Below are 60,948 nucleotides of genomic sequence, written 5' to 3' on the forward strand. Positions count from 1 at the left end.
GGTTTCGCACTTATATAACTCGTGGTGGTCTAACTCATTCAGATAAGAAACTGCCATTCAAATTATAAAGAAGACAGTTTCCTGTTACGGTTTGTTTTGCAATGACCATTAACAAAAGTCAAGGCCAATCACTCGCAAGAGTTGGCATATACCTACAAGCACCGGTGTTTACACATGTTCAACTATATTTTGCTTTATCACGAGTAAAGAGTAGAGACAGTAATAAAATGCTTATATTAGACAAGGAAGAAAAGTGACTACAAATGTCGTTTATAAGGAACTATTTAGTAATATATGAAATTGTTATTTTTAATCTATTGAATGATTGTAAAATGCAGATTATTTTCGTTTGAAAGTTATGTTTAATAAAGTTTTATTTTGTTACCGATGTTATTAACAATTGTATATTCTCTTTATCGTCTCCACATGTATGTATGAAATTATGTTTTCCACTTTCATATTACCGGATCGTGTTACAAAATTTATCTTTTTCAACCCGTGGCGCCCACGGGTCAATAACCTAGTATATATATATACGGATGTTGACCAATTAATGGCTCAATTGATTAAGGATTTGATTAACCATCCTTAACATTTACTATAAATACAAATCTTGACCATTCTAAATTTAGTTAATTATTCAATTGCTTATATATTATATTATGTAACTAACTTATATCAATTAGTTAATTATTCAATTGCTTATTAATTATATTATATTGACTATTTTTATAAATTTCAATCATATGATTAAGGATTTTATTATCATAATTTATTATAATTTTAGATATACGGAATTAAAAACATTGATGATTAATTATATTAATGTAAATAATTAAATTAGTTTCTACACTAATAACTTAATGTTGTAGGTTGAAATATGAAGTAGATTAAAAAATATCAATTTTAATTATTTTGTCATTATAATATAATTTAACAAGATTACATTCAAGTATTTTAAATTTTGAAAATCCCAAACTGCAACCTACATATTTTTGTCCATAATTTTAGCTAATTCAAAATCCATAATTTTATGTTTTTAATTAATTACATTAATACTTTCCTTCTTTATGCAAGTCTCCAAAATTTGAATCATTTACTACTTGTGTATAAATAGTATGACTTTCACACCAAAATTCTTACACTATCACATCATATTTAGCAAAAACCAATTTGTTTTTTGTAAGGTTTAAATTTGTGGTCGTACTTATATAACATATGGTTTATTTGATTGCTGCTTATTTAGTGTATCAATCGATTTATGGTTTGTATATTTTTAGTATTCAGTTTTTAGCTGATGTTGCTTGTTGTAGCTTGCTATTGTTGTTTTTGTTTTGTATTAGTTTGGGTGCGTTCGTTTGTGTAGGTTTATGGCTGGTTCATAGAGTTAGTAGGTTTTAGCTTAGGTTATTACATATAGTTTTCATGTGTTTTTTTTCTATGTTATGGCTTTTGATTTAACACTAACTTTACATCTGTAGTAGGTCTTAATATATTTTTTTCGTAGTAAGGTCATCCTCTTTTCTTTTATGCAAATATATTGCAGCACAACAGGTTGTTAGAGGCGATTGTGTCTCTTCCACTAGCGGCTGCAAATGTACCTGACTCAAAACTATGTTAGATATTAACTTATCGTCTTATAAGACATCATACTTGCACAAAAGATCATTAGCCACCATACAATCAGACTTGTTTTTATTATATTCATTTAAGTGAAAAAATAACCAAAAATGTAACGATAAATTATAAATAGTAACAATAAAGTCATAAGTCACTAATTATGAGTGTTCATATTTTAGTTTTTGAATCACTCGAATTTGTAGGCTTTCATTTCAACTCAATAAATTAATTTCACTTTTGGAAAAATAAATTATACATGTATCTTTATGAAAACGAATATAATACCTGATTCTCTATATTAGGAAATGTCTAAAATAAAGGTTCTTGATTTTCGTAACTTAAAATATTGATACGAAAATTTTCAAATAGAAAATATCAAACCTCCAGGTTGCCTTGACTTTTTAACAATAGGAAACAGTTAAATTATGTAATTTCTAAAAATAAATGGAATTTTGGCTATAATAGAATAATCAACTTATTTTTTAATAAAAGCTTAATTTATGGCTATATAAAGTGGTCAACTTATTTTTAAATGAAAGATTGGCTATAATAAAGTGGTCAACTTATTTTTAATATATTAATTGTAAAATAACTTCCAGTATTAACTTACAAATAATACATCTCTTATATATCATTTCTTTTGATCAAAATATTTTTACACTGCAATTTCATTTCATCCATCCTCTTTCCTATCATTTTTCATCCGACATCGTTCTACAACAAATTGTAGATTGTCAAAATGCCCCTTTTAAGGTATATGAAATATTGAAACTTGGTTAATTAGTTTTTCAACATTTATATTGTCTATTTTCATGATATAAATGATGCTGATATTTGACAATTTTACAGTTACTTTAAATTGCTTCAAGTGAAATATTGACATAATCAACCTGTGTAATAGGGCATCGAAAGAAAATGTATAAAGTATCACATAATTTATTCTTAAGGTTTTTAGTTGTATGATTAATTTATAAGTTATGTGTAGGAGTCTTTCATAAATTAAATTAGTTTCCTTTCATCAATCTTTTCAAATTTATAAGTTATGTGTAGGAGTCTTTCTTAAATTAAATTTGTTTCCTTTCATCAATCTTTTCAAATTGGCTGAATTATTTTGGGCTTTCTTGGTGTAGGGTGTAAAGAGTATTATGTTTATACATTACTTAGTTATCATATTAAAGTTAATAAGTAATTTCATTTTTTTATTAATTCTATATAGTTTCATAAACAATTTTGCTGATCATTATAGAGAAGGGCTCAGCACAGACAAGGGGGACTGGTTGTGATTTTATCCAACTACGCACTGATCCATTGCAAACTAATATGGATGATAAGATCAGTGGCTTCCGAAAGCAAGTTAGACTGCTAAAGAATTGTAAGCATATTTTTTTAGAGATGAAAAGTTATCATTTTTTTTATATTGTACAAGTCTCGTAATCTTCTAAACTTTTAAACTGAAATAAGACCATAGTGTGGTACAGTGGCCAGTGGTTTCATTTTAGTTTTAAGATATGTTGATATAAAATTGTTGTTTGCCAATTCTAGAAAAGCTAAGAAATTTTAGTATCATTATTCATTGTTTTAAGATAAGATTAAGAAAAACTAAGTATTTTGCATTTTATTAATATTGAAATATGGTTACTTGTTGATCTTTAAACTAATCATGGAAATATTAATATTGAAAATTAAATTTAACTAATTTGTCTCTTCTTTTTCAGCTGTGGAAATTATCACATAAAGACATAGAAATGGTGCTCTTTTCGGTTGTGAATGTGTGTTGCGGTGTAGAGTATATGCAGAGAGTATCGCGATAAAAGAAGCTGATTTGGATATTACAGGTGTTAAGAGAATAATATTTTCACCTTACAGGTTCTTTTTCATTGTTTGGATTATAATTATATTAATTTTTATATTTATTTGTATTTCTCAAAAGGTGAGCTGTGGAAGAATTATGTTTTGAGGAGATTTGGTTGGATCTAAGCACATTCATGGAAAGTTGAACGAGTGGTCAAATAAATATGCAACGTACTTCAAGTCGCGTGACTATTTGGCCTAGAGAGCTGCACATGGGGCACCTTTAGTTTGGATTTTATATAATTTTTTCCATATATTTAATACTTATGATTATTGAGGATATGATATAATTAGTTTGGTTTGGGTCTGTAGGGTGCCATGTTGGATCAATCAAAATTGACGGTGTGTGAAGAAGTTGTATCGAATAAACAATACAATAAACTAGGTGTCGTGAATGTTAGTGTGAATAATAGTATCACCGTTTAAGGGAATCAAAAGCAGAGTTTCAAAGCTTCATAAAGAGTTTATAACTGACCGCAACATTCGTTTCTTATTTTCTGGTTTTGTAATTTGGTAATGCTTGCATGCAGAGACTCATTAATCCTATACCTAAAAGTAGAGGTGCACAAATCGGTTTTTTTGAAAAAACCGGTTCGGTTATTAACCGGACCGGTTTTTTTTATCCAGAAAAAAACCGGTTCGGTTAATAACCGGACCGGTTATTAACCGGTTTTTATCAATGAAAACTCAAACCGGCCAAACCGGTTTGGACCGGTTTAGAAACCGGTTAGAACCGGTTATTAAACCGGTTTTTTTATAACCGGTTTTTAATAACCGGTCTAACCGGTTAACCGGTTTTTTTTTTTTTTTTTTTTTTTTTTTTTTTTTTTTTTTTTTTTTGCTTTAGGGTTTAGGGTTTAGGGTTTCGTTGTTAGCATTCTTTGCTTGGAAGATTAAAAACACATAACTTTCATTTATAGCTTTTACATTAAAAATACAAACATTAAATCGTTATCGCATATTCGTAACTCAAAAATACAAACATTAAAGAATGCTTAGACACGATTACATTAACAAGTTGATGTTTGTTACTCATTTTCTTCGCTACCCGATCCCGAGCTATTCCTTAGGTAATCGTCGTACGCGGCTTCTTCATCGGTCATTGGTTGAGTGTGTCCTTGATTGACCTCGTCTTCATACAAGGCCGCCTCATACTCCATTTCCCCCTCGAGTGAGCGTTGATGTTGTGCCCTATCTAAAGAGTCCAAGTAATCCTTGTAGCAAATCGACATCTCTACAGCTGGTGGAGTGAGTCGAGTCCTCCTAATTAATATAACCCTGCCAGAAACAGAAAAAGCAGACTCCGAAGCTACCGTGGAAGCTTGGACCGTTAGTAAATCTTTGGCCATGGCGGCGAGGATCGGAAACTCATCCTCCTTACCTCTCCACCAAGCCAGCAAATCAAGACTTCTAAATTCATCCGGAGTCATGTGTTTCACAAAGTTGGTACCACCATACCTTCCAAGTTCACTGCTTGGGGTGTTTACCCTTTGACGTTTACCGGCGTCTTCCCAAATCATGTAGTACATCCCCATTTCAAGGTCGGTTTGGGATTGGGATTGGGCAACAGCTCTTAACGAGTCATGAATTTGGGAAGACGACCCGTGTTTTGTAAGGTAAACATCATACATGTTTGCCAAGGTGGTGTTGAAAGCATTCTTTAAAGTTTGGTTATAATGGGGGTTTTGATCGTCGTTTAACTCTAGCTCATCACAAATTTTTTCTATTAAAGCTTCAACACCACCAACATTGATGCAAGGGTTTAACGCAGCCGCACAGGTCAAAACAGCGGGTAGTTGTTGAAAATATTTTCTAAATTTTTCTTTCATTTTTGCACCCATATCAAAATAAGGTGCACCCCTACAATGAATTTCAGTCAACTTTGTGCACATGACAGCAATTTTTGGTAAAGCAATGGGGCTTGTTGGATAGTAAACCCCGGATAAACTAGTTGTGCAAGATTTAAAAATTTGAAGAACCTCCGTAACGATCTCAATCAATAACCAGTTTCTAGGATCGTACGGTGCACATTTACCCCTATTTGACAAAATTTGATGAAACGCAATTAACGATTGTTTTTGTTGGATGGCTTTCTCAAACATTTCACAAGTCGAGTTCCATCTTGTTGGACAATCCCAATTAGGCCCCAACCATTGACAGTTAGCTTCTTCACAAAATTTTTTGTATCTTGAAAATGTTGAATTGTTGCTAAAAACATCTCGTAACATTCTTTTAAAATTGTTTCTTTGCGTTTCGATCACGTTTAACCCATCTTGCACGGCCAAGTTGATAATATGTGCAATGCATCGGCTATGAAAAAACGCTCCATCACAGATAGGTTTATACTTTAATTTTAAATGGCCAACCGCGGCCGTATTGTTGGACGCGTTATCAAACGATATTGAAAAGATTTTATCTTCAATCTTGTATTGTCGAATGACTTTATCCAAGAGTTTAAAAATATTTCTACCCGTGTGCGGGTAATCAAACAATTGAAACGCAACGGTTCGTTTCATCATTTGCCACGACCGGGGGTCAACCCAATGAGCCGTCACACAAATGTATGAGTCGGGCGAACCATTAGGTACCGACCACACATCCGTTGTTAAGTTCACACCAGTTTGTAAGTTTGAAAAGTATGAAATTAGTTCGGATTTAGCGTTTTTCCATGCTTTAAGACAATCTCTTCTAAGGGTCGAACGACTTACGTGTTGGTAGCGTGGTTGAACATACTTTTGCATCATCTCCGTGAATTGAGGGTTGTCGAAGTGGTTGAAAGGAAGTGATTGTTGAATCACAAAGTTGCCAAACTGTTGACGTACCGCTTCAAGGTCGTACGTAAACACCGTTCCTTGATTCGTCATCTCCGGCTGCGAACTACTTCCGGATTCGTCCTTCAAGACCTTGCAAGAGGGCTTTTCTACATGAGCTCTTAAACTGGAGTTTGCTTCTTTGTTATAAAACTTCAAACAATGTTTGCATCTAGCTTTTTGGGTTCCGTTAGACATTTCGCATAGGTCGAAATGTTGCCAAATATCTTGGTTTCGTTTCGTGGGGATGACCCGAACGACGGTTTCTCCCGTGTTCGAGGCACCCATGTTGACCGATGAAGCAGCACTTTGGGAGGCCATGATAATCGACTACGAATTAAGAGTGGTATACTCGAGTATGAAATAAACGACTACGAAAGAAGAGCGTTTGGAGTTGTATAATCGCGTATGAAATAAACGTTTAGAGCGTTTGGAGTTGTATAATCAAGTGTGATCTAACCAATACCCAACCTAAACTAATATAGATGTTTGTGGGGGTAAAATGGTAAAAAAACAAAAAAAAAACGGCTAAAAAACGGTCAAAAAAAAAAAAAAACGCTATAAAGCCGTTTTGGTAACGTTCGAAAACCGGTTTTAACCGGTTAACCGGTTATTAAAAAAACCGGTTAACCGGTTTTTTTAATAACGGTAATAAACCGGTTATTTTAAAAACCGGTTAACCGGTTTTTTTAATAACCGGTTATTAAAAAAAACCGGTTATAAAAAAAACCGGTTATAAAACCGGTTTTGGCTCCAAAACGTATAACCGATACGTAAACCGGTCAAACCGGTTTTTAAAAAAACCGGTTTTTAAAAAAACCGGTTTCCGGTTGAACCGGCCAAACCGGTTCCGTAACCGGTTTTTTGAACACCTCTATTTGAGATACACAATCAAAAAACAACCAATACAAAATGAAGCCCTCCTTCATCTTCATCCATCCCATTCTCATTCCCTTGCTGCTATCAGTCGCTAGCGCCGCATACAAAAATCTGATCCCACCAACGTTCAACGTCTTACGTTTCGGTGCAGTTTCTCACCGAATCACCGATAACACCAAGGTACATTCTTCTAGTCATTTTTTTTTTTATTTTTGAACAACTATTATTCTACTCTTAAATATTTATGAATATTTTATTCAGGTTTTACTAGGCGTTCATTTCAGCATGAAATAATGCGTGTAGTCATAGTGGTGGAGGTAGGGTTGTGGTCCCGAGAGGGACGTATATGCTTGATGCGGTTATGTTCATTGGTCCGTGTAGGGAACCTATGGAGTTTATTATAAGGGGTTCGTAAGAAGCTTCAAATAATCCAATGAACTTTTTTGTTGATCATTGGATTACTTTTAAATATATCGATCAACTGACGATCGGAGGGCGGTGGTTCGTTGCTTGGTCACGGCGGTGCTGCTTGGCATTACAATGACTGTAACCGCAATTCTCGTTGCAAGACTCTTCCAGTTGTAAGTCCATAATTTTTTCCTTAAATTTTATTCACTTCATAAAAGATGTGTACCCGTATCTCATTTTTTTATTTTATCTATATTTAGAGCATATCTGGGATTGAGTTTAAAAACAACTTATTGACCTATTCGATTTTTTAAAAGACCAATAAGTTAAATGGTGCTTGACAATCACAAAAATTCTTTTTATTTAGTTTTTTAAAGAGTTAAAAAACAGTTTTCTAAAAGTCTATAATCCGAGCTTTTCAAAATAGCTTTTTGAAAAACTCAATAAGACAATAAACAGTTTTCAAACTCAATCCCAAATATGACCTTAATTAAATGATACATGTTCTATGATTCTTTTACAATTATTACTGTTTATTTCATTCACAAAAAAGTATAACAAATTATAAGTTAATACATATAACAAAATCATTATTCAACTATGAAAAAATTATATATGTAAATAAATATAAATAAAGAAGGAGACGAGTTTCTTAATCTTTATCCATATTTTTCATATATTTAAAGATTATAAAGAGTAAGATGTGAATGCTCTAATAAATATTAAAATTTTAGTTTTGTATATTTTCAGACATATATATTGTTTTAATTGCTATATTGTTTCTTAATTGGAATTAGACCATGCGGCTTGATTTTGTTACCAATTCAAGAATAAGCCACATTCGGTCAATCAACAGCAAGAATGCTCATTTCAACATTTTTGCGTGCCGCAACTTGAACATGTCCAATATTCGGATTAGTGCCCCCGAGGATAGCCCGAACACCGATGGTATCCACATCGGTGGCTCACAGCAAATCCGAATCCAAGACTCTACCATAATGACCGGTGATGATTGTGTGTCAATTCTAGCGGGGTAGTCACGATATCATAGTGACAGGAGTGCATTGTGGGCCAGGACACGGGTTTAGCATTGGTAGCTTGGGTTGGTCCCACAACGAAGAGTTTGTAACCGGTATAACTATACGTAACTCAACATTATACGGGACCCAAAATGGACTTCGGATTAAAACATGAGCACCCTCTAATCCTAGCCTTGCTTCGGATATTATGTTTGATGACATAACCATGGTTAACGTGAATAACCCGATTTTTATTGACCAACAATATTGTCCAAGGGCCCCTTGCAATTATAAGGTAACTCTCCACCTATTAGAATATCTCGTGTTTATAACATAATTGATAATTTATTTTAACATTCGTGTTTTCAGGCACAATCAAATGTTCAAATAAAAAACGTGACATTTAGAAAAGTGCGTGGTAAGTCGAGTTCTAAGATTGCAGTAAAGATCCAATGTAGCAAAACCGTGCCTTGTGAAGGGATTAAACTCGTGGACATTAACTTGGCTTATCACGGGCGAGAACAAGGACGGGCGGTGTCATCTTGCTGGAACGTCGAAGGAGAGTCATATGGCCCTCAATTTCCCTCTGGTTGTCTATAGAACAAGAACTTTTACTTCTTTTTCTTATTTCAACCTGAGAAGGTTTTTAATGTTCTTTCCGGTTGTTTTTGTAAATGGAAGTTTATAGAACTAATTAATGGGGCTCTATGAATCTCCATGAGGATTGAGAGTATAATGTCAATCCTTTTTTATCTGCATCATAAGTTTTATGTTATTGTTGATTTTCTTATTTAAATGTTTAAATTTAAATAATCTTTACTTAAAAGTAAAAAAAAATAGCAATAACATTGTAAAGTTTGTTTAGGAAAAAAAAAGTGACGTGGCCATCGTGTACTTAAAGTTTTAAACATGTAAGACCATACGTAGTGGAACTCCTTTAAAATGCTCCTTAATCCCTGGCCACTTAAGGCCGAGAGACTTTTTGAAGGCCAAATTTCCCAAAAAGCCCCCCAAAGGCGCCGCGGGCGTTTTGAAGAAATATGACCCATTGAAAATGCCAACTGCGAAAGGCCTAATAATTAAATGATGATCCCCATTGTTATAATCATCACATTTTCCTTATGCTGCTACCTTGAAAGTGTTTTAATAATCACATTTTAATCAGTTTATTCATTTACTGATTTTTTAATTTAATTCGTGCTGCTTTACATCACTACTACTAATTAAAAAATCAATAGCCACTTCTCGTCACATTTTAAGAAAAGGTTTAAAACCTTCAACTACACTATAAGGCTAACTGTTATAAGGTACTTGTGAGTCGGGTGATGTGAAAGGGGCATTTTACAATATCCAAGTGTCATCTTGGCAAAAGGGACTTTCATATTTCATATTTAAAAACATGAGTTATGGTGAGTGAAATGTATTGTGTTTGTGGAGTTTCGTGGAGTGAAATAATTAACTGTATTATCAAATTAAAAAGAAAAAAAAACTATTATGCCCTCAGCCTTGCCAAGCTACTCATCGCTAAGGACGTCTTCGAAAATCGTTAAAATTTTTTAGCCAAGAGCGTCTAAAATTCTGGCCTCTAAGTAAGTAAATAAATAGATAATCATTTTTTATTATGTTTAAACAATTAAATTTATTTATGAATAGGCTTTAATTGGGTAACTGGGTTATGGTATGGGCGGCGCGTAACTTTTTATAAAATGTTTTTTTACAAAAATTAGTTTAAATGATTTAGTTAATTGTGTTATAACTTGGGTTGTGTGTTTCTTTTTTTTAACAAAACTTTGGGCCTTCCGGCCTAGGAAGGTCACCTTCCCTAGGGTCGACGCTTCTCACAGCTACGGCCTTGCACCCAATTTAACGCATGTTCGTGGTGGTTTCATGCCCGGTCTTGCGCCCATTCTGCAACGATGGCGGGTTTCATGCTCCCTCTCAGTGGCATACACAACAAATTCCCTAAAAACAAATTCAATTTCAAGTAACGGATTCTAAAATAATGGTTCAGTTGTAGTATACTGTTTTTTGCTTATGGTGAATGAATGAATAATCTTTATTCTTAAAAAAAAAATAAAATAAATCATTCCATCACTTATTCAAGGCCTCAAAGGAAACGTGTAACGAAGTTTAATATATCAAACGTTGTGCAATAGAATTTTGTAAATAATCAATTTTTAAAATACATTGAAGCAATGCATGCAAAATGTTTTATCAACAGTTCAACACTACACTTTATAGTGATAAGCCATTTAATATTTGTAGGTCCCGAAACCGGATCAAACAACACAACAAACTAAATACTAGTTGTTCTTGGATCAACCTCACAACTAGTTGGCGGAAACAACTAGTTGGACCGAGATCTCGGATCTTGTGTGTGGGTATGGTACTAGTTGTTCTTGGATCAACCTCACAACTAGTTGGCGGAAACAACTAGTTGGACCGAGATCTCGGATCTTGTGTGTGGGTATGGTGGAGCCGAAACTTGGAAGAAAGAAAGGGAGTTGAGAGAGTTTTTGGTTACTTGGATAATTGTTTTGCAAAGGGTTATTTGGTGTATTCCATACACACACAATATGTAGTGTGGGTATGTTATACACCATTCCATTAATAACAAGCCCAATAGGCACCAAGTACACAAGGCCTCGGGCCCAATGTAACACCCCGACCAAAGGCGGATTATACATCGGGGCGCCACATATTGTTTCATTACTCGTGACACTATTGGGTGTCAATATTTAATAAATACATTCATTCGCGCACGCGCAAAGCAAAAATAAGATAACATAAATCATCATAAATCAATATATTATAAATCATAATATTCGAACAGCAATAACTTGTCTTGATACATTTTAATCTAGGTCAAAATAAAGAAAACTTCCTACGTGTCCACAAGCTCCAAAACAGCTACTGCAAACCTGAACATGTGTTAAAATAAAACGTCAAACACTTGCGTGTTGGTGAGAAATCAAGTTTAATACAATACATAGATAACAATAAATCTGCGCGCAACATGTGTATGTCTGGTTTTCAACAAGGGTGTAATCTGATCGGGACCAACTCTAAGATTCATAAGACTGCCAGTGCTCACAATTGAGCTCACAAACAAGACAAACTGTGCATGTGTATACAAAAGAGAAAATCATAAACGATAGTTCTCCCGTGTTCATCTAATGGTACCATGAAAACTGCGGAATAGACCGACAAGACGGTTAATGATCCACACATACAAATAAACAGCCAAGTCTACGTCCTCAACACATGGGATACTGCGCGACTAAAGTTCATAAACAAGTTTAAGACTCTAAGTTTGTATGAACACATGAACATCCCAAAACATTAAAAGCAAAAAGGGATTAGGTACGAGATTACTCACTTGATAAACGATGCGGTGTAAGATAAAGCAAGAACCAACTTTAAACAAGCACAAGTTAACCTATAAATAAGATTATTGTTTTAATGATTTGTTTTAAGTCTTGATTACAAGTTAGCATAATTAATAAGTAAATTATTATATATATATATTACCGGAAAAGCAGGGCAGAACAGGGAGGAAGACGGAGGCAGAGAGGGAGGCGGCAGAGAGAGCAAGGAGGAGGACAGGAGAGATTAAGTGTTTTGTGTGTGTAGTGTTAGGAAAATAATACTATTATTTATAGGAAAACCCTAGGAGACATAATCCCTAGAAAAGGGGAAAGGATCTTAACAGGATCAAGCAAAAGATATCAAAAAGCATAAGAATCCAAAAGCAAAAGATATGGAAAGATATGGCAGCTGCAGAGGCAAGATAAAGCTGTCAGGGAACAGTAAAAAGGCATGGGCGGTTCAGAAAAAGGTACTGGTCAAGCATGGAAAAAGCAGATCTCAAAAGATTATGTCAGTCACTTTATCTGTCAACCAATGGGGTTGGTGCGCATGCTGCGCCGAAAGTAACTTTTCAGACATAAAGCAGATTAGGTCAACAGCTCAAAAGATAAGACAACACAAAAGCAAACGGCTAGATTAAACAGAAGAAAACTCAAAGGGTTTAGCGCGAGAAAGCTCGAGCGCGAAGGCAGACACAGAAGGTCAAGAGAGCGCGAGCGCGAAGGTAGACAGAACCAACCTTAACGCGTCGCGGAAAGAACTACATTTCTAAGCGCGCCGCGGGAAGAATCACATTTCTTAGCGCGCCGCGGGAGGAACTAAAATTCCTAGCGCGCCGCGGGAAGAACTATAATTCTTCGCGCGTCGAGGGATGAACTACGATTCTTAGCGCGCTGCGAGAAGAACTACAAATCCTTAGCGCGTCGCGGGAAGAACTACCGTTCTTAGCGCGCTGCGAGAAGAATTACAATTCTTAGCGCGCTGCGAGAAGAGTTCGTCTCGCGTATCGCTGAAACAGGTGGTCTTCACGCAGGCTTCCTTGTAAGGAGTCTGGCGTGAGGAGCTGCGCAGACAACCTTAGGCGGGAAGGAACAAAGGACAAGCAAAGAGTTAGAAGAAAAAGAGGGAAACAAGGCGTAAGGGCGGGACGGCGACTAGAGGGAAAAGAAGGCGGAAAGAGAGAAGAAGAGGGACGGGACGGCGGAAAGAAAGAGAGAGAGAAAGAGGCGGGAAGGAAAAGTATATATTATTATTAAAAATAAAGTATAAGTATAAATAAATATTAAGTCATAAAAGAAAGAGTTCGGGTCAGAGAAACGGGTACCTGGGTCGGGTCGGATCGGGGCAGATGTCACACCCAATACATATAAACGTAAACGAACGAAAATGTAAACTAAAATGATACAAATATGAAAGACTCAATTAAAGAAAACCGGGCCTTACAATCTCCCTCTAGTCTTTTGGTATTTGTCTTATTTCCTTCTCACCACTCGCATTCGGACTCATAGTCAAATACACCATTTGGGTCTTCTTCGAAAGGCTGTTTTTCAACAAGTAATCTAACAAACTTGTTGAACTTTTCAACAATGACGTCCGTGTAGTCACGACAGACATCTTCGACTGTGCATAGTGGCGACTCAGTTAGCTTCCTGAGGTCGCGGAGTCCAAATCCAGTCAATTCGTGCTCATCAAAGAGCGTGAGCTCGTGACTGCGAGTGCAATGCATGATGACATCATCAAATTTGTTGTTGAGTTAGACCTCGCTTGCATGTTTTCCAATATGCTAATGCTGTAGTATTTGATTCCTCTTCTTGACCGACTTTCAGCAGGATCAGCAACAGGAGCGACAACATGCTTGTCAACAATTGGCTCAACATTTTCCCAGTTGGCGGTGTGTCGGGTTCGGGGGAATAGTTGATGTCGTCATCATCATCTTTATTTTCTTCACCGGATTTCTGAACTGAAGGAACGGTACTTGCAAAAGAACAAACGTTAAATAAAAAGGCGAGCTTGGCCTCCACCTCAGCTTCCGTTTCCCTCGTTTTCTTAGCCTCCTTTGACGGCCCAGCATCAGCCATCTTATTTCCGGTAGACTCACCGCTACCAATTCCACTACCACTACCATCACCACGAGTATCATCATAGCTATCATACTCATCCTCGTCCTCGTCATCTCTCTTCTGACTCATCATCGTCTCCATCCAAGCACTTGTCAAGATATATTTTATCGGGTCAATACTTAACAAACAATGCAATGAAGACCTTGTAGTAAACAAAAGCCCATTTTAACTAAATACTAAAAAATTAAAATAAAATTTTAAAAAATAAAAGAAAATAAAATTAAAATTTTAAAATAAGTTTAAAGTAAAATAAAATAGAAAGAGAAACTTTTATACAGACACAAGATTTAGACAAAACTTAAACTAAGTTTAAAATATAAAGATTTACAAAATGATAAAGCAAAAACTTAAAAACTAAATTAAGAGTTAAAACAAAAAAAAAATTAGAACAAAATAAGATAAAGTCAAATATTTGAAAACTAAATTAAAAACGAAAAAAATCAAAATAAATTTAAAAATAAAGTTAAAAGTAAAAGTAAAATAAGATAAAATCATATTAAAAGAAATGTAAGTTAAACTAATTTTAACATGTGAAATAAAAATAAAAATAAAAATTTAAAATTAAAATAAGGAGAAAATTAATATTAATTAATCATATTAATTAATTTACAAAATAAGCTATTAATACTTGTTTTTGGTGAGAAAGATCACAACATGGAATTATATTGTCTATGTGTCCTAGATCACACTTCTATTTGGATATTATTATGCCAAGAACCTAAGGTCAATTGTAGATATGTTTGTCCATTTTAAACTTAACAAGTATTTTGATTTCATCGTGATACGTTAAGGTACAATTTGGCACAATACTTGTGTGGTCCCCTGTGAATCCGACATGTTACAAACTCCATCATACCTCGGGCATACTTTGTGTTCATCAGTATCACCCCGAATTGACTCCGACCCCCTAATGATTGATCAAAACATTTTGAACTTCATAGACTTTTTGCAAACTTTTCTTTCAAACAATATGTAAAGGTTGAACCATGGACTTACTAGCCTTGTTGACTTATGCCTTCATATAAAGTGTTTAGGACTTACTTGTTTGCCCCACGTTACGTGGTTCTAATATACCCCTTTTTGTTTGATAAAATTATCAACAATTTTGTTGTTGATTTTGAATATTTTTTGAGTATTTTGCAGTTTTTCTGCTTTTCAATAATTTTTGATTTTTTCAATATTTGAAGCTAAAGCAAGAAATAATTTTCATTGTGACCAATCACTAACGGGCTCGTGTTTGACTGACTATTAGGATTTTTGCCTTCATTAATATGACTTATTTGGAGTCGGCAACCGCTTCATAAGAGTGTAACCACGAGCATAGGCAGATATTTAAGTTTATATCACTATGATACTTACTCATTTGTTAAGCCTATCTACACATCAAACAATGATCTTGTTGGCTTTTGATCTACTCTTTTCATGTGCTAGGATCACCTGAGACAATTTTCTATCATTTTCCAAAGGTCGGATCGATTTCTCAAAATTTTCTTTAATATTATTCGACTCCTTCTAAATAGGAGCTCCCTCTAAACGAGAGATTATACCTTTAAGGCTTTTTGAGGTTTTCTTGAATAAAATAACGAATATATAAATATTTTTGGAAGTCAAGTGACTAAAATTTTGATTTTCTTAACAAAAGTAAAATCTTTTTGGTGAATTAAGACTCATTTTCTCCCTCTAAAATTGTGACATATTTGAAAAATATTTACAAATTTTATATACAAAAAGATAAAAGAAATTTGAAATAAAATGAGATGAAAGTTAAAAAGAAAATTTAAAAACAAAATAAAAATAAAACAAAAGTTTCAAATTTTAAAACTTTTAAAAAAATAAATTTGAAAATAAAAGTTTAAAATTTAATATAAAAGGAAAATTTAAGCTAGATTAAAAAGGAAACTAAATTAAAAAGAACTTAGATATAATAAACTTTTAAGTAAAAAAATAAAAATAAAATGAAATAAAAAAATAAAATTAAAATAATTTTAAAATAAAAACAAAACAAAAAAAAATTAAAATTTAATTTTGTACAAAAGAGATCATGCCAAGTGATTCAACGAGAAACAAAAATCTGGCACGATCAAAGGCTTTAGTAAACATGTCTGCATAGTTGTCATCAGTATCGACCCGTTCTATTATGACAAGCTTTCGGTTCAGATATGAGAGATGCTAAGCAAGTTGTGGTTTAGTTGTTCCATCAAGTTGACATCTTCATATGTCAGGACTTCATTTGACACTTTTCATTGTTTTGAAATATTTCCACCCATATCTCCAGCAAAAGAAACGTATCCGCCATCGAACGGTTTAATGTCAAATAGCAAGGATTCGTCTCCTGTCATGTGTCGGGTACAACCACTATCCAAGTACCAAATACTGTTTACAGAATGTCATGGCTGACCCTTCACACATTAGCAGTTTAATTAGATAGAGGTTCCCGAGACTTAGTTGTCTCGGGAGGGTCAAATGTCATTTTTCTCATTGTTGTTTATGAAGTTGTGGGACGTGTCAGAATCAGAAGAGCAGTCTTTAGGATTCCATGCACGAGCAGGTTTCCTGTTTTTAAAAAATTTTTGAGACTGTCTCCTTCTTGGTTTTAAAACAACATCCTCAGATTTGTCAATATTTGGATGTCTTTTCTGCCTTCTTTTTGATGAATTCTCAGACTTGTCAGTCTTTGAATTCCTTTTTGCTCTCTCATTCTTGGTTATCCAAAAAGGAGGTTTATCATTCTTTTTATTTATGGATCTCACATCCATTTCGCTGGCAGAACTGTCAGGTTGATCATTTCTTGTTCTTGAGCTTGGTTTAGCTCTTGAACGAAATTGATTAAACCTACTGTTCGTTTCTCTTTTCATATTATGCCAGCTCTTGCAATGTCTTGCAGGGTGAGACGGGTTACCACACACAAAACAAAGTTTTCTTCTATCTTCCCTATAGAAACCGTCAGAATGATAATACATGGGTTGTGGCGAATAAGGATATGGTTGTACGGGAACAAACAAGCTGTCAGATCTATGACCCCGATCATCAAAAACATTTGTATAGAAAGAGTTAACATAATCTTGTGGATAATAACCATAGTAGCTATTATCAAATTGATTGTAAAGTTGAGGTTGATAATATTGATTAGTAGATTGATAAAAATTGTTTCTATGAGGTGGGACATATTTACCCGATGTACTTGCCTTTTCCTTTTCAAAACAATTTTCATTAACTTTGGTTTCCTCAACTTTACAACTATTTGATGAATAACTAGGTAAGTTAGTATTCACATATACCTTTTCATGCACGTTTCTATCAACAATGGTTTCATCAAAAATAGTTTCAGAGTCACTATTAGAAATGGAAACATCATTTTCATTTTCAAGAGTCGTGCCAACATGAACACTCTTATCAAATACATTATTGTTCAAAATGTTTTTGGAATCAATATTATTACAGACAGGGTTGACAATAGATGAATCAAAAAGTACGTTTTTATCCCCACAACCCTTGTTTGTTTGCACACACCCCTTTTCTTCTACACAACCCGCTATAGAAGATGAATCACTATTAGGATTAACTGAAGAATTAGCTGAAATAACAATCTTGGGAGCTGCAGGAATAAATGTCTTTGATATGGGCAAATGACCAATACCATAGACCATTTCTTCCTCAGGAGGAGAATTAAAATCAAGGTGAGGAACACTAGTATAGTTATTGTTAAACGGTGTAGGTACAGCAGAACTATCATAGCCTAAACCAGTCTTTAATCTTAATTCCATTTGTGACCCAATAAGTTTGTTCAGCTTTTCGGTGGCTAACTCAAAGTTTTCTATGGCAATCTTCTTTTGGGTTAGCTCAATTTCTAATTTAACAATTTTGGCGTTTAGTTCAACTACTTGATTTTCATGACGTTTTGCTAAATTTCTAGCAATTGAAACTTGTTCCCTAAGATCGGCCATATCATTACCAAGAGTGTTAATTCTAATGGTGTAGATCTTTGCAGCCTTTTTAAGATCGTCATTTTGAACTCTAATGCTTTCAATTTGTTCAAGAATTCTAACATTATGGTTTCTATAGTGCAGGACTTTATCAATATAATCTTGTGTGCAAAGTTTGTGTACCTCGGGAATGCGAGAGGCAGGTGTAGGAATTCCATCAGTGGTGCATGACGAGGTGCTTGTTTGACTACTTCCACTTGCAGCACACTCGGGGATGATAGGACTTGCATGACTCCTCACACCCGCATCACTTTTCTCAGCTTTATTTTCTTTTGACTGATTGTATATTCGAAGGTTGGCATCCATCGATTTAAAAGACTTGATGGTAGAAGTCAACTCTAAGAGTGTTAAGGTATCCAGGTTCGCCGTTCTCTTGATGGTAATCACACTGGTGTTCCATGCGTAAGGCAGTGAATCCAACAACTTCATATTGATCTCAGACAACTTAGTTGTGATACCTGCACATCTCAATTTAGTAATGAGTGACTCAAATCTGTTGATGAGAGAGGCAACCGATTCTCCTTGAGTATGTTTAAACATGTTGAATTCTTCTTTTAACATGTTCTTTTGGCATTCCCTCATATTTAGACTCCCTTCAAGCCTAGAATTGCAAGACATTTTTTTTGTCAACTGGTCAAAGTCAACGGTCAATGGGTCAAAGTCAACGGTCAACAGATCAAAGTCAACGGTCAACGGGTCAAAGTCAACAGTCAACGGATCAACCCTTTTCTTAAAGATCAAACACTCTTGAAACAAAAACTGTTTGATAAACACAAGTCCAATGTATTCAAATGACCAATTGTATTCAAATGAACAAGTGTATTCAAATAACAATTGTATTCAAATGAGCAATTGTGTTCAAATGAAAAATTGTATTCAAATAACAAATTGTATTCAAATGAACAATTGTATTCAAATGATGAAGAATTTGAATACAATTTTCTTATGAACAATTGTATTCAAATGATGAAAGATTTGAATACAATTTTCTTGGATCAATTGTATTCAAATAATGAAGGATTTGAATACAATTTACTTAGAACTCGGAAGCTTGGATTTGAATACAATTTTCTTAGATCAATTGTATTTAAATAATGAAGGATTTGAATAAAATTTACTTAGAACTCGGAAGCTTGGATTTGAATACAATTTACTTGGATCAATTGCATTCAAATAATGAAGGATTTGAATACAATTTTCTTGGATCAATTGTATTCAAATAATGAAGGATTTGAATAATATACTTAGAAACTCGGAAGCTTTGATTTGAATACAATTTACTTAGAACAATTGTATTCAAATAATAATTGTATTCAAATGAGCGATTGTATTCAAATGACGAAGGATTTGAATACAATTTACTTGGAACAATTTTATTCAAATGATGAAGGATTTGAATACAATTTCCTTGAATACAATTGTATTCAAGTGACAAAAGTATTCAAGTGACAACAGTATTTGAATTCCTCTTTTGGAATGTCACCAACTCACTTTCTATCACCTTTCTCAAACCAACCCAAATACATGCAAAACACTACAAACACAAATGTTTTGAGATTCACACACCAAAACCAATAACTTTTCAACCAAACTTTATCATCTTCAACATGAACACTCTTATTTTCTTAGAAACTTTGAAAATTTATGAACCCGAAACCCACTTATTTTCTTTGAAAAATCCATCTTTTCACACACAAGACCAAAATCCAAGGTTGTGACCCAAGATCTACAACTAGTCGAGCCCGAAAGCTCTGATACCAATTGTAGGTCCCGAAACCGGATCAAACAACACAACAAACTAAATACTAGTTGTTCTTGGATCAACCTCACAACTAGTTGGCGGAAACAACTAGTTGGACCGAGATCTCGGATCTTGTGTGTGGGTATGGTGGAGCCGAAACTTGGAAGAAAGAAAGGGAGTTGAGAGAGTTTTTGGTCTCTTGGATAATTGTTTTGCAAAGGGTTATTTGGTGTATTTCATACACACACAATATATAGTGTGGGTATGTTATACACCATTCCATTAATAACAAGCCCAATAGGCACCAAGTACACAAGGCCTCGGGCCCAATACATATAAACGTAAACGAACGAAAATGTAAACTAAAATGATACAAATACGAAAGACTCAATTAAACAAAACCAGGCCTTACAATATTTTATGTTATCAAGGACTTCAAGCCACTAAAGAATTATGCTAGGATCCTAATGTGGTTGTTTAGCAGTATTGTATTCAAGAGAAAATGATTTATAGCGCAAATTGGTTACTCTTGACACCAAAACAAACAAGAACAAATCAACTATTGTAAGGAAAAACAACCGAATGATTGTATTGAATGATAAACTTCAAATTTCAATGAGTATATGGTTTCAATATGAAACCGGGTTCAACCATAAACACGATTAAAACAGAATTCAGATTAGGACCGGCTCAACATCCTCAGAGGCCTAAAACTAACTAAAAAGTCGAGGCTTTTTTATTTTCTTCTAAAAGAACTATACTTTTAATATCTTATAATACATAACTCTTATTTCAGATGAAGACCCTATAAATTTGAAGGCCTAAAGCTATTGTCTCAAGTAGCTAACCCACGAGACGGTCCTGATTCATATTATAATTGTGATGATCATAAACAATATCAAATCTCTCTTAACCAAACAAAAACGAATCAACTTGTAACCTAATCTAGAGACTTAACCAACAAGAGGGAGAAAGTAACAAGAATAATATTGACCAAATAATCTGATGGGTGACACTTGGACCAGCCTCCATCTTCTAGAAATGCCCATATCTCCAAAGAAGCTTCTGGCCCAAAACTCCTGACCCAAGTCCACTCTGAAATCCGAATGAACACAGGATTATAAACACCAACAAAAACAACCCTTTGTAGAATAACTTGACCCTAAAGCATATATAATTTTAACTAGAAAACAAAGTAATGAATTGCAGGCAAATATTACATTTTTAACAAACTATAAATGTTTTGTTTGATATAACAATCAATGGCACAATCAGTGACCACTCGAGCTATTGTTAAATTTTTATCAAGTCACAAACTAAAGTGTGATTACTTAACTTTCTTCTTCTTATTTATTTATTTTTATTTTTTTTATGTGAGGAAGAATGGGAGGACTCAAGTTTGACAACCACCCTTGGAATAGTCATGAATCAAAATGCTAGGACATGCATGGATATGGATCACTATTATAAGTTGACAATTTTTGTATGATGATAAAATAAGAACATGTGATACCTATTAGTTACAAATAATCATATGTTCATAGCTTATCCTTGTATGCTGTAAACGAAAAGCCGTACAAAAATGAAGAGAAATTAACTAACAACAATGGAATGATCAAAGATATTATAAGAAAGCTCATAAGAAAGGCACATAAGTCCCGCGATCGATGAGAGGATCGACCGAATCTTTCATAACAACGCTTTTGGATCTAACGTGATTCGGGAGAAAGGTGAAATACAACCAAACCACGTACACGACGAAACTAAACACGATAGAAATAGTTGAAGAAAGTCTTGATCTTGAACGGTGAATAGATGACATGTGTAGAGAGGTTGATGATCCAGATACATCTTAATGTGTGAGGTTTGTATAAATTATATGGAATCCACACTAGCTCATATCCATCATGGCCATAGTCTAAGGTCTAATCACGTACTTTAGACCCCTAATTACCCTTGTGCAACACTTCAACCCGCTAAGTCTAATTTTATCTAGATCATGTTGTAGCTCGTTTGATACACATCAGTCTCACTAATGTTAGCCTTACACAACTCTACTCAATAAGTTGCAAAAGTTAGAGCAATGAAGTTCACGATCAAGGCTCAGATCGGACATACATCGACCGTCAAAAGACCAGCTAAGGTCAATAGCATGAACGCAACAGAATACCACTATTGATACAACAATTATCGTGCAACGACCATCCTATGATCAGACAACATTACAGGCAATGAACAAATCAACAACTTACGGTCTGTCTGTCGCAGCCAACCATTTAACTTCTAAATAGTTTTAACAAAATAGTGAACCAACTCTAATATGCTCCTTCAAGATAAAGCTAAGACGTTGAAAGGTATATAATGAAAGATCACCTAACAGTTTTAAACTAAGTTTTTATACGCTATAAAAAAGTTTAAGGGATTTAAGGGTGGACATATATACAAAAGCATTTTGGACAAGGTGATTTCAACAGATAGTAAGAGGTGATTGGAGTTGGATCAATCTAGCTTATGGAGAGTAAAAAACAAATTAGATTTAATATAATTAAGTGTATGTTTTATATCATTAGTGTATTGATTAGTAACCAACACAATGCTTGGGATGGTAGTTACTCACATAACTGTCTGCATGACTGTTATATATATGTATGTATAATGCCAGTAGAAATTATCTTGTTCTTATTTTTTTTAAAGCGTTTATGAACGACAAATTACTCTATTCCTAAATACCCTATAAACCACCTAAACCTGCACCTTGCAGAATTTGAAACATCCAACCTTTAGAATAGAGGAGAGACACCTTACCATGATTGCATGACAGTATGACACCATGTCCCTTGGTCAATTATCATGTTCTTATTACCAATAACATGCTACTTTATATTAATTAAACCCTAATGCTAATACTAATACCTAATATGCATATTAAAGAATATGTAATTGTATTTGCTAGCTAGATCTAACTTTTTCTTGCTAACACATGTTCATGTGTGATGACCATTCACTACACCAACATATCAGCAAACAGCAAATAATTCCTACCATTACATTCAAGTACGTACGGTACTCAATCCTTCATGCCTTTTTTGTTTCTTCAGGTCTAGGAGAAAAAGACTGCTAATCAACGTTCAAATTGATATCAAAAGAGATATATACCATTAAGTTCTAACAATCCATCCGAATTCGTGAGGTTCATCAATGACTGATAATTACTAGCTAGTTGTATATATACGAAGCGTTTTACTTCAAAATAAAGTTGCTAAAACCACAAAAACAAGGAGTCACAAACTCAAAATTAAAATACTTGAACTTACAAGAATTGCAGAAGTAGAAGTTCTTGCAGATGATGAAAGCTAGCAATTAATTTCAATATATCTTCAATATTAATAGAAAATTTAAAGTTCATATCCCTTTATGGAAATCAAGATACCAAGACAAATAACTCAAAACATTAAGGGTACTAAAAACAGTTTGCATATATATACACTACACACACTTGATATCTATTACAAGAATTCATATATTTAAGTATCAGGTAATGAAAAATATAAGCATATGCGAAGTGATGTCTTCGTCATCTCTGTTAAAGTGATTACTTATATTTTTTTATGCGATGGAAACTTGCAATGAGCATCCAAAGCAAAGGGTGCTTTCTCTTGAGAATCACTCAGGTTAAACAGTGGCATGCGCGAGTTTGTTGGTACATGTTGAGAACTTGAGCTTAACAAATGGAAGTGATTATTTTGTGTAATAAAATCATGGTTCTCACCCAAACTAGGCATGAAATATGGTGTGATGGCAGAAGGAGGACACAAAGAAAATTGGGAGGCAGATGGTAGGATTAATGACGATTCGGTTTGAGATGAAACTTGTACTTGGTTTCCAAATTGGGATATTGCTAGATTTGGAGAATGTTCCCAATTATTGTAAGGATTATATGAAAACAATCTTGGATAAGAATATTGAGGTACTGGGAATAAGTTCAAACCTCCATTTCCGTCTCCATCTTCGTGTTCGCTCCATTTGTTTTCGACTAGTGCTTCCTTCCCTTTCTTTGTTTGATGATCTCCATTGATATCAATGTTGTTGTCAATATTGAGTCCTTGTTTGGTATAGAGCGAGGTTCGATTTCCTGCATCTTTCACAAATGTTGCATTCGGAGAACTAAGGAACTGCGAGAAAGAAACTTGAGATGAATTAAAATCTTGTGGCATTAAAGATGGCGGCATAAATGGATGGAACTGATTGAAATCTCCAGGTAGCATTTGGAGGGGTGGAAGCTGATCGATATCATCTTTAGTTGCATCAAGTAACCAATCTATGACCTTGCTAGGCTGGTTTAATCCGAGCCTATCTTGAAGATCATACAATTGAATAGCCGTAGGAACTGAAAGCCTAATTCTTCGGTCTCTCAATCCTTTTACAGTGCAAACCTTGCTATGCCTGTCTTTACCTCCGAAAGCCTTAGATACCCTTACGATTCTCGAGTTCTTAAAACCAGCCCATTGTCTTGAAGATGATGTATACCTTGGTAACATCGGATCATCGCCGTCGCCTTCTTGCTTCGCTTGAAAGTCTTTTCCTCCTGAAGTATTGCTGAACATCTTATTTCTTGCATCATAGGTTACTTATCTTCATCTGGGATGTACAAGATTTTTGTGTTTTATAATTTTCTGAAATATCAGGAGTGCTTAGGTTAATAAGTAACTAATTAAACTAGATAAATTGCTTCTCATGCCTATCTTGATATGAAATATGAGTTGAATATTTTTCTTGAACATATCAACCAAAAACTAAGGTTTTCTTTCCAGATCTAAAACATGCAATTTTTTTATTATTATAAGTAGCAACTGATTATAGTTGAGAAGAAGAAAATGAACAAGAAAGTAAAACTAAGATCATTTGCATGTGATGGCTGATAAATACCTGCAAATGATCAAATATCAATGATCTGTGGCCGTACTTTGATCAAAAGGTATTGATGGCCTTAAAAACTTACTGATCACAGAGAGTAAAGCTGTCATGTGCTTTTGGAACTGCAGATCAGACAGCATTCAATTGCAAAATTTCTTATGTAGAGAGAGAAAAAGCTCCAGTCTCCAAATGGAATTGGATTGATGAAGAATCTGTATGCAAGTTCTTTGGAAGCTGTACTGATTCCTGTTATCTGCAAATAAAAGGAAGCACTATATATGTATATATGTCACATACTCATCTCTATATATATATATATTTATAATTCTTGAAACTTTCAACAAATTACTATTTTCTTTATTTTTGTTATTGTGAAAGGATAACATTTCAAAGAATCTTTACCATGTTGCACGCGAAAGTAAAGGAAAAGGAATGGTGAAATTGCAACTATGTGATGTCTTTGTCAACCGACACGTCTCGAGTTAGATAAGTGCAGCATACCACAACAATCTGGTTAGTGTAGAAACTTCTACTAGTCTTTCCATTAGTAATCACATAGTTATATATCAATGATATATGATGCAAACCAATCAGCCAAATATGTAGACAGTAGAAAAACTTCAATTATAAGGTGGACCATTCTGGCCTACTAAGAAAAAAGAGGCTTATTGATTTATTGACAACCACATATATATAAATTAGCTTTGCTGGTCAATTCTAAGATATACCTTGATTACCCACCCACACTCAAAATACAAAATGCAAAAAAGATGCATATATACACATCTAGAGAAAAAGAAAGTGTGTTTGAACACAACACTATTTTGTGTAATTACATTCATTTCTTATTATTAGTGTCGCACTGTCGTGTGCGTTCCTTCCATACATTTCCACCACATTATATATCCCTGCGCATTTTTTGACAAAATAATTATTTCTTACATATTTCCTAAAAATGTTTGAGTTCTTAATTTCCTACCCATTTCCCTCAAAAGCATTTCTACACAGAAAAGTTTATTGGCCTTAACCGTGTGATTAAGTTCGATACATATCATTTAGGGTCATTTATGTATTTAAGTTTAGCCAAAGGGTATTTGTGTTATATATGGCGGTGTTAGGTAGTTAGCGACGTTAGTTAGCTGGTTAGATATCTACCAAGTAGTTATAATTAGTAGTTATATAACCACCGGGTAGTTTATTATCCACCATTAATGTTGTATATATATATAGGTGTCGATGTAAACTAATTACAAGTGTGTGTCTTGTTCGATCAATACATATAATCCATTTAGGGTTAATCCCGCCTGCTTCTTGTTCTTTAATTTAATTAATTCTTGATTGATGGTTGATTCGTGATCGGGGGTCCTATAAGGTCTTCTTCTGTTGTTACAAAATATAAAAAATCTCATGAATTTTCGTTGGAATATGTTTGTACATATATAAGCTAGCTAGCGTACGTTTTTAGTGATATTTTTTTATTCAATCGTTACAATCAATACTAATTAAATGACGAGTTTTGCAGGATATGGATCTTGGAGAAAGCTGTGGTGTGAACCACAAAAGTATTGCAACGTATAGATAAAGCCAGCTACTGTATGTATAGAAGAGGGACCAAAGGAATAAGAAATTTTAAAGATATCTCAGTACTGTTACATTGCTTATTGCTCTTGGGACCACTTAAGAGTGAGACAACCACATATCATATATATTGCAATATATAGGAGCTAAAGCTATAGAATTGAAGATATATATTTGTTCAAATTTTGTTAAAAGAGTAGGTGTGTGATCATGGCTGCTACATTGTTCATTATACATAATATTATATATCCTGATTAACAACTATCATAGAAAATTTGTTGTTAGTCTTGCTTGTTTAGGTCTTGTATAGACTGAGATAACACTCGACACTGATCGAAGAAGAAGGTCGAGCATGAAACCCTACATAGATAAGAATATTAATCTCAAGAAGATCCCAGCCCTTCAAACCTTAAAATGATACATACTAGAAAGAATTTGGTGTTTTAAGTATTATTTTTTTCAATCATCATGAAATCCTATAAAGATACACAAAAATAGTTTTAGTAAAGAAGAACCCTGGAATTGATAAAATGTGAAGTTAGCATTCAATACATACAACACCAAAACCATCTAACGTAATTTCCTACGCCGGTGATACTTTTGTACATTGTAACGTAATTGCACTATTAAGATAATTACGAAAATGTCTTGCTTTTTTTCCTCCTTCACTTCGTATGCTTTGTACATTAATTCGATTTGTATTTGATCCAAACACTATATGTATAACATATTTGCGTTACAAACCATCCTTTTGTCTTGTAAATTTTTGCTGGCACTAGTCTTTAGACATCTTAACTTCTATGTCTGAGTGATGTGTAGGTAGTCTTGGATAGATAGAGACATGACACAAGAGAGAGAGAAAGGACTTAAGTGTTCTGGGATACTGCACAATTTATTTCTAGCAGACAAAATAATAGAAGGTTAAGAAGAAATATAACGAGTCCAAAAGGATCTCAGTCATATGCATGCTACTATTCTCAATGAATTAGAAACTGGTTTTTAAATCGTATCGGATTGAGCTGATCAGAAATGGTATAACTGGTTGAACTGGTTTGTACTGGAACGTTCAACCGTGTTGACTAGTTAAGCCAATAATTACATAAAAATACAACTTCAACTCAAAGATAATCCAAATAATCAAAAAATAAGCCAAAAACACCAAATAATCCAAAGTACATGTTTCCGTAATAAAAATTAGTTCGCTCGTTTACGTTTGTGAATATATTCATTTAGAAACTTTCAGTCTTTGCAATTTAGCCAGGTTAAAACTTTTAATCGCCTGCTATAGGTAAACACGGGCCACTATTTTTATAAAAAAAAGAAAAAAAAGACTCGGGCTTAAAACAGTTTAATAGTTGGTATTTAAGGAAAAACCGGCGTTTCAGTGAGCATACCGAATGCCCAAAAAACTGGGCATAAAATTACCGGGCCCTTACCTGAAATCCAGTTTAACCGAGTGGTATTCACCGTTTTTTAAAACAATGACTATTCTTCAAGACAAGAAACACAAACTATGACCATAAATTTACCCTTTACTCAGGCTATATAGTTGATAACGCTCATAACAGACAATCAAGTTATTCAAATAATGCTGAAGACAGTAAATTTTAGCCATAATGTGTTAAGATTGAAAGCTGGTAAAAACGTGTCAGAAAAAAATAATGTGAGATTTAAGCATCAAGTAGTTTCAGTTAGTAGACAGTACCCGCATATGCAGCAGCAATAACTGTCACCATCCATATTGAGAAAATTAAATCATGAGAAAAATGATTGCTGACATGATCCCCAAAAATGATGACGGTAAAAAAAGGAAAAAATGTTAAGTCATTTTCATGGTCAGAAGAAGACCTAAATAATCATCTCTCCTTTTGTTGTTTTGCTTTGGCATGCTGCTTATATTCTTGGCAGGCGCAATGATCATAAATAAAAGGCTCACTGCTATAGATCATCCATGCGAACAAAAACACATAAACAAATAGAACCACGCTAACAAAAGAGAAAGTTGAGCGTAAATAAAACCGTTAAAATGTGTGCTTTTGTCGGTTTTTGAAAAAGATGGCCGTACTCCCTGACAATCATTAAAATTTTTTGGGTCGAATGTTAAGTAAATGTTTTTTCATTGGGTTTAAAAACTAAATTTTTTAATGAGCCTATTAAGTTATGATTTTGGCTGCTCAAATTTTTTTCCAATAATGAGCTTAAATGAATTGTGTAATTGGGTTTTAAACATTAATAATACATGTTTCTTTTTCACAAAAAAAATATGTACATATAAAACATATTTTTTTTAAATTCAGGCTTACTAATTAGGTGAAACCGTCACCCTCAAAGCCACCCCTGTTAAAAAACTTATTACTTGGTCCAAAGATTTTTTCTTAATTATGCTAATTTACTACCTAAAGAGGTTTCAATTTTTCAATGAAAATTAGATTTTTCTTTATTAAAAAATTAGGTTTTGACTAATGGGCTAAAATGAATTGTGTAATTGGGTTTAAACATTAATAATACATATTTTTTAAAATAAATATATACATATAAAACATAATTTATTTATTTTTTTAATTTTGGGCTTACCTAGGTGATCAGGTCGGGGACCGTCGCTCTCTAAGCCGCCCTTGTTAAAAAGCTTATTAATTGGTCCAAAGAATTTTCTTATGTTAATTTACCACCTAAAGAAGTTCCGATATATCAATGAAACTTAGATTTTTCTTTATTGTCTACATATTGTTTATTTGTGGAAGTATTTGATTCCTTTAGTTGATTATCGAAAAAATACTGTAGGTTAGCAGAAATATGAACTTCTTGCATTAGGTCAATGTTAAAGCTTCCATCTTAATGGTGTAACATGCATGCTCATATGTGCATGCAGGATTTAGCTGGTTTCTAGTCTGCATCGCTGCATTTGATACTAGTTTGACCAGATGTGATGCTGATGCATTGGGGAAGGGGGTTATGAACAGTGGAGTACACTGCAGTGTACATACGAGGCTCTTGCAGTTGGTTGGTCACTAAACTTGTGTGTGATGTCGCAATCTTTGGGATGCGGTGAACTGATGATAAAAGAAAAAGAAATAACAAAATTTAGTATAAATGCAATTATGCATGTCTTTATTTGTTTTCAATGGTAAATGTTATACGCGTGTTATGACTTTAGGACCTACAATGTTTCCCGAGCAATAGTAGAGTTGTAAACGAACCAGGCGTTTAGCAAATCACTCGGCGAGAAGTTCTTTTATTTATTAAATAAACGAACATGAACAAGCTTCTTGTTCATTCATTTACATTCATGGACTTGTGATACACATAACTTATTTATGTTTTGGAATGTAGTACAATATTGTATACAAAAGAATTACAAGAAATTTAAATTAAACATTACATAAACGTAAAAAGACTTAAACCAATAGCTTCAGTTGTTGGTGTTTCAGCTATATAAAATGAACGGAACTAACCGTTAGCTAGTATCGCCTGAGGCTTTCGTGTCTCGCTCAATATGAATGTGTTCCATTGGTACAATTGGAGCAGTAGTTGTATTGCAAAAGATACACACGTACCCGAGATAACACCTGAACATTGGTGTTTTGTAATTAATTTGGCGAAAAGAGGTAGTAGTGCATGATAAATAAAATTTAGAGAGTATAATTTTGTAAAAATATTATGAGTTGTTTGTAGCTCAAAGACTTCATATGTGTTTGCTTGTTTTGGTGATCAAGGATTTGGAAGGCGTTTACATAAGGTGTGGAAAGTGGAACCACACGCGGTTCTTTGTGAAAAAGAGTGTGGAAATGACATGGTGCCTACGTAGCAGTTTCCACGCCCTATTTCCATACCACGACATGTCTTATGGCTAGCGTTTACTACCTTATAATTAATCGGTTTTCAATATGATTTGAATCACTTTATCTTGCTTTTATGAGAGTTATATATTCACTATATAAACAGTAGAATTGCATTGTAGAGATATACACACACCTTTCTGAAGGGTTAATATGAATTCACATTTATACATTAAAGATGTAGTGATAGCAGTACGTTTGTGTTTGTTATCTTGAAAAATAGAAGGAATGCATATATCTGAGAATTTTTGGTCCCATTCGTTTTCTTCTTAACCATCTATTATTTTGTCAGCTAAATATAATTTCTGCATTATCCCAGCACAGTCATAAGTCTTGAAACACTTTCTTTTCATAAAAGTTATGGGATCTAAACTGAGACCAGTACCAGCAAGTATTGATGGACCAAACCAATAGCTAGTTTGTAACATAAATATATTTAAATATGGGATGAAAACATACCAGGCATAGTTTTCTAAAAAAACCGCTTAAACAAATTCGAACCCTTGATCTGTTACACTAATATATTATCACTGTTACATGTTAGAAATTTTTAATTATAATTATGATCGACGTGAGAAACTATGCATAACTTTATGTTTATTCTGACAAACTTTTACAACTAAACAAAATTATGCATAACTTTTCACGCTTTTATATTGTTAAATGGTTCATGAATAGTATATTGAACGCTCTGTTCGTTTATAATTAATCTAGTTTTAAGAAAAAGTTTATGAAATAAAATAATATAATAATAGTAAATAAGTACAATATGAAGAGTTTAAAAGCCTAAAACTAAACTTCAAAGTGCTTTTAATCAAATTTTAAACTGTTACTTAATGTTACTTTAATTAAAATTTTCAAACATATATAACACATTATATATAAAGAACTGGAATTAGATTATAAAATTTTGAATGAAAAACGCATTGCAATCATAAATAAGAAAAGTTACTCAGTTAGACTAGCTCAAGTTTGTTTTTAAATTATTTTTTATATTTAAATGATAATGGGCCAACATAGTACACTCCATGAATACAATATATTAACTCCTGCAACGGCCAGAGAGTTGTATATGTATTGAATACTGATTGTGGGTTTCATGCTGATTTAAATAATATTGAAAGCACCATATACTTTCTGGTATATAATGATTAATAATTAAGGTGAAATATCATTGGTTCCGCTAGGGTTTGAACTTTGAACTTCTCGATTTTTTCCGTTTTGAAAATTATTATAGTTATGTTACATGTACATGTATATTAGGTTTGTATGCTTACTCAAAGATTTGCATTATATGGAAATCACCCACTTAAGTGATTTCTTTTTATTAATTTTCTTCTCTAATTGCAAATAATATGCGGTCCTGAGAGAAAGAAGCAAGGCAAAACCACACGGATTTTTTTTTTCAAGTTTAGGCCGTTTAAAGCGACTATAGGTGATCAACCAATTTTTAACCAAATATAGGTACCCACTTTTGGGGTAAGCGGGCTTGGGCGAGAGACACTTATTATGCATTAAAACTTGAATTTAACGAATTCTAAGGTACACGTCAGAATCAATCTAGGTAATGTTGATGTGAGGAGATCAAAAGTTTACCAATTAATGACGACATGAGTTATGGAATTACAAGAGTTTATAATTAATATTTCATGTCTTTTGGTTTAATTATTAGAAGCCCAATAGTTTTTTATTTCTTTTAAATAGTTGAGATTTTGTGATGTAAAGAAATAAGTTTTGGAAAATATAAAAAATCATTTCCTCTCTATCACAGTGTATGTTAGTGTGCGAAGGACCTGATTGTCGGTATTCTTTATGAATCAACGATAGTTGGAAGAATTGATCATGGTATTTGTGTGAATCAACAGGTTCAATTATTTATCTTATTTACGATCTACGTCTTTTTTTGAGAGTTTTGGGAAGTACTTCACGGGTATTCTTAGAATCAACGTGTTTGACTTCCAAACTTTATCACCACGCTGCATCAAATGTTCATTCTGATTAAGCTGCAGAATCGGTTAATCAGGAGGTGAAATATTCAAGCAAACACCAAGATTTGAATATAACCTGTTGTATTAGAATGTAAACTGTGTGTCTATGTGTTACAAGATATGAAATGAAAGTGTACTACAAAGAGTCTACTTACACACTGACTTATCTATAGTCCCAGTGTAATAACAACATAAACATAAAAGGTTGTCTTCATCCGTGAACTCACTTGATTTTAAACGACTAAAAGAACGCTCGTTGTGGTTCCCATCTAGCTTAGGAGTGAATGTTAAAATTATAAGCTAGATGGTTAGAAAGTCCTTTATTATTAGATGACTACATATATATTAGTAACAGTCGTGGCCGGCCCCTTCTAATTAACGGTTGCGTCAGTTAGCTATTAACTGCCATCGTGTTCTTTGTATCAGACATATATATCCCAACATTCGTAAATAATTTGCGAACATATTTTACATAGAAACATAATTGTTATGCATGGATACTTTGTTGTTATAACCACCTTATTTAAGATAAAGCAAGTTATATGTGGTTGTCAATATTAATAAACCATTAAGCCTCTTTTTCTAAATAGGCCCGAATGGTCCACCATATAATTGGAGTTATTTAACTTGTCTACATATGAGAGATTGGTTTAATCATACACCATCATATATTAATATATTATTGATATGTAATTCTATGTGACTGATAATAGGAATTCATTGGAAAGTTTGAGAATTATATATATGCAGATCAATATTTGACAAACATATAATGCTTCCTTTTATTTTTGCAGATAACATGAATCAGATTTTTACAGCTTCTTAAGAACTTGCTTACAGATTCTCCATCAATTCAATTCCAGTTGGAGTCTGAAGTTTTTTTCTCTCTCTACACAAGAAACTTTGTAACTGAATGCTGTCTGATCTGCAGTACTAAAGGCACATGATATAGTATTACTCCCTGTGAATTAGTTTTATGGCCTTTAATACCTTTTGATCAAATTAAGTATATGGCCACAGATTGAGTTATAATTTGCAGGTATTTATCAAGTATCAACCATCACATGTAAATCATCTCTATTTTACTTTCTTTTTCATATTCATCTTCTCAACTATAATCAGTTGCTATTTATAATAACACAAATTGTATGTTTTAGATCTGGAAAGAAAACCCTAGTTTTTGCTTGATATGTTCAAGAAAAATATTTAACTCATATTTCACTCATCTACTTTTCTGATCTTCTTAATTCATATCAAGATAGTCATGAGAAGTAATTTACCTAGTTTAATTAGTTACTTATTAACCTACGCAAACCCTGATATTTCAGAAAATTACAAAACACAAAAATCTTGTACATCCAAGATGAAGATAAGTAGCCTATGATACAAGAAATAAAATGTTCAACAATACTTCAGGAGGAAAAGACTTTCAAGCGAAGCAAGAAGGCGATGGCGATGAGCCGATGTTACCAAGGTATACATCATCTTCAAGACAATGGGCTGGTTTTAAGAACCCGAGAATCGTAAGGGTATCTAAGGCTTTTGGAGGTAAAGATAGGCATAGCAAGGTTTACACTGTAAAAGGATTGAGAGACCGAAGAATTAGGCTTTCAGGTCCTACGGCTATTCAATTGTATGATCTTCAAGATAGGCTCGGATTGAACCAACCTAGCAAGGTCATAGATTGGTTACTTGATGCAACTAAAGATGATATTGATCAGCTTCCACCCCTCCAAATGCTACCTGAAGATTTCAATCAATTTCATCGAGTATTGCCACCATCCTCAACGCCACAAGAAGCAGTCGAAAACAAGTGGAACAAGCAAGAGAATGGAGATGGAAATAGAGGTTTGAACTTATTTCCTGTACCTCAATATTCTTATCCATTTATGTTTCCATACAACCCTTACTATAATTGGGAACCTTCTTCAAACCTATCAATATCCCAGTTTGGAAACCAAGGACGAGGTTCATCTCAAACTGATTCGTTAATGTCTCTACCATTTGAACCCCATTTTTCACTGTGTCCTCCTTCCGCCATCACGCAATCACCTTACCCACCGTATCTCATGCCTAGTTTGAGAGAGCACCATGATCTTATTAGACAGAATAATCACTTCCCTTTGTTAAGCTCAAGTTCCCAAGATGTACCATCAAATTCGCTCATGCCTCGGTTTAATGTGAGTGATTCTCAAGAGAAAATACCGTTTGCTTTGGATGCCCGTCTCATGATTCGGTCACATAAAAATGATGATAGGTAATCACTTCAATGGAGTGTAATTTAATACATCACTTTGCATATATATGCTTATAAGTTTCAATACACAAATACATATATATGATTTCTTGTAATGGATATCAAGAGTGTGTAGTATATATATGGTGACAAGTACTTGATGTTTCAGTTATTTGTTTCGGTTTCTTCATTTCCGTAAAGGGGTATGAGCCTAACTTTAATATTACTGAGGATACGGAGACTAATAGCTAGCTTGCATCATCTACAAGAACTTCTACATCTACAATTCTTGTAAGTTCAAGTATTTTAATTGTGAATACTATTTTCCGCAACATGAGCTCGACTCCTTGTTTTTGTGGTTATATTTATTTCGTAACTATGTTTAATCGATTTTCGTCGACAAGCAATGTTTGAATTTGGAGTAAAAGGGTTTGTTTATTGTTTGCATTTCAGCTAGCTAGTGGAGTATTTATTAGTTATTGATGAATTCTCATGGGATTGTATTTTATGTTTGTGAATATGTATGGGCTAGACCCAAGCCCAACGGGCTCTCTGTAACTTTAATCTATTACGGGTTTACCCTAATGGAATAGATGATCAAATCACTATTACCATAACCACTTTTATGATCTTAGAGACTTAGAGTCAAGGCCCTCAACCAAACTCTAATATTTGAGATTGAGTTTGAAAAATGCTTATTTTTTTGTTGGCTTTTTTAAAAAACCATTTTGAAATACTAGGATTTGAAGCTTTTAGAAAAATGTTTTTTTTAACTCTTTCAAAATATCTAAAATAAAAAGGATTTTTGTGATTGCTAAACACCTTTTAACATACTGGCTTTTTAAGAAAGCCAATAAGGTGTTTTAAAACTCAATCCCAAACATGTTTATCTTCTTTTTTTTGTTATTTTTTGTGCAATCCTTATCCTTATGTATCAGCGCCGTGAGCCTTGCAATCGCTGATCGAAAACAGCCATTAATTCACTATTCGTCGAGCCAGGTGCCCACACGCACCACCTTTTTCTACTGACTCAAGTAGTCGAGTTCCACTAGCATGTGATAATGCGTCGAGCCCCCTTTAGTCGTTGATTTTCAGAGGTTTGTTAGTATCCCGGTCTATTAGGTTGGTTTTTCGTTTTGATGAAGTTTCTTTTCTGTCATGTCTCGCTTGGTTTGCAGGTTTTCAAGTTTTATCAATGACTGACGAGAACGGTTTAATATATATTGGGGCAATTTTAAATAATAATAACCAAGTTTAAAAGTGTTCTAATTAGATCACTCAAGTTTAAACAGTGTTATTATCATTTAATTTTTATACCAAACCTATTATTTACGTACACGACCCATATCTTGTCCCCCTACTAAGGTTTCCTGTATCCGTCACTATGCCAGGGTATACCTAGAAACAAGTTTAGGATATGATGCACCTTTAATAACATAAAATAGTTCATTCAAATCAAATTTCATGCCTTCCAGCCAAGATGTAAATATATAGGTAAAGTCAATTTCCCACATTTGAAACAAGTATAATTAAATTTCATAAAACTCTAGATAAAATATCATCAAGTGTGACAACAATATCCTCATACAAACTCCACACACGTGGCACATCTTTATCCCTTGCTGCATAATCCAATCCCGTAACACCATTGAAAAGTTTGGAATACAGATTCCGGAGTTGAGCTCTTTCCATTCCAGGCTTCCCTTGAATTATGGTATATATGTCTTGTTTCAAGTAAGAAGCACTCTTTCTCAATTCCTTTTGAGCCTCTTTCCATGATTCCAATTCCAAAAGCTTTTTCACTTGTACCAAACTCATTGCATGTTCCCTGATTCCAAATGTCGGCTTCTTCTACCGTCTGGTCGGGTACGGTCATTCTAAACATATCTAGAAATGATGATTCTGTTGCGCATGCTGGTTGGACATGGAAAGGAATTGGAGAACATATGATTAGGAATAATGATGATGCATTTCTTCTTGTGATGTGTGTGTGTTCAGACTTAAGTTTGGTTTGTTTCATGCGGTTTTCATTTGGGTATTTTGTGTACGAGCATGTCAACACGTTAGTGCTTGTCGCGCTCATGTGGGTTTGATTCGGTTTCGGTAAATGGCTTTGAGGGGGTGTTTGTGAAGGGAAAAGAGAAGAGGGTATAGAGGGTTTATCGTATTTAGAAGTTAAGATAATAAACTTATAATTAAAATTATATAATAAATTGTTTGTATATGAGAAAAAAATTAAAACTACGAGGCTCTACTTTATATGTATGATGATATGGACACCTTTGTTTTTGTATATTATATCGTTGGGACCATGAGCCAAAACATTGCATGTGATCACTGTGATGAGAATGTGAAGTGTATTCATTTTAGTTGTTTTATTATTTATCAATTAATAATTTATAAGATTTAAAACATTTTGTTTATTTCTTCCATCAAATACTGATTTGATGATACTATTTTGGGTCATGTATTCTTTAATGTTTGGGAACATAATGTCAATTGAAAAAAATCTAATGTTATGTTATCCTTTTCAAAAATTAATCAATTTTATTGTCAAATTAACTATAATACCCATTTGATTAATTATTTATTACTTTTCTATAACATTAGATATATTTTGTATTATTTTCTGTTTTAATTATATATTTATATTCTAATTTTTTATACAAGAAATTATTTATTATCCTGTCTATAAACTGTAAACCGGTAAAAGAAAACTATTTCATCTGATTAAACTAAATAAATAAAAAAATTATTAGATATAACTGAACAAAACAAAAAATATTTATTTTGATTAACAAAATTGCAAACCACGCGTTGTATAGAAATCTAGCCATCCAAATAAAAATTCAAGTAGCACAACTTGAGTCGTCCCTAAATCATCAACAAGTGTGTGTATAGTGATAATGTGGAAGAAAGAATCCAAAGAAGAAAACAAAATCATTCAAATTAAGAAACTAAACATTCGTGTAATGAATATATAAACTTAAACCACCAACGACTCAACGCACATGGTTAAATCGGTGAGGTGTTCGATCCAATACTCAAGTTGGAAACAAACGACTTGCCTTGTCTAAACGGTTACCCAGCGTTTATAAACACAGGTGAATATACGTATACGGTATAACTTACGAGATACAACAACAGCGTATACAAACCAAAACCTTAAAATTTAAAAAGAGTTATATAACTAATTAGAACAAAGTTTAGGGTCTTCAGTGTAACATACTAAAAGCATACATACTTTTTTCCAAAACAGAAACCATCTAACGCTTTAAGTAATTGTACAACTTGCATAAGAAACAGTACAATTATCTGGTTTAAATAATTCTTGTCTGTAACCCGAATAATAATTTAACAAATCCGGGTGGCCCGGTTGAAAGTGACAATATATACACCGACAAGTACAGTTAGTTGTTGTGTTCCTCTATCTCTATCTTGGCTTCCATCTAGATCTGATCAAAAACCCACTTGGGTAAGTACTTACTTTATGTTATGTTTCGATTCATCTAATGTTTCAAATCCATACGGATCTGTAATTTGGTGTTGTTTTAGAGCAAATGTTGCTATGTGTTGCTTTTAAATTTGTGAATATTTGTTAAGATCTTCGATAAATATAATAATGATGTTTGTATTAGTTGATTATGATGACAATTTAAGAGAATATTGTGTTTGTTTGTTAGATAGCTTGTTTTTGAAGCATATATATGCTGTAACTTAATTATTAGATAGATGGTGGATTGAACATGAATAAAGGATATATAGAGATTATGTTATTGATGATAAGGGTTGTAAACGAGTCGAGCCAATGTGGGTTCGAGCTCGAGCTTGAGCTTAAAGTTAAACAAGCCTAGGAGCGAGCTAACGAGCTCTTGGCTCAGTTACAAAATGAGCCAACTCGGCTCAGGTCATTTCAAATTAAGTTTTCTTAGCTAGCTTTATTTGAACTTTTATTGAGCGTGCTACGAGCCGCTAGCTTTTTCAACAAGGGCTAGCGACGCAACTTGTTGCCTGTTTGACTTCTGTCTTGATGTAATCACTACTTTTTATTATTATTTAAAATCCCAATTTGGGTAAAAAAAATAAAAATAAAGTATAGGTGAAAAATCTATATGTAAACAAATAAGATGTGGTCTAGATTCCCGAGTCTCATTTAACGAGAGAAAAGTTGATGTTTTTGAAGGATGTAAATGGAAGGAAACCGAATCCTTCTAAATTGGAGAGATTTGAAGGAAAGGATTTTTAACACATAAATTGTTTACTTTTCTTTTCATTTCCTTTGAACTCAGCGGCGGTTGATTAAATCTTTCCCGAGTCTCGTTAAATAAAAACTTGGGAATACATTTATTGATTTTTTTTGTTGGTGAATGTATAAGCAGAGTAATGGGGCGTGGAGTCAGTAGTGGCGGTGGACAAAGTTCACTTGACTATCTGTTTGGAAGTGGTGAGCCAAAGCCCACCACAGGCAGGACAGAGGTGGCGGCTGTAGCTCCACCTCCGACAAAGCCGGCCGCCAGTGAGCCGCCTCCTAAGCCAACAGCCACTGTCCCCCAGCCAGATGCTACAAAACAGATTCCTGCTGGGATCCAAGGAACTCAGACCAACAACTATTTCCGAGCCGAGGGTCAGAATACTGGCAACTTCCTCACGGTATGCTCGATTGTTGTCAGTTTACGACTTTATGGTGTATGTGTTTTGGTGGTGGTTTTAATGTTATACACTGGTGATTGTTATGCGTACAGGATCGACCTTCGACCAAGGTTCATGCGGCACCAGGTGGTGGCTCGTCTTTGGGTTACCTGTTTGGTGATGGTAGCAAGTGATACTATGTATGCCAATTGCCAACAAGTGATGTTTGATGCCAATGTAGACCCTAGTAATGGTTTAAACAAATTCTACCATTGCAGTCATGTTCTTATGATTAAAATGTAGTCAATTTGTTCAATGATTTTAGCAATCAAAATCTAACTTTCTGCATTTCAAATATACTAAAAAAATGGGTTCATGTCGTTTAGAAACAATGAGTGTTTCAGTAACGTGTGGAGGTGCTTAACTGAAATGAATCGAACTATTTGTTCGTGTTCGTTTATTTATTAAATGGATGAATATAAATAAACTTATCGTCGAACAGTCGCCAGATGTTCGGTTCATTTATAGCCCTACATACGAATCAACACGACATATGACACCACACGCCTAAGTCTCCCCTAGCCTGTAGGGTAGATCTCATGCGCAATGTACGTTGTGTTTTATATTATCTGAATGACTAGTTGGGAGTGGAGCGATATGTGGTTCAACACAGACCGCACCAACAACTTAACAACTCCGACACTGAAATAATAAAGCATGTTGACTTGCATATAGAATCCGTTCTCATGAGATTTTTCACTAATATTATATTTTGTTTATTCTAATTTTGACCGTTTACTTAATTGTTTACTATAATTGTGTTTGAACTATGTGAATTACGTTCTAGTTGTTTACTGTTTTTATTGATGGAAGAGACCCACACACATACGCATACTCATAGTAGGAGGGTCCGACGGGACGTAACTGTGTCGTCTAATTCTTCAACTTATGTTGAACGCACGATGGTTCTATTTCCCTATGTTTCGGCTTCGGCTAGAAGAACGGGGTAATCTTTTTTTTTTTGGTTATTCATTTACTTTATGATTAAATATTACATAATTGGCAAGTGAATTGTGATTCGATTTTACATATTATACATATATCAAATTTATGAATTCTCATCAACATTATTGTTGACAAATTATATTATTTTCAACGTGCTACAGGTTATGTGACGTAAGCATGAAGAAAACTTAGTTGGACTTTTAGGTTTATATAATTAAATTAGCATATTGTTTATATTTCTCAATGTATTGTTATTTGCTTTTGAAAACAATTGAGTACTTGCGGATATTTGAAATGAAATAAATATAATTAATTAGTGGCGAAGCTTGGACTAAGACACCCGGGGGGACTCAAAATGTATATAGAATTTCACAAACGGAGGGGGCCGGGCTCAAATTTTGGGCCGAAAACGGCTAAATTTACACGTATAAAATATTTTGGACGAAAATTGGTAAATTTACACTGTTACGCAAAAAAAATGGAGGGGGCGGGGCCACCCCTGGCCTTCACTAACCTTCGCCCCTGTAATTAATATCACTTTAAATAGTGTGAAGAGTTTTTGAACAATCTTTAAGGTACCGCCCGGCGTATAATCCGCCCGAGGTCGGGGTAATAAATAAATAATTTGTCTTGTCATTTAAATAACTTTATATATTTCAACTCGTGTTACACACTGGTACTTAACCTAGTGATTATTGTACATAAATTAAAATAGTAAATTCTCATTTTTTTGAAATGGGTGTAGGTGAAATGAATGAAATGGGTGTTGGGATGAGGTGGGTGGGTGTTAACCCGCTATATTAATTATATCTCAAACTCATGAACTCTCAAGCCCATACTTTATTATTAAGCTCGTGAAGCCCATACTCTATTCTCAAGCCAATAACCATAACTTGTTATTAATGAATTCTTATAATTATAATTAAAATCTTTATTATTATTATTTACAAATTCTTAGATTTCACAGATGAAAATACTTGTGATAAAATTATTTATAAAAAGATTTTCTCAAATTTATAAAATTGAGATTTTAAACTTCTTAACGTTTAGACTATATTTCATTTCTTTTTAACCTTTAAAACTAACGCGCGAGATGTTTCAAATAATAAATATACAATCAAAATAAAGTTAACAGTAGATACTAGATACATAATTATATGGAAAAAAGTGTTGCATATATACTTCTCTATGCAGTTTTACATTTATAATTTACAAATTAAAGAAAAATCTCTTTGTTTAAAACAATCGTACACCCCATAACGTTGGAAAAGTATAAAATAATGAGCGCAAGGAGTACTATGTACTTTCGACAAGTGATGTCAATAGGTCATGCATTTTATGTACCTTATCAAACATACACCTTTCATTTTTCTTAACATGATCGATATAGTATCTAGAGAAAATCTAGGTAGTATTTCATTTTTTGGACTTACCCATGTTTTAGATTATCACACACTTATAGTCATATAACTTATATGATAACATGATAGTATATCATTTTTTACTTTGACTATGTTATAGAAAGGTACATGAGCGTAAATATTACATGAATAAAATTAGGCTGTCTACATTGTTATTGTGTATCGTCAAGAAACGTCTTTTATGTCTCCAACATGTCGAGTTTTGTGACTTTAATTGTTGCATCATCGATCAAACTAGATGCTTCTTGTTTCCTTTAGGCACCAAAACAACCGGCACCAATTTCTTGTATACCGGTCCTTGTAAATACATGTGCTTTATAGAATAGGGCCTTTTAGGATATAATTACAATCTTCAGTTGTGATTGACATTGATCAAGTAGGAAATCAAAACGTACTTCGATTTTTTGGTGTGATTGCCGAGGAATTGAGACAGTTTCATTTTACTAAAATAGTTTCATTAGCTTCTTAGGTGTTATAAGATGAGACCAGAACGAAACATTCAGTTGTCGACCTATACACTTTGCCGGAACATCAACCGCAAATGAAGGATAGCCGGTTCCCATGGTTAGGGTATTCCCTATTATGTTATAAGCCTGCTCAGTATGATTATAATTCATCACTAACTACATGCACTTACTTGGTTGCAAGTACAAGTTTTGTAATATAATTAAATCTCTACAGTTCGGATCTAAGCAACACATGCGGGTAACAATTCCGAAAACCTAAATATTTGATATTTGAAGACAGAAGTATAAAACACCTTTCGATTATGTTGTTTCGGATTCTTATTTATGGCTTTCTTCTCGTAATTGTAATTTTAATTTGAATTGGGTAGCGTGGTTAAGAAACCCGTTACTTAGTATGTGACCTTGTTTTTTTTTTCTTCCGGTTAGCCTTTTATAACCGGTAAGGGTGTTTTTAATTCAAGTTGCTAGTAAAAAAAATTGAAAACATCACTCTGTAGTTAAAAAGTTTACTTAAATCATCTGAGTTTCTATACCTCCTTTCTTATGTTGTGTTTTGGGTGGTGTGTATAAACTAACAAAATGATTAAACTAATTGTGATAATGGTTTTTGCTTCTATCACTACGATATACATTATATAGAAGGCAAATTGAATTTTAATATCCCAACTTAATGTAGTACCTGATAATGATTCTAACTTAAATAATAGTGATTCTAACCTCACCATCACATTACAAGTTTGGTAATATATATATTTTTTCCCTTGGTTTTAAGTATTATGAATAATTAGTTCGATGGAAGCGCTCTCATGTATGATGAAGCGAGCGTTAGACAAGGGGCTATATCGTGGGTTGAAATGTGGATCGGAAGGCCCGGTTCTATCCCATTTATTATACGCGGATGATGTAATTTTTTTAGAAGAATGGACCACGTTAAACGCCTTGAATTTAAGCAGAATTTTGAGGTGTTTCTATCTTGTTTCGGGCCTCGGAATAAATTTGTCTAAATGTTGTGTTTTTGGTACAGAGGTAAATGGTTTTGAGAAATCACAATTGGCAATGGTTTTGGGATGTAGAGTGGGTGACTTTCCCTTTACTCATATTGGTCTTATGGTTGGTCGAAACATGAAAGGAGTGAACGCATGGGGTCCTGTGGTTGAGTTGTTTCGTAAGCGGTTAACTCGTTGGAAAGCAAAGCAACTATCGTTTGGAGGTCGCGTTACGGTTAGAGATGATCAAATAAACCGGTTCCTGGAACCGAACCGGTGGACCCGAACCGGAACCGAATCGGTTCCTACCCGTTTTTTGTAGGAACCGGACCCTATCTGATTCAACCCGATAATCCGTGACCGGTTCTTGCATTTCTGAGTGGGGGCGGGTAGGAACCGGAACCGAACCGGAACCGGTTAGGAACTGGTTCCATCAGGAACCGGTTCCTAACCGGTTCTAGCCGTTGGATCGAGTATAGCCGTTGGAAATCGTTTTTTTTGGCCGTTTTTTGACCGTTGGGGTCAAAAATAGCCGTTTTTTGGCTCCCCCAGGCACCCCACTACTAGTATAAATAGGTATTTGGTGTCATGGGTTCATCACAACACTCAAAACGCAAACCCGAACGCAAAAAAATACAAAAAAACGCTATTACAACGTTTTGAGTTCTCTAATCTCTTGTTTTCTCTTCTTCTATATTCATATTTGTTGTTATGGCTGCCTCACAATCATCGGTTGGTCAAGGTTCCAACGCCGAACCAAGTTTCGTTCGTATTGTACCTCATAATCGTAATCAAGAGATTTGGTGCAATTGGGATTTGGTTGAATTGAGTGACCATTCATTGAAGGCTCGGTGCAAGTTTTGTGGGGTTTATTTAAACCCACTTTCGAATTCAAATTTGAAGAAACACATCGAAAAACCGTATTGCAAGGCGTTGAAAAAGAACGTTGATTCGCAACAAACGCAAATGGATAGTGAAGGCGGAATATTTACATACCAAATTGATCGAGTTCAAGATCGTATGGCGAAGTTTGTGATTCAAGAAGCTTTGCCGTTTAGCCACTTCGACAACCCTCGCTTAACCGCCATGATTCGAGATACGCTTCAACCACAATACACTCACGTAAGTCGTCATACTCTTAAACGTTATTGTTTAAAATTGTGGAAGAAGGCCAAAGAGGTACTAATTGCATATTTTGAAAATATAAATACGGGAATAAACTTAACTAGTGATGTTTGGTCGGCTCCACATGGTCTACCCGAATCTTATCTTTGTGTCACCGCTCATTGGGTAGACCCGTCATCGTGGGAAATGATGAAACGCACCATTGCTTTCGAACTCTTTGAGTATCCACATACGGGAGATAATTTGTTTGAAATTTTAGATTATGTTATAAAAACTTATAAACTAGAAAATAAAATATTTTCAATGGCAATTAATAACGCGTCGAATAATACATCGGCGGTTGATAAATTAAAATTAAAATATACGCCGATTTGCAATGGTGTATTTTTTCACTCAAGGTGTGTTGCACATATCATTAATTTAATCGTACAAGACGGACTTGCTTCGGATGAGGTTACATCGGTTATAAACGATTTTAGACTAATGATACATGAAGTTTTTAAGAAAAGTAAAAAAAGACAAATGGAATATAGAAAATTTTGTAAAGATACGGGAAGAAAAGCTTTGGGAGCTAATTGGGATGTACCTCATCGATGGAATTCCACTTGCATAATGTTTCAAAGTGCTTTGGAACAAAGAGAAACTTTACAAATGTTTCATTCTAGTCTTGCCGAGAATGATTTGGCAATCCCCTTTTCAAATGAGAAATGGGAAATTATCAATGACTTATCGACTTTTCTTGAAGTTTTTAAAACATCAACTACGAAACTATCGGGAACGTATTATCCGACAAGTCCCTTGGTTCTTTCGGAGTTATTTTTAATGGTTAACAATCTTAAAGAATTTGAAAATAAAAGTCCAATGTTTTCAAACATCATATTACCAATGAAGTTTAAATTAAAAAAATACTTTCTTGAATTGCCACCGGTTTTTACTTGCGCCGCCGCTTTAAACCCAATGTTAAATGTTACGGGGGTTGAATGTGTGATAGACGAAATTTTTTCAGCCTTAGATATGCATGAAGTTGACCCAAACTTTTCAATAGAGGCAAAAAATCATTTTAACTTGAATTTTAAATTTATGTATGACTTTTATTTAAATAAATATGGGTCAAACATACACATGCCTATGCCGGGGGGGTCTTCATCAAGTTCAAGTGCTACTAGAGTACGAGATCCCATGATTAGCCTTATGAACACCGTTCGCAACGTAACGGCTAAAAAACAAAGGGGTAACACCCCTTCAAGCGAACTAGGAATGTATAGTGCAAATGATTACTCTACCGGTTTATCCGAAGAGGAATATGGCACTTTTGATGTTTTGGCTTGGTGGAAGGTAAAGGAAACCGAGTTTCCGATTCTTGCCACCACGGCCCGTGATTTACTAACCGTCAAAGCTTCTACGGTAGCTTCGGAATCCGTTTTTTCTCTTAGTGCCAGGGTAATATCGGTGAGAAGAACAAGACTAAATTCGGAGTCGGTGGAGATGTGCATTTGCTTAAAGGATCACTTGGACTCAATCGATCGTATTCAACACGTAACCACTCTCGAAGATGAAACACCACTTGATGTTCGAGTGCACGACGAACAAGAAGGCATTTCTACAAGTAATTCCGAGAAAGAAGTCGCCGCTCAATAATTACGACGAACAAGAAGGCTTTTCTAGAAATAATATGTCACAACTTTATATTTATAAGTTTAATGTTTTGTTAGTTTGTTTTTGAAGATTTTAAAACATGTAACCTTTTTGTTTTGAACTTCTTAAAGTAAATAAAATGAATTTTATGTTAATTGTTTTTTTTTATTTTTCATGTTATACAAATACGAATCGTAGTTTAGAATCCAAATCGCAAACGAAAAACGAAAAAAAAAAAATTTTTTACACTGTAACCGGTTGGAGTACAGGAACCGGTTTAGGAACCGGTTAGATAGGTTAGGGGTCCGAGGGTGGGAGAACCGGTTCGGTTCCCTAACCGGTTCGAGCCTGGAACCGGTTTAAAAGGGGGTTTTGAATATAGGAACCGGTTCCTAGTCCTTAACCGTTTTGAACATCTCTAGTTACGGTAATTAAGTTGGTTCTTAACTCTTTGCCAAACTATTATTTCTCGTTGTTTAAGGTCCCCGAAGGAGTCATGGATAAACTTGAGAGGTTAAGACGGTTATTTTTTTGGGGAGGGTCGGAAGAAAAGGCGAAGATGAACTGGGTGGCGTGGGATAAAATTATGGCTCCTATCGAATACGGCGGTCTTGGTCTTGGTCGATTACGAGATGTTAATGTGTCGTTGCTAGCGAAATGGTGGTGGCGGTTTAAAAATGAAAAAGGCAGGTTGTGGTGGAAGGTGATTTGGGCCGTTCACCATTCGTCGAGATCATGGTCCATCAAAGCTTACGAGCCCGTGTCCTTGGAACCGCATAGCTAAGATTGACTTGGTTTTGTGGGAGTTGGGAATTGATTTGAGGAAAGGCTTCTGGAATGAAATTAACAATGGAAAAAAAACATGGTTCTGGTTGGATTGGTGGCTTGGGCAGGCTCCCCTGTGTGTTCAATTCCCTAAATTATTTTCTATTGAAAAATCAAAGGATTGTTTTGTGGCGGATCGGTTATTTATGCTAGATGAGTGGATTTGTGGAAAATGGGAGTGGTCTCCTGACATTGCAGGGGTGGATATGAAATTGTGGAATTAAGTGGTCTTCTTCAATTATGTCAATATATAAGAATGAGACCATAGGACGATCGGGTGGTTTGGTTGGGTGATAAAGTGGGTGGCTTTTCGGTCCGTGATATTAAACTAAAGATTGTCGCGAACGTCTACACCGAGCCGGAGTTCGTGTTCGATTGGAATCGTTTGGTTCCTAGGAAGGTTAGTTTTGTGGCGTGGCGGGCGGTTCTTGACCGACTTCCAACTTTTGTTGCATTGGCAAAAAGGAATATACCGGTGCGATCAAATCTATGCCCGGTATGTGATGAACTTGAAGCGTCGGTAGAGCATATCTTTATTTCTTGCGGTTTAGCCCAATCTTTATGGTGTGTGATATCACAATGGTGCAAAATGCCCGACTTTTTCTTATTTAGTTTTCGGGATTTGTTGGAGGTTCATAAATATTTGAGGTTATCTAGTATCAAAGCAAACATTCTTCAAGCGGTTTGTTTGATTGCGACGTGGTGTTTGTGGAAGAAGAGGAATGATCTTGTTCATAGTGGAGTGCCAATTCAACTTCCGGGTTTAGTTCAAGAAATAAAAGTCTTGGGCTTTCTTTGGGTTAAAAATAGAGGAAAGATGACGAGTCTAACCTGGGAGAATTGGTGTCGTTTTAAAGTGTAATTTTTGTTTTGGGTGTTTATGTTGGTGGTTTGTCTTTAGTGCTTGTATCTCTTCTAACTTCTTGCTAGGTATTAATATACTTTCTTTGTTAGTCGTTCAAAAAAAAATTAGTTTATTAATTTTACTATTTTTGTAAGTACAATTTTAAAATAAGTATATAGCTTTTAGGCCCGTTGTTTTACGTGTCCCAGACCTCCAAAGTTTTTTTTTTAATTCTCATGGACGATCTTGTTGTTCATATTGATTTTTTTAATAAATATATATCATAAATAATTTTTTGGAAACATTGGAATTATATGAATGAGGGTGAATTACCTAATATGACCTTGTTAGTGAAATATATAAGGGGAGTTAAAAAGGAATGAAAGTAGTTGGGATGGAACTAGTTTAGTTGGTTATGACCGAGAATGGAAAATTAGTTGAAGACATTAATAGGAAAACTAAAAAAACACACGAGTTGGAGTTTGTCAAATGTCATGAGTCGAGATCAGAAATATTATTCTCAGTTGAACCCTATTTTTTTATGTACTCATTCTATCAATCAATGTACTTTAAATTATAAAAAATATTAAATTTTAATCCACGTCTAAAATGTTATATATATATATATATATATATATATATATATATATATATATATATATATATATATATATATATTTTTATATGATTCATGATTGAATATATTGTTTGCTACGACCTCAACCCCCTTTCAAATATGTATATATATAAAAAATGAGTTTAATTATTGTCATATATTTCTTTTACATTTAATATTTAATTGAATTTCATAATAAAAGAACTAATCCTAGCATTATTCTTTAAAGAATATTTGAATATTTATAAGGCTAAAACGAGTGTTTGATATCTAAAGCATTTTATGTTTTTTATATTATTTTTTTCTTATAATGTTTTTTATCTTCATTTTTATTTCAAAAGCATAATACCAGAAGAATAATTAAATATGAAAAATTCGAGACTACAGGGTTGCTTGTTGCATGTGACGGTAAGGTTTGTTGTTGTGGACAGTAAAAGGGGCTTCATAAGGTAAGATTTGTTGTTGTGGATGGTAAAAGGGGCTTCACAAGCTGGTGTCACATAGCTTTGATGCTCGCACACCATGCCAGAGTTGTAAGAGAGGAGCTTTAACATGTTAAAGAGCTGAGAATAAACCGTGACGTGACGCTCCACAACAACCAGTCTAGCGGTGGTTTAGGTAGCATGTTAATGGAGCGGTAAAGGAGAAAAAGGTGGGGGTCAAATGCTTTAGCAAGAAAATGATATGGCTTTAATAACGTAATTTTAAACTACAATGTGATGTTAAATAAGTATTATTTAAAGTCCCACATCTACATGTAAGTAATGTGAAGCTTTAAATTGAAGATTAAAGATTCTCTACCTCTAAGTCAACAACTGTCATACATAAATATTACCAAGTTGATGAGAACTTAGAATTTGGATTTAATGAAAAAAAGCCATCAATTAAAGGAAACAATCTATAATATATAAACGAAACCATAAAAATCCTATGTGTCGTGATGTGGTCGCTTCCTATTTTTTGGAGTCACTAAATTTGCTTGATTTTTAAATAGAGGCTTCTCATGCATTTGACCTTAATTCACGGGTATGGGTCTAATCAAACCCATATTTTTCTTAAACGAGTTATAAGAACTCATTAAATTAAAAACTAATCTCACCAAATATTTGATATAAAAATCATATAAAGTAGGGATATACTAAATTAATATCCGATTTATTTTAAAAAAGATATATCTTATTTATAATTAAAAAACCAATTTTATAGTAAAAAAAATAAACGGGTCTTGGGTCTCATCAAACCCATATAACTTTTAAACCGGGTTATAACATCTTATTTATTTGTAAAATAATTTATTATTGAAACATAAGTATATTATTAACTTTGTTACAATAAAATAATAAAAATTCAAAAAATAAATAAATATCATAAACAAATAATATAAAACAACCATCTGTAATACGGGGGATAAAAACTAGTGTTATATATTTATACTTCGCATACATGTAGCATATAAACTATAAAACTAAAAATGTTATGTTAAAAGAAGGCTTTGAAATATTATACACATATATGTAATTGCACTACTGATTTGTTTGATTAAAATTGATATGGTTAACAATATTTTATATTGTAAAAATGAAATTTACCATGAGCACTTTCACAATTTTGAAATCTTTATTTGAAAGAATTTATTTTGTATCAACATTCCACATTTTAGTTCCTGCTGGTCTTCTAAGATCAAAATTAAGTTGTTAAAAATCAAGACATTTCTAGTTTCATTTTATTTATCTAAGCTTTTCACATCATTTCTTGGTTTATATTACCTGTTGAATAGATTACATAATAAATTACACAAATGTTCTTGTGATAATGTTATATCGCGGTTTCATGGAGGGTATGAAGAATTAACCAATCAATAAGTAATTGTTATTTCATATTAAACCAAATCCATTTACATTGGCGAGATTGAGTAGGGGCATCCAAATCCATTGATCTCAATGAAGATTGTTCACATTCAACTAAATGCAATGGGTTTCACGAGACCGATTTGGTATAGAGAATGGTTATGAAGATTTGCCATAGGGTGCTTGGTGAGTGGCATTGAGCTACCTGATCCTCTTTGGAGGAGATGTCTCGAATCTCAATTTAAGACTTTGCTTACATGAAAAACTGATCCTTGTGATGCTCGTTTGTTTTTTGAGTTGCCGTCTTCATTAATGTTACTTTTTTTTTTGAACGATCAACAAATTAACTAGTCATTTGGGTACACCTGTTGGCAAAAGACCACACACGGCTGTGATCGCAAACTACATTGGTACCCTGACTCACCACCAATTCCAGGGGAAACCCACCGCCCAAAAGCTAGCTAGCCCAATGTGGTAAAACCTCTAGCTCATAAATGGGCTGTACAAACCGCTCGTCGCTCGAACTCGTTCGCCGCTCGCTCAAAATTTTCTCATAAAATGCTCGCTCGCTTTTAAGCACGATTGAAAACGAGCTGCTCTGCTCGGTTCGGTTTGTAAACGAGCCAAGCAACGAGCAAATGTCTGCTCGTTTCAGTTCGGCTCGAATATTTTTAATTTATTTATATATAATTATATATGAACAAATATAAAAATATATAGACAATACACATAAATATAAACTTAAAATTAGTTACAATTATTTTTACCCCTTTAAAATTTTTATATTCCGTTAATTTTATAGTTTTATTTGTTCGATTCAAGTTTTTAAAATACTAGAAATTTGTTTACATGATCAATATATCTCACTTCAAACTTATTTAAAAAAAATACAATCTATTACATGGTTGTCTAAAAATTAATAATTTTTTTGTAAAATATATTATTTACAACTTTTAAATTTGTTTCTTATTGAAAATTTTAAAGTGAAAAAAATAAATAATGCTCGAAATCGCTCGATGTTCGATCGAAAAATACTTGATTCGATTTTGGCTCGTTTCGGTTTTTGCCAGGTTGAATTTCAGCCGTTCGGTTCTGGTTTAAACGAGCAAAGCAACGAACAAGTCTTCACTCGGCTCGTCTCGACTCGTGAAAAACCCTACATGAATGACATTTTGTCATAAATGAGATTCAAACCAACGACCTTTCCTAGATATTAGAACTCCAAAGCTAAAGCACTGTTGTTTTGGTTTAATGATGCTACTTTACATAATTCATCTTCATAAATCCTCTCTACCCAATACTTTAATACTTTATCACACCGATCGATATATCTTTTAAATTCAAAAGGAGCAAATAAGGCCAATTAATATTTTGTCATACCCAATTACCCATCAACCTTTTTGAAGATTGCTGCATAAGATGTGATGTCCTAGTGGCTAAATGGAGTTTACTAGGAGGTGAAAAATAAAATATATGACAGTCTGTAACAGCATCAAGTTTCTTATCAGCACCAACTTGATCTTATTGGTAGCAAGTTGACCTCTGTTAAGTATCTACAAAAATTATTTATTGATCAAACAATAACTTAACTTAATTGGTCACTCTTCTAAATGATAGAAGTAAGAGAAAACCGAATTAACCAAACTAAAACCGAATAACCGAACCGAAACATTAACCGACGTTTAATTTTTTAGTTTTACCGAAAACCGATTTTTGGGTTTAGGTTCGGTTATCCATTTTAAAAAAACTGGAAAAAAATTGAATCGGTTATGACCGGTAACAAAACACTAAAAGAATCTATCATTGACGGTGATGAAGATTATGTCTAAACTTTGAAGTTGAATAAGATAAGAAATGAAGATTCGAACCAAACTTTTAGTGTTTTTTTAATTAAAAACTTTGTTGAATTTTAAACTCTAATACTCAGTAAACTTTTATTTGTTTGGTTCCACGTAACATGTGTCTATTTTTGTATTTTGAATTCAATATATATATATATATATATATATATATATATATATATATGAGATACTCTATTATTTTTATTTTATTATTATTTTTTGTATGTCTACTCACAATTAAAAAACCGAAAATAACTGAAAACCTAATAACCGAAAACCGATCAGTTGGTATTCTAAAATAACCGATAACTTTAGTTTCGGTTTGGCTTTCAGCCAATAACCGAACCCAAACCGTGCTCACCCCTAGTAAATGAGTTGCTCTCGGTAGCACCTTATGTCGTAGACTTCTTTAGTGACATTAATCCATTAGGCCACTGGGCACATGCGGCAAACACATTTCGGGTATCTTCTGTCGCTCGGCTACACTGCAGCCAACAAAGAGGGTAGTCCAGGTGGCTAGCTTACGCCGTTACTTCTTGTCAATTGAAATTGTGGATTGAGCCATTGGACAACGGCTAGAAAGCCATTGGATTTAATTTTAAAAAATTAACCTTTTAAATATACCACTCTTTTTATCAATTTGATCCACCAAAAACCTATATTTTCTACCAACATTTTACACACGGTACATAAATCTCCATGGATTCATAAAAAACATACATTAGTAGAATAGCGAGCAAATACGGATGGCCTTGTAACTTTTATAATTTATATTTTATTATTTTAAGTTGATTTATGTAACTTTTGTTTTTAATGAAAGTGGTTAATATTAGTTTTGTTTTAAAAGTAATAATTTATGTTTTATTTAATAAAAACGTCACTAAAGATAGGTTTTTACAGTTGTTCAAAGTAGTTGATGGGTAATACTGGGCGTAGTAGGAGGGACATTTTCTCCCAAGCGCCAGTAAACACAGCCCAGGAGCCAAGGAGAAAAAGGTTAATGAAGAGAAAGGTGAGGCAAAGGAGAAAGTAAAACAATTTAGAGGGAGATGGATGCGTTTTGGGGGTTTTCCGCTACATAAGTCTAGTCTAATATATGAGTGCAAATAGAAACAATGTATCAACACTAATAACTTCAAGGTTGATCAAACAACACTAACATCATCAATCACCATTAACTTGGTTCTCTATCAACATGTTCTAAGGTCCTCATCTCAACAACCTTGATAGTTCTTGTTATGTTAGCAATGATACTGATGAAAGCAAGTTTCAATTATGATTAAGATTCCTTGGCCATGTGACAGTATAGGCTTTATTTCTTTATCACATGATAGCTTAAATGAGTGCAATTCAGGAATCATATGTATATTCTAGTACCATATATTCACTTGGTATTTGTTTGTGACTAAAGTTTACAAGTGAAATATTTTCATTCTGATGAACATATATCCCTTTTCTTTTGGTTTATATATTCAGCTTAATTTTTTATGTTTTTGTATTGTTTATAATAATATATAAGAAATACATGTATATATGTATGTATGTATGTATAGTATAGGTAGTGTAGTGATTCAGTGTTTTTGACCAATAATTCGTGTATGGAGTATGAATGCATGACAAGTTCAAGTAGGGAAGCGTGTTTTTGACCAATAATAAGAAATACATGTATATAAGAAATACATGTATATATGTATGTATGTATAGTATAGGTAGTGTAGTGATTCAGTGTTTTTGACCAATAATTCGTGTATGGAGCATGAATGCATGACAAGTTCAAGTAGGGAAGCGTGTTGTGGTTGATTGGACATTGGGAAACGGAGGTCTATATTGTTGAACAGGGTTGTAGCTTGCATGCAAGCAACCTACTATTTGGCACGATTAACGTGGGTAGTTGGTTTATTTATTTATTTGTTTATTTTTTTGAGAGTTTTAGTTTTTTTATAAATTTTTCTTCTTAACTCTTTTAATTATAAATTTTTCCAAGACTTAAAATCTACTTACATATTTTCTATTTTAGTTTAAGATTGCTTATTTTCACCAACTTATAACTTATTAACTTTTTGAAAAGTAATAATGTGTTTGGGATTGCTTATATTATGAGAGGAAAAGTTTCATAAGTTATACTTTTATAACTTATTAACTTAATGAAAAGTTATAAGATGGCAAAATAAGAAATCCCAAACACCCCCTTACAATACCCGGATACTTCAAAAAACCCCAAACGTCGGCCTTATATTCCCAAGCCTTTTCATCCAAACCCATTAAGGATTAATGATACATAACTATTTAACGAAGCTGTTTGAAAATTACATATTATAATATGAAAACCAAGCCAAAAGAAACATAAAATACGTTAGTTTGGAAACACATATATCACACACATAATTTGCTTATGTTATGTTGTGATTTAAATATTAATATACCATTCTTTTATTTACTTTCAACAACTAAAAATGTCACCCGCAGGAGTGTGTTTTGTAAGGGGTTGTAGTTGAGTCGAGACAAGTCGGGCCATTGAGCTCAGACATAAACAAGCTGGCTTGAGCTTAGTTCATTTACTTTATCAAGCTAAAAAAATCGAGCTTGAGCTTGGCTCATTTAAAGCTTGATTCGAGCTCGAGCTTGTCGATCCGAACATCTTAAATGTTTTTTTATTGTTTTTTATTTAGATATTTTAAATACTTTTTTTTTAATATTTTGCTAGCGATTAGAAGTTCGACTCCAATTGGATTTATGAGTGGTCGACATGTTTGTGGTAACACCGACTTAATTTGGGTTTGAAATTGGGAAGATTTGTAATTTCTGTTTTTAAGAATGTGATATGTGTAAATAGTTTTTTAACTAATCCATTAAGAGTAAAATAGTCATATAGTTAGTTGATTATCCATTTCATTACAAAAGTTTGACTCCAATTGGATTTATTAGTGGTCGACATGTTCGTGTTAACACCGACTTGATTTGGGTTGAAATTGGGAAAATTTGTAATTTCTGTTTTTAACAATGGGATATGTGTAAATAGTTCTTTAACTAGTCCATTAACGGTAAAGTAGTTATATCGTTTGTTGATTTTAATGAAATTGATAAATATGTAATATACATGGCTTGGGAAGGGAAATATATAATTAATTTTTAAGGGTTGAGTAAATATGTAATAACGGAACTTAGGAAGGGGAATACATGTATATGCCTATATTTTTTTCTATCTTATTTTATCCATATGTCTCAAGTGAGACTAGAATCCACAATCATTTGGTTGAATGAAAGTTATACACGTTTACCACTAAATCAAGCTAGTGGTTGTCACATAGGTAGTTGTTAGTCGATTTAAACTTTAATTGTCTGGTGTGGCAATAACTAATTATTAGATATTTTTTTAACGGCCTCTGAAATTGTAATCAATACTGAGTGAGTCTTACTGAGACGGATATCAACTGTACATACTTAATTTGACGCTCTCGGTTTGACTCATCCAGAAACATCTTCGAGAAGGGAACCCAAATTATTAGATATTAATATATCAGATTATTTAGAAGTTTTTGATTTTCTTTAAACAATTTATACTTTTTTTTAACAGCAACTAAGAATTATATATATAAATATATATATATATATATATATATATATATATATATATATATATATATATATAAACAACAGAAGGTTTAGGAACAAGCAAAAACCCCAAAGGAAATTTACAATATCAATATGTTAACAAGAAACTCATTTGACTCTATATTTTCAATAATCTTGTGAATCAATACACTAATGTTATTAAAAACTTTTTTATTCCGGGCTTTCAAGTGCCACCGGCATACAAATACTTAAAATGCCTTGAATAGCTTTCTTATTCTTTTTGCAACCCGAAATAAAGTTATGATAGTCGTTAAGATACGCGCGCCCAATGGGTTGCGGGTGGAATCAAAATTTTAGACAAAACGGGTAAATTAGCACTACATATAAAAAAAATATCAAACAAAAATAGGTATATTTACACCACTGAGCAAGAAAGGGCATATTTACACCAGCCTCGGCCCTTATACAAGCTACACCCCTGATGATAGCTGAAAATATCCCGTAAATAGAACAGAAAGAATGAATGAAAATTACGCCATTGACTAATAATAGTCCAAATTTCATTCGCAATGTCCCAAGAATATACCTAAATAAACGATCAGTTGTTTCCACTTTATGCTCACACAACATACACATATGAGAGGTAATATTTGTGCTTCTCGCATGAGAGTTCTTTCTTTTTCAACTCTCCCATTTAAGATGCTTATGTTGCTCACGATCCAATTATTCTACGAGTACACAAAACAATTTTCACGCCAACTTCTATGATCAATATAGTGTTTAATAGACCTACATATATTAATTTCAATATGTGAACTAGGACCCCCTAACCATATTCCAAACCGTGACCCCGTTTACCAAAGAGAAACAAATAGAAACCTTACAATCTTTAACTTGAGAAATGCTAACTAAGCCAACGATCAAGCCAAAACCAATGATCAAGCAAAATGAAGCCGAAAGTGGCATCTCTAACCCAATGATCAAGCCAAAACCTTACCTGATTTCCACACCCAACCGACCCACATATGTTATTGATTAACCTTAAAGTTTCCGCTCTTAGTTTAGAGTTTTGTGGAATGAAGTTCCAATTTCTTATCGTTGTCACAAGGCTTGTATTGTAACAACCCCCCCCCCCCCCCCCGTTTATAATAATAAAATGGATTCTTCTTCTTATTGTCTATATTTATTTATTTATTTATTATGTTTTGTGTTTTGTTATGAGCTAGTTGTTAAGTGGGTTTAACAAAAGTTATGGACCAAACATATTTAAACAAGAAGCCAAAGGGTGTAAGTGTAATATTAAGGAATGAGAAAAAACCATACTAAATATCTAGCCACGATTCTCAATATTCATTCACTTACTTACCAACAAACCGTAAAGAGAGGAAGCTACAGAGAAAAAGTGCTACTGAGTTCACGTTCGAGTTCCATTTGAGAATTGAGCACACCTTTGGATATAGAATCGTATTGTAAGGAGATTGGCTAATGGAAATCACCTACTATCGTGGATTCATCATTGTGGGTAAGGTATAAAACACTTCATGCACACAAAAGACATGGTTAATCCGCGAAGAAGTCACAACCCACCGCAGGAGATAACCACAAGATAATGCGAGTAGGAAAGAACAACGGAAATGTTGCCACGGGTAGGACACGTGGTGGAACACCATTGCGTAGTACCAACTGCCATATGGACGCACGATGGACAAACGAGAATGGGCCGATGCCGCACTGGTACTAAACAAGAAAGCAGCATAAGTGTTGCATGGTACAAAACCCTACATGGACGCATGATGGACACCAATGAAAATGGGCCAACGTTGTACCTGCACCGAAAGCAAGAATACCATTGGCCAGACTGTCCGACCAATTAGGACGAGCCGTCATACCCAACCATATCGAGATAAGCTTCAATTGAGTGGGATAGCTGGCCCAACCTTCTCCCTTATTCGGCTATATATACAGATGATAGTATAACGGTAAAAATGTAGGACACGTAGGACACGTGGTGGAACACCATGGCGTAGTACCAACTGCCATATGGGTGCACGATGGACCAATGAGAATGGGCAAATACCGCACTGGTACTAAACGAGAAAGCAGCGGAAGTGTTGCATGGTACAAATCCCTACATGGACGCATGATGGACCAATGAAAATGGGTCAACGCTGTACCTGCACCAAAAGCAAGAATACCATTGGCGAGACTGTCCGACCAATCAGAAAGAGCCGTCATGCCCAACTATGACGAGAGAAGCTTCCATTGAGTGGGATAGCTAGCCTAACCTTCTCCCCTCTTCGGCTATAAATACAGATGATAGTATAACGGTAAAAAGGTCCAACTTCTAAGATCTCTCACTCCTTCAAATATATTCCGATCACTTACCATACTAATTCTCACGCCAAAGGGTGGTTACGAGAAAACCCTTATTCCCATTCTCGTAATGAGCTCATGGTGTTCGTTTTGCAGGTGTACGGTTCGCTAAGGCACACTTGTATCCAAATAAAGATATTGGGTTGGGCAATAGATTAGCCTCACCAACTTGGTTTGACCCATTGGTTAACCCCTTGGACGAAGTATTAGGTTTAACCTTATCAGGTTAGACTTAGTGTTTCTTCATTCATCAAATTGTTCGAGATTGGTTCGAGCACGTTTAAAGACTAAGAACCCGTTTAAAGCTTGGTTTTACGTTAAGATCTTTGCTTATATAGGGACTTCAAGGGTTGCTAATTAGACCCTAAGGATCATTAAAGTCTCAAGCTTGAATCATTACAGGCATTGAGCATTGGAATAAGATCTCAATTTAATCAGATATGAATCACGTTTTTTTGAAGACATAAACAAGTTTTCGCTTTTGACAGTAAAATTTTCCTTTGTGTCATAGTTTTCACTTAATGGATAGTTTCCGCTTTGATAGTTTTCGCCTAGACTTACTTTTCACTCTAGACAATACTTCTCACATTCGGCGAGACTTGTTAGCATAGTTTTCGCTTAGTTCTGTGTTTTCACTGTGTATTTTATGTTCTGATATGTGTGTGTGTGCAAGCAAATATGGCCGCACGTGAGCTACGAGAGATTGTCTCCCTAAAGGCTTGGATTAGAAGAACTTAAAATGATTGAATCGTTTATATTATGTTGTATATAAGAATATAGGTTTAAGTTCAAGAAAGAAATCATTTTAATGTGAGAAGTGTAAGAAATCCTTCTAACCAATCAAATTTTTTCTATTCTTTTTCCCTTTTAATTAAATATAAGGGTATGATAGTAAAACACACATTCTTTTTAAATGGTAAGTATTTATGTTTTTTTAGTAAGTTTTAATTTTATTAAACAACTATTTTAATTCCAATTCTAGTTTATCCTACTATTTTTTCTTTCAGTGTCTTCGGTGAAACACGTACCACACTTAATAGAAACACCATCTCATGATATGTAACTTTGGGAAACACGTATTATACAATAACATATATTATTGCCTACATCTTCTCATAATCGTTATTTACAGATAACATTAGTATTCCATGGTTTCTTTTACACATTAATTTTAAACTTATCCAAATTTCATGAATGTTACTTGAATAACCTATACAAAGTTAATAAAACCCTACATAACTGGAAAACAATCTTACACATTTATTTTTATATAGGTTTTCATTCGAAAAAAAACACAAGCCTTACACAAAATAACCTATACAAATGAATTTAGACTATTTTCCATCCACAAAATAGCATACACATATAGCACCGGACATACACATTTGTATATTTATATACCCTACATAGTATTTTAATAACACCCTACACAAACGATATACTACAACAAAACATACTTTTATTACCTCAAAATAGCCTACACTTATGGCACCAACATACAAAGTTGTATATGAATACCTTACACAATATATTAGCAATACCCTATACAAACAATATACTGCAACAAAACATATTTTAGGAACCTACGCAAACTGCCCCTACATGTAACCTTTCACAAAATAACCTACACAAATGAATTTAGATTATTTTCCATCTAAGTTGTATATTTATATACACTACGCAGTATTTTAATAACACCCTACACAAACAATATACTACAACAAGACATATTTTTATTACCTCAAAATAGCCTACACATATGACACCAAACATACAAAAAAGTTGTATATGAATACCCCACACGGTATATTAGTAATACCTTGCACAAACGAATACTACAACAAAACATATTTTAAAAACCTACACAAACTACACAAACCCTACACCTGCATGTTAACAACACAAACACATAATATCTATATAAATCTATATATCATGATGACTGTTAATATCTAAAATACACTACAAACACTATTTTATTTTATATGATAATAAAACAAACAATATAAAAATTGTTTTATAACAAGCCTACTAGTAAGAAGATGAAATAGAATTAGGGAGAGAATAAGTTTTATTATTCATTGGTGTGTCATACAATGAAATACCAATAGATATTTATAAGGAGAGGAAAACTTAAGAAACAAGCCGATCTATATTTAGTAGATGATAATCATATTAATAAACACAATAATATCTATGTTCATAATACTCCCCCTTGATTATCAACTTCATACGCTTTATGCTGCCTCATTAAAAACCTTGCCAGGAAAACCCAGTGGGACAAAACCTTAGCTAAGGGAAAAAGAGTGCAGCGCGTATTTTCTCCCCCTGATGAGAATCAGTTAAGCTCCTTGAGTCGACGCATCCCGATCCCATGAACCAATTTCTTAAATGTTGAGGTCGAGAGTGATTTGGTAAACAAATCCGCTAAATTGTCACTGGAACGAACTTGTTGGACGATAGCATCTCCACTCTTTTGCAAATCATGTGTGAAAAAGAACTTTGGCGAAATATGTTTGGTTTTGTCACATTTGATATAACCCTCCTTAAGTTGAGCAATGCATGCTGCGTTATCTTCGTGTAAAACCGTCGGCCCCTCGTCTTCGGAAGAAATACCACAAGATCCACGAATATATTGTATTACCCTTCTTAACCAAAAACATTCTCGACTAGCTTCATAGATTGCTATTATTTCCGCGTGATTAGATGAAGTAGTAGTGATTGTCTTCTTTACTGAACGCCATGAAATTGCAGTACCTCCATATGTGAACGAATATCCAGTTTGAGATCGACCTGTATGAGGATCGGAAAAATAACATGCATCTGCAAAACCAGCCAAACTTGTTTTCGATTGGTTAGTGAAATACAAACCCATATCTTTAGTACCTTGGAGATATCGAAATATTTATTTGACCCCCTTCCAATGTCTCCTTGTCGGGCATGAACTATATCTTGCCAATAAGTTTAAAGAAAATGATATATCCGGTCGTGTGTGACTAGCAAGAAACATTATTGCACAAATTGCACTTAGATATGGTACTTCTGAACCAAGAATTTCTTCTCCATCTCCCGGAGGTCTGAAGGTGTCTTTCTCAACATCCAGTGCCCTTATAACCATTGGAGTACTTAATGGATGCGATTTCTCCATATAAAATCTTTTGAGTAATTTTTCTGTATAATTTTCTTGGTGCACAAGGATTCCATCTTTAAGATGTTCAATTTGTAACCCGAGACAAAACTTTGTCTTTCCAAGATCTTTCATTTCAAATTCTTGTTTCAAGTACTCAATCGCCTTTTGGAGCTCCCCCGGAGTTCCAATTATATTCAAGTCATCGACATATACAGCAATTATGACATATTCAGATTCTGACCTCTTTATAAAAATACATGGACATACAGAATCATTTTT

General features: G+C 33.9%; 4 protein-coding genes and 2 pseudogenes across 5 annotated transcripts; 4 read left to right on the top strand and 2 right to left on the bottom strand.

Annotated features, from left to right (window-relative positions):
• The first annotated feature begins 7,224 nt into the window (after positions 1-7,224).
• LOC143552831 (exopolygalacturonase-like) lies at positions 7,225-9,187 on the top strand (annotated as a pseudogene).
• A 14,075-nt stretch (positions 9,188-23,262) lies between these two features.
• On the bottom strand, positions 23,263-25,272 carry LOC143552832 (transcription factor TCP5-like). 2 transcript variants are annotated; one of them, XM_077042955.1, is made up of 2 exons: positions 24,800-25,272; positions 23,263-24,473 (listed from the first exon to the last, which is right to left on the bottom strand). In XM_077042955.1, the coding sequence occupies exon 2, from the start codon at positions 24,402-24,404 to the stop codon at positions 23,397-23,399; it is 1,008 nt and encodes a 335-aa protein (XP_076899070.1). In that variant the 5' UTR covers positions 24,405-24,473; positions 24,800-25,272; the 3' UTR covers positions 23,263-23,396. The 2 variants fall into 2 exon arrangements, with proteins under 2 accessions (XP_076899070.1, XP_076899071.1); XM_077042956.1 differs by having other exon boundaries at positions 24,727-25,272.
• Positions 25,273-32,857: 7,585 nt separating this feature from the next.
• Positions 32,858-34,491, top strand: LOC143552833 (uncharacterized). Its single transcript, XM_077042957.1, has one exon. The coding sequence runs from the start codon at positions 33,514-33,516 to the stop codon at positions 34,375-34,377; it is 864 nt and encodes a 287-aa protein (XP_076899072.1). The 5' UTR covers positions 32,858-33,513; the 3' UTR covers positions 34,378-34,491.
• Positions 34,492-35,800: 1,309 nt separating this feature from the next.
• Positions 35,801-36,729, bottom strand: LOC143552834 (psbQ-like protein 3, chloroplastic; annotated as a pseudogene).
• A 1,016-nt stretch (positions 36,730-37,745) lies between these two features.
• Positions 37,746-39,251, top strand: LOC143552835 (protein SPIRAL1-like 2). Its single transcript, XM_077042958.1, has 3 exons — positions 37,746-37,827; positions 38,732-39,002; positions 39,095-39,251. Exons 2-3 carry the CDS (start codon positions 38,736-38,738, stop codon positions 39,173-39,175), a joined length of 348 nt encoding a protein of 115 aa, XP_076899073.1. The 5' UTR covers positions 37,746-37,827; positions 38,732-38,735; the 3' UTR covers positions 39,176-39,251.
• A 3,415-nt stretch (positions 39,252-42,666) lies between these two features.
• On the top strand, positions 42,667-47,307 carry LOC143552848 (uncharacterized). The gene is made up of 3 exons (XM_077042967.1): positions 42,667-43,095; positions 46,102-46,323; positions 46,714-47,307. The coding sequence occupies exons 1-3, from the start codon at positions 42,667-42,669 to the stop codon at positions 47,305-47,307; spliced, it is 1,245 nt and encodes a 414-aa protein (XP_076899082.1).
• The last annotated feature ends 13,641 nt before the right edge of the window (positions 47,308-60,948 follow it).

Source organism: Bidens hawaiensis, unplaced genomic scaffold (assembly GCF_021521415.1).
Source record: "Bidens hawaiensis isolate Kalapana, Puna unplaced genomic scaffold, B.hawaiensis_p1.1 tig00017039_1, whole genome shotgun sequence".
Classification (NCBI taxonomy): Eukaryota; Viridiplantae; Streptophyta; class Magnoliopsida; order Asterales; family Asteraceae; genus Bidens; species Bidens hawaiensis.

Excerpts from the sequence above, each read along its gene's own strand:
- LOC143552833 (XM_077042957.1), top strand. The coding sequence starts at position 33,514 with ATGTTCAACAATACTTCAGGAGGAAAAGACTTTCAAGCGAAGCAAGAA.
- LOC143552848 (XM_077042967.1), top strand. The coding sequence starts at position 42,667 with ATGGAAGCGCTCTCATGTATGATGAAGCGAGCGTTAGACAAGGGGCTA. Across the intron at positions 43,096-46,101 it reads CGTTTGGAGGTCGCGTTACG|GTCCCCGAAGGAGTCATGGA; the intron begins GTTAGAGATGAT and ends TCGTTGTTTAAG. Across the intron at positions 46,324-46,713 it reads AAGGCAGGTTGTGGTGGAAG|GACGATCGGGTGGTTTGGTT; the intron begins GTGATTTGGGCC and ends ATGAGACCATAG.
- LOC143552835 (XM_077042958.1), top strand. The coding sequence starts at position 38,736 with ATGGGGCGTGGAGTCAGTAGTGGCGGTGGACAAAGTTCACTTGACTAT. Across the intron at positions 39,003-39,094 it reads ATACTGGCAACTTCCTCACG|GATCGACCTTCGACCAAGGT; the intron begins GTATGCTCGATT and ends TTATGCGTACAG.
- LOC143552832 (XM_077042955.1), bottom strand. The coding sequence starts at position 24,404 with ATGTTCAGCAATACTTCAGGAGGAAAAGACTTTCAAGCGAAGCAAGAA.